At 46.8% G+C, this 72,089-nt stretch overlaps 1 protein-coding gene across 1 annotated transcript; it reads right to left on the reverse strand.

Annotated features, from left to right (window-relative positions):
* Window positions 1-12,798: 12,798 nt before the first annotated feature.
* On the reverse strand, window positions 12,799-37,961 carry LOC143821212 (uncharacterized). The gene is made up of 3 exons (XM_077305264.1): window positions 37,842-37,961; window positions 35,705-36,087; window positions 12,799-13,117 (listed from the first exon to the last, which is right to left on the reverse strand). The coding sequence occupies exons 2-3, from the start codon at window positions 36,063-36,065 to the stop codon at window positions 12,855-12,857; spliced, it is 624 nt and encodes a 207-aa protein (XP_077161379.1). The 5' UTR covers window positions 36,066-36,087; window positions 37,842-37,961; the 3' UTR covers window positions 12,799-12,854.
* Between the last annotated feature and the right edge of the window lie 34,128 nt (window positions 37,962-72,089).

A 72,089-nucleotide genomic window follows, 5' to 3' on the forward strand; every position in this document is an offset into this window, starting at 1 on the left:
GCCATGTTTTCTTTGGCACCAATTTGTTGGATCTTCCATTCGGCTACTTGTCAGCTTTCCTGAAACAGGCAGCTCATTCCTACTCCTGATCCTCCTGATAAAGTAATCAAGGGTACCACAAAGTTCTGCACATTTCTTCTGCAGCATGGCCAATGGCTTTTGGGATAATTTGAATGGTTTTTGTTTGGTTTCATCTGATAGAAAACTGAGGCTAACAGATTGGATGGGGCCTTACAGGTCATCTCATCTGATTTCATGATGAGCGGAGGAGGTCCGAAGGCATTGCTACTCTAACCAGCTTCTCATTCATATCCTGCTAGCTGCCAGCTGGTGGCAGCAGAGAAGGAATCCCAATTGTGAAAGGGAATGAACTAGAGGGAACTGGAAGTGGCCAATACCTCTTGATGGACTAATACAGGCATTCTCAACCAGGGTTTCATGAAAGAAGAAGAAGAAGAAGAAGAAGAAGAAGAAGAAGAAGAAGAAGAAGAAGAAGAAGAAGAAGAAGAAGAAGAAGAAGAAGAAGAAGAAGAGTTGGTTCTTAGATGCCGCTTTTTTCTACCAAAGGAGTCTCAAAGCAGATTACATTTGCTTTCCCTTTCCTTTCCCCACAACAGACACCCTGTGAAGGAGGGGAGGCTGAGAGAGCCCTGATATTACTGAAGAAGAAGAAGAGTTGGCTCTTATATGCCACTCTTTTTTAACCGAAGGAGTCTCAAAGCAGCTCAGTCACCTTCCCTTTCTTCTCACCACAACAGATACCCTGTGAGGGAGCTCCTTGCTGAGGTCAACATAAGTCTAAGCTAAACAGGATTGGTACTTGGAAGGGAGACCACCAAGGAAGGCTCTGCAGAGGAAGGCCATGGCCAACCACCTCTGTATCTCCTTTGCTTAGAGAGCCCCTCTTTAGGATCACAATTTGGCTAACCTAAGCATGGTTGGTACTTGGAAAGGAGACCACCAAGGAATACTTTGCAGAGGAAGGCCACGGTCAACCCCTCTCTGCTTCTCCCTTACTTTGAAAGCCACTTTCTTGGATCACCATCAGTCTAAGCTATGAAGGATAGGTACTTGGATGGGAGGGCAGCAAAGAAGAGTCCACAGAGGAGGGCATTTGTGACATGAGACCTTCAAGGCTTTGCTACTAAGGCATAGAATTTGAAGCTCTGGGAATCCATCCATGTTGTAAGAACGCAGGAGGGACCCCTTATGAGGAAACAGGTGGGTGATTCATCATTCCCGCATGTTTCCATAGCTGAAGCATCAAAGGAGATGTTCCATCACCTTGATGAGCTGTTTAGTAACTTAAACATCAAACAGATGTTAATAAGGAGACCGTATCTCAGAGCCCTCTTTATAGGGACGCTATTATTTCATGGGGAAACAGAATTCCAGATGACAACAATGGTAGTCATACAGGCATGTCCAATGTTAATTGCTGCTAATACAGAGGAAAAGCCGTAGGTGCCTTCTCTCCCTATTTGAGACCATCGTTGTCTTTGGTTTGAGGTGAATCTAATAATAGAATCATAGAATCATAGAGTTGGAAGTGGCCATACGGACCATTCTAGTCCAACCCTCTGCTCAACGCAGGATCAGTCCTAAGCATCCAAGAAAAGTATGTATCCAACCTTTGCTTGAAGACTGCCAGTGAGGGGGAGCTCACCACCTCCTTAGGCAGCCTATTCCACTGCTGAACTACTCTGACTATGAAAAATTTTTTCCTGATATCTAGCCTATATCTGCGACGTACCTCGCAGAGTGTCTGTTGTGGGGTGAGGATGTGCAGGTGATTATAGGCAGGAACTCAAAAGTTGAACTATAAAACAATATAATATTTTAACAATGATTTATTCAAGTGCACCAATATTAGGTTAAAAACCAAGTCAAAACTATATAAAAACTGTACAGCTCTAACTGCACATGAACAGACCAAATGTGGTTCAACCCTACCGGGTCTTCCTCAGCGGTCAATAATATTAAACAATGCACTGTTATCTAAAACCAATTATGAAGTACAGCTGGGTGGTCAACGGAAATCTGTGAGGTGTAGCCCCAACAAAGACTGCTGTCGTGTTTCTTTTTGGTGCCCCACCTTGTTTTCTGACACACAGGAGATGCACCCTCTATGCCAGAGGTTCTCAACATCCCTAATGCTGCGACCCTTTAATACAGTTCCTCTTGTTGCGGTGACCCCCAACCATAAAATTATGCAAGGGTTCTTTCACAGAAATTAAACCGAAATGGACCAATGCCATGAAGATCCATTGTTCATGATTGTAGATAAATTGTCCCCCCCCCCCCAGGGTTTCTCAGTTCAGTTCTGCCTCTTGTCCCACCATGCCGACCTCTCTCTTTCCCACTGCTCCAGACTGACAAATGCTTTATCTCGATCTACCCATCAAGACTGTTGTGTGTATGATGCCCCCCTCCTCCCCGGCCAAGCTGCTCGTCCTGCCGCGACCCCTGTGAAAGGGTCGTTTGACCCCCAAAGGGGTCCCAATCCTCAGGTTGAGAACCACTGTTCTATGCAGAGCAAAACAATAGCTGAAAGTGGTATTCCTCGATATTACATATCTTAGAAGGTGGGACTTTACTTTCTCTGCGTAATCAAACTCTTCCAACAAGGTTTGCTGGAGATGTAAACTTTCTGAAAAGTGAAATATCCAGGAGGAGAAGAGAAGAACATTTCATGTTCATGACGAAATCTGAAGCATCCCAAGCTAGTGCGCCCTAGATAATGTCTCACCCCTTCTTCAGATCCTTTGTGTGCCTATAAAACAGGGCTGGCAGCATGGAAGTGGATAATTGTGCCTAGCTGGTTCAGAAGCAGAGATTTCAAAAGCACTTAAGAAACATCCCCTTGCATTTCTACCTGTGTGTGCTGCATTGCTTAATCCAGTCACCTGTTTGGATTGCATTATGGGATGTGACACCTGAAAGCTTAGAGTGGGGAACTCTTGCATAAATTATTTTTTATTCATCTTTTAAGGTGACAGGACGGAAGCATCCCTCAATCTGATTATGCAGCCCAGCATCGGATTTTACAGACATTAAAGAACTAACTTAATATCACTCACATAAAATCAATTTCTGAAAGATAAAGGTAAAGTTATCCCCTGTGCAAGAACCGGGTCATGTCTGACCCTTTGGGTGACGCCCTCTAGCGTTTTCATGGCAGACTCAATACGGGGTGGTTTGCCAGTGCCTTCCCCAGTCATTACCGTTTACCCCCCAGCAAGCTGGGTACTCATTTTACCGACCTCAGAAAGAGGGAAGGCTGAGTCAACCTTGAGCCGGCTGCTGGGATCGAACTCCCAGACTCATGGGCAGAGCTTCAGACAGCATGTTGGCTGCCTTATCACTCTGTGCCACAAGAGGCTTTGATACATAAGATCCTCCAATTTAAGAAAAAGAAGAAGTTGCGTTTTATACCCCAAGGAGTCTCAAAGCAGCTTACAATCGCAAATGTGGTGCAGTTGTTAAGAACGGCGTCTTCTTATCTGGTGAGCCGGGTTTGATTTGTCCACACGCAGCCAGCTGGGTGATGTTTGGCTCGTCACAGTCCTGAGTGTGCTGTTCTCACAGAGCAGTCCTGTCAGAGCTTTCTCAGCCCCACCTCCCTCACAGGGTGTCTGTTGTGTGCGAGGAAGGGAAGGCAGTGAAAAGCAGGGTATAAAAAACACTTCTTTTTCTTCTTCTGCAGAGGAGTGAGGAATCCAACCCGGTTTGCCAGATTAGAAACCACCTCTCCTACTACTAAACCAAGCTGAAAAAGGGAATTAGACAGGTCCATGGAGATAAGTTTATCAGTGGCTAGGAGCCATGGTGACAAAAGGGCACTTTTTCATCCAGAGGCAGGAAATTTCTGAACAGCAATTTCAGGAGGTTGGCTTTTTAGAGGAGCCCCTACATGAGACAATATGCTGGATTAGATGATCAAATATTGATCTCATCTAGAAGGGCTCTTCTTATGTTCGTATGAATGCCTTGGCCTCTATTCCCGGTTGCTGGCCATCCAGAGGAATTGGCTGGACACCTGGAGTGATGGTTGCTGGACTAGATCGTCCACTGCTCTGATCCAGCAGAGCTCTTCTGGTGTTCTTAAGAAGGCCTCGGACACTATGCCCTGTGTATGGCCCTTTAGAAGAACTGGTTGGTCAATGTATGAGCCAGAATGCTTGGCTAGATGGACCACTGGTTTGATCCTACAGGGCTTTTCTTATTAAGGCCTCAGTCTCTGTGCCCTGTTGTTGGCCTTCCAGAGGAAATGGTTGGCCACTGTGTGAGACAGGAAGCTGAACTAGATGGACCACTGGTCTGATTCAACAGGGCTCTTCTTACGTTGCATTGAACCCAAATGTCACATAAATTGCACTGGGCATTGTAGTCCATGGACATCTGGAGAGTCACAGTTTCACCACCTCTGCAATAAATGGAAATCTCCATAAATAACAATAGCTGGAATATCCCACCATAGCACAGCTTCATCAAAGCTTTAGAGTTAAGCAGGACTGATCATGGCTAGCAGTTGGGTGGGATTTGATTGCAATGCAGAGGAAAGCAATGACAAATCACACCTCTTCTCTTGCTTTGAACACTCCATGGCTTGGTCTCCACAAGTTGGTTGCAACTCATAGAACCATAGAACCATAGAATCATAGAGTTGGAAGGGGCCATACAGGCCATCTAGTCCAACCCTCTGCTCAACGCAGGATCAGCCCTGAGCATCCTAAAGCATCCAAGAAAAATGTGTATCCAACCTTTGCTTGAAGACTGCCAGTGAGGGGGAGCTCACCACCTCCTTAGGCAGCCTATTCCACTGCAGAACTACTCTGACTGTGAACAATTTTTACCTGATATCTAGCCTATATCGTTGTACTTAAAGTTTAAACCCATTACTGCATGTCCTCTCCTCTGCAGCCAACGGGAACAGCATCCTGCCCTCCTCCAAGTGACAACCTTTCAAATACTTAAAGAGGGCTATCATGTCCCCTCTCAACCTCCTTTTCTCCAGTCTGAACATTCCCAAGTCCCTCAATCTATCTTCATATGGCTTGGCCCCTTGGTCCCTACTCAACATAACATGATCCATTCAACATTGAGGGGGAAAGAGGGAAGGAGACCAAAGCAGTTGATAAAATAGCGCATTTGTGCATTTCTGCATGGTGACTGATTGGCCGTTGTGAGAAAGTAAGCTGTGAGCTGGTCGACAGACAGATCTAGTCTATAAAAGGAATTGTGCAAATTGAAGGCTTCAATGAAGAAAAGCCACCCATTGTGGTTTTGAGGGTGGTGATCGAATAATGAGTATAAAATGTCTGAGGTAACAATTAGAAGCATGTAAATAGGACTAAAAAGTGTTGGTAATCAAGACCACAAACATCCATCCTCAAAGGTAGCCAGACACCTTCAAGCCTTCTAAGACGGTCTATAAAGCCCTTTTTGGTGAGAGCCAGTTTGGTGTCGTGGTTAGGAGTGCGGACTACTAATCTGGCATGCCGGGTTCGATTCTGCGCTCCCCCACGTGCAACCAGCTGGGTGACCTTGGGCTCGCCACGGCACTGATAAAACTGTTCTGACCGGGCAGTGATATCAGGGCTCTCTCAGCTTCACCCACCTCACGGGGTGTCTGTTGTGGGGAGAAGAAAGGGAAGGTGAATGGAAGCCGCTTTGAGACTCCTTCAGGTAGAGAAAAGCGGCATATAAGAACCAACTCTTCTTCTTCTTCTTCTTCTTCTTCTTCTTCTTCTTCTTCTTCTTCTTCTTCTTCTTCTTGACTCCGGATTCCTCCAACAACTTCACGGGACGTCCAACTGAAGTTCCTCTCCCAATTTGCTCTTCTCCAGAGACACAGGTAAATGGGGTCTTTAGACTGCTTATGATGGTAGGGCTGATCTAAAAAGAAAAACATTTAGGGGGCTTCTTATCCAAAGAATGGTCACGTTTTCTAAGAATGTGTTAATCAGTTGTTTGACTAACTTCAATCTTTAGAGGCTTGTGGTGGATGGATGTTTTCACAAATTGTAACCATTTGTTGTGAATTTCTTGCATTATGCAGGAGGTTGGACTAGATGACCATGAAGGTCCCTTCCAACTCTATGATTCTATGAAATTAATCAAATACTAAAGCTACAGGTCTACAACTACCATTTTTAATTTTTTAATTTTTTGAAGCCATTCTGTTTTGGGCAAGTTATTCAATAGGGAATAAAATATTTGATTTGATCTTTCCCTCTATCAATAATAGCACATCTGTCTGTCTATGTATACGTTTCTTCAGTGTTTTTATTTATTTATTTATTTTATAAGATTTTTATACCACCCTTCCAAAGTAGGGATGGGCACAAACCCGCACATGAAATATAGTTTGTGCTGACTTTTAGCTGATTCATAGTTTGCAAACTGAAATTCTATTGTAACAAATTTTCATGAATTTTGAGCAGTTTGTGTCTAACAGCCAAATATAAAGGAGCACCAGACCTCAGCAATAAGCAAGGAAACAGGAAATCTGAGTCGAGGAAGCTACCAAGTGAATTAACAAAAAACTCTCCATACTTTTTCTTTTCTTTGGAGTCCAGCCAGAATGACCTCCAGATTTATTTTGTCTTCAAGCTGCATTTCCAATTTATACAAGACTAGGGATAAAGCCCGTCGCATTCAGGAATACATGGGGCACTAGATTTGGGGAAGGGATGGAAGAACTCTGTGGATGCCCTCCCCCTACCTGCAGGACCTGGAAAGGCTGCAGGCAGATGTTACAGAACTCACTGGCAGGGGCAGCTCTCACACAACAGGCATCTGCAGCCTCCAAGCCTTGGAGGGAAGTGGAAAGAGGAGGGGTGGTCAGGGGTGGGGGAACAGAAGGTGACTGGCTAGCCACTGGACAAACAAGCAAGCCAGTTGGAGGAGGAGGCACTCAAGGGTGGGACAGTTGCCCTTAGTGGGTGTTAAGCACTGAGTGGCACTTAAGCCATGAGACCAGTTCCTCTTCCAGTCCCTTACCAGTCCCTCATACAGACAAGCCAAAGCCTCAGTTTCTTGAGCTGCATCAAGTGCCTTCATAGTCTTTAGACACATCTATTAGGTAAGGAGAAACCTTCTCCCTCCCCTTCTCTCTGAGGACCCAGCCTAATGTCTACAAGGAAACTTTGGGATGAGAGAGGATGCTGAGATGACCCACAAGTCTGATTCAACAGGGTTCTTCTTATGTGGCTTTGAAACAAATTCGTGCAATACACATATATGCTAAATAATCTACCCAAGTCACAACAGCCTAAATAACCTGCCTTAACTCAAACTCGTCAGATTGGTTAGTATTGGATGGAAGACCACTTGTCTGATCCAGCAAGGCTCTGTTTAAGTTTTCCTGGGTTTTTTCCCCATTGTCTTCATATGTATTTTAGCTTTATTTTTAATTGTTCTAAGGATAGAATCATAGAATCATAGAATCATAGAGTTGAAAGAGGCCATACAGGCCGTCTAGTCCAACCCCCTGCTCAACGAAGGATCAGCCCAAAGCATCCTAAAGCATCCCAAAGCACCCTAAAGCAGGGGTAGTCAACCTGTGGTCCTCCAGATGTTCTTGGACTACAATTCCCATGAGCCCCTGCCAGAATTTGCTGGCAGGGGCTCATGGGAGTTGTAGTCCATGAACATCTGGAGGACCACAGGTTGACTACCCCTGCCCTAAAGCATCCTAAAGGATGTGTGTGCTGGGTTTTTGTAATGGCTTTATTTATTTGAATGTGATGCTTTTATGCGTATTTTAATTTGCTAGCCATCTCTCTGATCTTTGCAACAGCTTGAGGGTAAGAAACCAATTTCATTAAACAAATTAAGTTTATAAGACTTCTAAGGTTCAAGGGGGTGGCCAGTTACAGTGGATGAGTGATAGGGTTGTGAGTGTCCTGCATGGTGCAGGGGGTTGGACTAGATGACCCAAGAGGTCCCTTTCTACTTTATGATTCTATGATTCTAAGAGTTGAATAAAAGATCTGCTCTCCTCAGTGTGCTCTCTTTTTCCAGTGACTTAAGAACACTGGTGGTCTTGTTGATTGCATTCACCCTGGAACTTTTGTTCCTGCAGGTCAACCTTCACTGCCAAAAGATGGTTTATGGAACTTTTTGTGGCTTCACCCGTGTCTCTCAGTGTCCACCTTCATCCAGCCTCCCCCTTTCTGCATCATGATCCCAGGGCCAATTATGAACTGTGCCGATGAGCCATGTGCCATGGAGTGCACCTCACCGTGTGCCCCTAACTGTGGTTACCAAGGACTGGGTAGAGACCTGTACCCATACTCTCGTTTTGGGCATTGGTACTGAAAAAATGGGGAAAAGATGGGAAAAGATGGGAAAAGATGGGGAAGAAATGGAGATAGTGACAGATTTTATTTTCCTGGGCTCCAAGATCACTGCAGAGGGGGACTGCAGCAAAGAAATTAAAAGACGCTTGCTCCTGGGGAGGAAAGCTATGGCAAATCTAGACAGCATCCTAAAAAGCAGAGACATCACCCTGCCAACAAAAGTGCGTTTAGTCAAGGCTATGGTTTTCCCGGTTGCAATGTATGGCTGCGAAAGTTGGACCATAAGGAAGGCCGAGCGTCAAAGAATTGAGGCTTTTGAACTCTGGTGCTGGAGAAGACTCTTGCGAGTCCCTTGGACTGCAAGGCGAACAAACCGGTCAGTCCTAGAGGAGATCAGCCCTGACTGCTCTTTAGAAGGCCAGATCCTGCAGATGAAACTCAAATACTTTGGCCACCTCATGAGAAGGAAGGACTCCCTGGAGAAGAGCCTGATGCTGGGAGCGATCGAGGGCAAAAGAAGAAGGGGACGACAGAGAATGAGGTGGCTGGATGGAGTCACTGAAGCAGTCGGTGCAAACTTAAATGGACTCCAGGGAATGGTAGAGGACAGGAAGGCCTGGAGGATCATTGTTCATGGGGTCGCGATGGGTCGGACACGACTTCGCACATAACAACAACAACACTGAAAAAACAGGATGAGTTCCAAACAACTGTGATATGGAACGAGAGTTAGAGATGGATGGCTGAGGTTTTGAGGAACTGAGTCAGGGATGCTTATTACTAGCCAACCCTGACGGAAAAGTTTGGAGCAAAAGATACACTAGACTCAATGGAATGTAGTGCCAGGATATTTTGAGAGGGTAGCTGCATTGGTCTGCAGTGGAACAGTTAGAAGGGAGTCTAGTAGCACCCTGAAACACATGTTGGTCTCTAAATCGCTACTGAATTCAAATCTAACTAGCCTGTATGTCTCTCCTGGGATGCCATGGGACCTGGGTATTTACTGTGTCCATCAGAGGTCCATGAACTCAAGAAAATTATCATTTCTGCCAGTTCTGTTCAGTTGATGTCAAGATTTTTCTTCCCTCCATCAAGAAATGAAATCCTTACTTCTGAAAGCAGGTGTTAGCTGTCTGCTTTTTGTCCCAAACGTGTATAGCTAACATATAATATCTATGAATCATAGAATCATAGAGTTGGAAGGGGCCATACAGGCCATCTAGTCCAACACCCTGCTCAACACAGGATCAGCCCAAAGCATCCTAAAGCAATCCTAAAGATGGATGGATGGATGGGTGGGTGGGTGGGTGGGTGGGTGGATGGATGGATGGATGGATGGATGGGTAGATGGGTAGATGGGTAGATGGGTAGATGGGTAGATGGGTAGATGGGTAGATGGATAGATGGATAGATGGATAGATGGATAGATGGATAGATGGATAGATGGATAGATAGATAGATGATAGATAGATAGATAGATAGATAGATAGATAGATAGATAGATAGATAGATAGATAGATAGATAGATAGATAGATAGATAGATAGATAGATAGATAGATAGTTCATGTAGCAAGTGACCTGGAAAAGAAATGGAAATGGGGATTGGAAAGTTAGATGGATGCAAAACTGAATGGGGCATTCACAAGTCGAGATTCCATGCCAATTTCACTTTCTGTAGCAAAAAGAGAGAAAAAAGAGAGACACTTGAATCTACCTTGAGCTTGGTGCCACCCCATATTCTTCAACAGGAGTGAAATACACGTTTAAATGCACATTTGGCATCCATGAAGTCAAGTAGTCAACTCTGATGAGGCTTCTGGAAATCTCAACCATCCTTTTGTAGCATTATCCTCTGGCAACGAGATGTATCGAATTGGACACCTTCTTGAGAACTTTGAGCTGCTGGGCTGTCCTAACAAAGACAAGGTGGAAGATGGGACATGGGAACTTTATTTTAACCCCATAATTGCTTCAAAACGAATGTGTGGAATGCTGAATGAAGACAGGTAAACATCAGCTGCCTTTACTGTCTCTTTGCATGTGCACATCCGTCTTTCTTTAACATTAAAACTTCATGCTGCAGTAAATAATGTCTGCTGTTATTTTTATTAATGCACTCACATGATCGTTCTCAAAATGTGTTACTGGATTTATTTTATTTCCTTATTTTACTACATTTGCATAATGCCCTCCCCTGAGGCCCAGGGCGGTTCACATGGGACGTGAAGTAACTGAACATCAAACTCATGTTTTACATATTGAATAGAACAGAACAAGAACAGTGGGAGTGATAAGAATAACAACGATAGAACAATTTAACTGAATGATCATCAAACAGGTCCATGGTTGTCCAGGTGAGGTGCATGGATTACTGGGAGAGAGGTTCAGGGGCCCAAGGGGTGTTGCTGGTTCCAGTCAACCTCAACCAAATGCCTGGTGGAAGAGCTCCATTTTGATATAGCCCCAAATCCCCTTTTCCTTTTTAGCCACTGAGTCATACTGCCGACTCCTGTTCAATGTATGGTCTAGATACACTAGACTCAATGCTAGTGTATTGTAGTAGTATGTGCAATCCTATTTGCACATAATACTTATCAATATAGAAATAATGTAGGCTATAGTAGAAGAGGTAGTGACAGATTTTATTTTCCTGGGCTCCAAGATCACTGCAGATGGGGACTGCAGCAAAGAAATTAAAAGACGCTTGCTCCTGGGGAGGAAGCTATGGCAAATCTAGACAGCATCCTAAAAAGCAGAGACATCACCCTGCCAATGAAAGTGTGTCTAGCCAAGGCTATGGTCTTCCCAGTTGCAATGTATGGCTGTGAAAGTTGGACCATAAGGAAGGCCGAGCATCAAAGAATTGAAGCTTTTGAACTGCTGGAAAAGACTCTTGCAAGTCCCTTGGACTGCAAGGCGAACAAACCGGTCAGTCCTAGAGGAGATCAGCCCAGACTGCTCCTTAGAAGGCCAGATCCTGAAGATGAAACTCAAATACTTTGGCCACCTCATGAGAAGGAAGGACTCCCTGGAGAAGAGCCTAATGCTGGGAGCGACTGACAGCAAAAGAAGAAGGGGACGACAGAGAATGAGGTGGCTGGATGGAGTCACTGAAGCAGTCGGTGCAAATTTAAATGGACTCCGGGGAATGGTAGAGGACAGGAAGGCCTGGAGGGTCATTGTCCATCGGGCCGTGATGGGTCAGACACGACTTCGCACTTAACAACAACAACATAGTAGAAGAGACCTGTATTTTCTTTTTTTTGGGGGGGGGTGCGGGAAGTTGTGCTTCACTCTGTTAGTAGAAGTCTCAAAGTAGCTTTCAATCGACTATCCACAACAGACACACTGTAGTTAGGTGAGGCTGAGATATCTCTAACAGAACTGGGAATGGTCCAAAGTCACCCAGCAGGCTGCATGTGGAGGAATGGGGGATCACGATTAGAAGCCACCACTCTTAATCACCACACCCAGTCACCACACTCACTGGATACCCATCAGGTCTGTGTACAGGAAGGATTTTGGAATGATATGTTTATTGCATAATGGCTAATGAGATCATTAATACTGCCCACCATTGCATTGTGACCGACCTGAATAGCCCAGGCAAGCCTGACCCCATCAGCCTGGAGAAGAGGAAGTTGAGAGGGAATGTGATTGCCCTCTTTAAGTATCTGAAATGCTGTCAGAGGAGGGCAGGGAGACATTCCTATTGGTAGCAGAGGAGGGAACCCACAGTAATGGGTTGAAACTACTGGTAGAACTTCAATGACTAGATATCAGGGGGAGAAATTCATAGTTCAGCAGTGGAATGGGCTGCCTAAGGAGGTGTGGAGCTCCACCTCACTGGCAGTCTTCAAGCAGCGGCTGGATAGATCCTTCTCCTGGATGCTTGAGGCTGATCCTGCACTGAGCAGGGGGTGGGACTAGATGGCCTTGATGCCCCCTTCCCACTCTAGGATTCTATGAGTCCAGTTCAGCAGTGGAATGGGCTGCCTAAGGAGGTGTGGAGCTCCACCTCACTGGCAGTCTTCAAGCAGCGGCTGGATAGATCCTTCTCCTGGATGCTTGAGGCTGATCCTGCACTGAGCAGGGGAGGATTCTTTTATTGATCTCGGAAGCTAAGCAAAGTTGGCCCTGGCTAGCATTTGGAAGGGCAACCTCCAAGGAAAACCCGGGTCATGATGCAGGGACAGGCAAGGGTAGACCACCTCTGAAAGTCTCTTTCCTGGCAGTCAGACCATCTTAAGATCTCCTCACTACATTACACACATGCTATATGAGACATAAATAACATTGCATTGACACCACGCTGAATTTCAAGGATGGGATAATAAGAAAAACCAGCAGTCAACAGCTAAGATGCAAGGACTTTATTATGACCATGATTGGGAAAACATTTGCAGGGAAAGGGCAGGTTTCAAAAACAGAGCAAAGAGTAAAGCGACAGAACAGTTACAGAAATGTAATTGCTACATATGCTCAGTTGAAGGTCCAGAGATTTTCTTGTTTTGCTTCTGTAGATGTTCCTTGTGCTCAGTTCTTTCTCAATAGCCGCATCCCCACTGTCCATATGGGTAGCAGTATCTTGGACCACACCATCCCCCGTAGCCACCACAGCTTCCGTAGCCCCCGTAGCCCCCGTAACCATAACCGCATGGCTCATAACATCGGGGGCTGCAATATCTTGATCCATACCCGCTGCCATAAGCATAGCCATAACCACAGGGGTCACTGCATTTCTGGTGTTTCCATGGTCCGCAGGCACTTTTGTAGCTGTGACACATTTTTGGTGCAAAGAGAGGAGAATCTGGAATGAAAGACAGAGTCTATCAATTTTGCTGGCTATTTTGAATCAAACTGAGGGATCCTAGAAGAAGAAGAAGAAGAAGACAAAGAAGACAAAGAAGACGAAGACAAAGACGAAGAAGACGAAGACGAAGACAAAGACAAAGACGAAGACGAAGACGAAGAAGACGAAGAAGACGAAGAAGACGAAGAGAGAAGAAGAAGAAGAAGAAGAAGAAGAAGAAGAAGAAGAAGAAGAAGAAGAAGAGCTGGGGATTTTTGGACCTTACTTTTTACTACCCAATGGAGTCTCAAAGCAACTTACAAAGTAACAGAGACCCTGTGGGGTAGGTGGGGCTATGAGAGCTCTGAGAGACCTGTGACTGACCCAAGGGCACCCAGTTGGCTGCATGTGGAGGAGAAGTGGGGAATCGAACTGGATTCTCCAGATTAGAGACTGCCACTCTTAACCACTACAACACACTGGCTCCTAAGTGGCCCTCTCCTCTTTGTCTGACATCTTGGGCTCTCCTATCCAGCCTTTTTTCTCTCTTCTTCTCTGTTGTTGTTGTTAGGTGCAAAGTCATGTCTGACCCATCGTGACCCCATGGACAATGATCCTCCAGGCCTTCCTGTCCTCTACCATTCCCCGGAGTCCATTTAAGTTTGCACCGACTGCTTCAGTGACTCCATCCAGCCACCTCATTCTCTGTCGCCCCCTTCTTCTTTTGCCCTCGATCACTCCCAGCATTAGGCTCTTCTCCAGGGAGTCCTTCCTTCTCATGAGGTGGCCAAAGTATTTGAGTTTCATCTTCAGGATCTGGCCTTCTAAAGAGCAGTCAGGGCTGATCTCCTCTAGGACTGACCGGTTTGTTCGCCTTGCAGTCCAAGGGACTCACAAGAGTCTTCTCCAGCACCAGAGTTCAAAAGCCTCAATTCTTTGACACTCGGCCTTCTTCCTCCATGTCTCATCTATTTCAAAGCCTCCCATTTCTCATAAGCTCTATGACTTCAATACCCTAATCACCTGGTTTGTGAAGCTCATAATTGCTTTACTTATCCTCTCTAAAGTCATTTAGTGGACAGACCTCTGCCAACTACATTATTTCTGCCTGCCCATTCCTTCCCTGATGGTTGGTAGGAACCGTTAATATTGTGCCAAGCTTGTGAGATCTCTTGAAGAAATCTTGGCCACTGGAGAAAATAAACTTCTAGAAAATAAACAACGATATAGGCTAGATATCAGGAAAAAAAATTTCACAGTCAGAGTAGTTCAGCAGTGGAATGGGCTGCCTAAGGAGGTGGTGAGCTCCCCCTCACTGGCAATCTTCAAGCAAAGCTTGGATACACACTTTTCTTGGGTGCTTTAGGATGCTTAAGGCTTCCTAAGGGGTTGGACTAGATGGCCTGTATGGCCCTTCCAACTCTATGGTTCTATGTTTCTATGATTCTATGATTAGATTAGCCTCTGGTCTCATCTAAAAAGGCAAGTCCATGAATTCTATGATTCCAAGTTCTGGATCTCCTTTTGATGCCACCAGCTCCTTATACCTTCCCCTAGAAAGAACTCCCATACTCAGCACTTCTGAAAAGAAGAGAACCTGCTAAGATCCCATGAAGAATTAATTAAATGATCTTGGCATTTCATTAAGAGGGTGAATGATCTTGGACTTACCTGCTTCTCAGAAGATCAGGAGAAGTTAGGGTAAGTTGTTAGAAGAAGCTTGTGAAGGGAGTCCTTTTATACTCTGATCACAGGAAGCCTGGTGGGTGGGGGCCATCCTTGGAATTCACAGTCCTAATTGGTAGATGCCTAATTAGTGCTTGATGTTTTATGTAACCCCCTGCAATTCATCCTTAAACTCTGGAGCTTTGCACTGATTGGTATATGGAACGCCCATGTTGACATGGCTTGGTTGTTGATTGTTTGAGAATCATTTTCAGCTGAATTGTTATATGGGACATGTTGCATGGGTATTTTTCTCTTGGTTCCTGATTCTTGGTGAGTTATTTCTTGAGTTCATTTTGGAACATCTCACCAATGGCGGGTGAAGGTGGACTGAATATTATATGGTCGCTTCTGCCTTTCATATTGGCCATATCAATGGAAATCAGGTTTTGTTGTTGCTCCTTGTAGGGGAGATTGTAAAGATGGGTTGGACCCAAAGATTCATTAGAGTGAATTCATTAGGTGGGCTTCCCTGTGAAAAATGTTTTCTCTATGTAAAACACACACACACAGAGCATTCTGCAGGGCCTGCAAAATGGAGCTCTTCCACCAGGTCTATGGTTGAGGCTGGCATGGTGAGGAAGAACTGATGGGCCCCTAGTGTTAAGAGCGTAAACACCCCCCATGTGATCCACGCTCCCTCCTCTAATTCCTCTATTAGATTTTTGGGGGGTTAGTGGATTGTTGACCACTATGGTTTTAAAAAATGTTTTAGGAGTCTGTTCTGTCTTGGATGAATGTCCGTAATTGTTTTAATGGGGTTTTAATGGGTCCTTTAACACAGTGGTCCCTAACCTTTTTATCACCGGGGACCACTCAACGCTGGGGACCACTCACCGGGGACCACTCGACACCTTTTAATGAGGCCCGGTGGGGGGATAGTTTACTCCTCTACTCTCAACCACTGCCTAGCGCTCTCTGATCGCTATGGTAATGTTTGAACATCCCTTCAAAATAAGATACAGACACACCACAACAATGAAGTGTGCTGTAAAGGGCTGGGGGGGATGAAGTAAAGGGCCGGGGGGGGGGGGAGAGAGAGGCGTCCTTCGGGGCCCACCTCCAATTAGTCGAAGGACCACATGTGGTCCGCTGCCCACAGGTTGGGGATCGCTACTTTAACATGACTGCTGTAACCCACCACAAGCCAGTTATGGGAATGGTGGTCAATAAGTCGAACCAAACATGAGGATTTGGGGGCTAAGGTGCTTCCATGAAGCACTGACCTACATCAGGGGTAGTTAACTTGTGGTCCTCCAGATGTCCATGAACTACACTTCCCATGAGCCCCTGCCTGTATCTGCTGGCAGGGGCTCATGGGAATTGTAGTTCATGAACATCTGGAGGACCACAGGTTGACTACCCCTGACCTACATGGTTCAGGAAAGACCAATCCCATCAGATCTCCAAAGATTTGGGTGGTAGTTCCTCCAAGGAACACTGGGGGTCATGACGTGGAGGCGGCCAATGGCAACCCAACGTCCTTTGCTTGGCAGCCAGACAATCAGATCTTCTGGCTGCACCATATATGCCATACATTAAATAAAATAAATGACCAATGCTTCCTTGAATCCTTCAGGAAAGGAGAAATCATGTGGTCTCGTGTGACTTGCCAATTGTAGTTGTCATCTCTTATGCCTGACCTCAGGCAGACTGTGACTGGGTGGGCAGGGAGGGTTGTGTCAGTTCTTGACTCTTGTGGCCCTTTCTTACACGCCAGGGAAATGCTGATCACCACTTTGGGAACGGGAAGTGAATTTCCTCCAGGCCAAACTGACTAGGGATTCTGTGGGGTTTTTTTGAGGGAGGAGGCATCATCTGGGCATTGAATTGGGGTCATTGTGGGCGGGCAGGTAGTTGTGAGTCTCCTGCATTGTGCAAGGGGTTGATGACCCTGGAGGTACCGTTCAAATCCATGGCTCTAGGATTGGAGAAATCAGGTTTTTTGAGATCAACCCCTATGACATACCATAGTTTCTAAGGGAAAACCCTCTCCAAATTTTACCTTCCACAGGCATCCCCCCATAAAAAATCCCCAGGAATTTTCCAGAAGGAAGTTAGCAAGCACAATTATAATTCTGTCAATATAAGAACCTTCAAACTTTTGAACCTTTGGAACTTTAGAGTTATCACATTGGTTGTTGAGTGCAACCACAAAATGGCTGCCACAGAGATGGAACCTACCCCAAAATGGCTCTTGCAGTAGGCAAATTTCACGGAGAGGAGAGGGGAGGGGAGGGGAGGGGAGGGGGAGGAGAGGGGAGGGGAGGGGAGGAGAGGAGAGGAGAGGGGAGGGGAGGGGAGGGGAGGGGGGGAGGGGGAGGGGAGGGGAGGGGAGGGGGAGGAGAGTGGAGTGGAGTGGAGTGGAGTGGAGTGGAGGGGAGGGGAGGAGAGGAGAGGGGAGGGGAGGGGAGGGGAGGGGGGGAGGGGGAGGGGGAGGGGGAGGAGAGGAGAGGAGAGGAGAGGAGAGGAGAGGAGAGGAGAGGAGAGGAGAGGAGAGGAGAGGAGAGGAGAGGAGAGGAGAGGAGAGGAGAATACGGGAGAATATTTCACCACTCCAGTGGCAGCTTCCATTGAAACAATGCTATTTCAACCAGCACAGTCAAATGTCCAATAGCCAATGTCCAAGCTGTTGGGCAGGATGCCCACTTGATCCTAAACCCTGTCTAAAACCACTTAGTTAACACCAGGAAAGTGTCAATGAGTACATTTGCTCCCACAGGCCCCACATTGTGTGTTAATAAATACAAGGTCCACAGTTTGAAATGGGCGATTCGTGGAATGGTTTGGAGGCAAATGCGAAAGCTTGTGTGTTGTTCAAATCTTTCTTTCCACCACAAAAACGTGCCCATTTGGATTGTTGCAAATGGAAATTTCTACATCCTGGAGGGGAAAAAGAGTTGGATGGGCAGCAACGCATGTCCTTCATTCCTGTTTCTTAATTGCCGTGCCTTGGATGCTCGGAGTGAGGATTTTATGACTTGTGCGTGTCCTAGAATCCTGATGAGCATGCACTTTGCTGGCTTGTTTGGATCATGTCCTGCCCCGGCGTCAGTGTGATTAAGTTCAAGTGACCGATTATTTAATCCGTCCACATGCTTGGTGCAACGGCTTTGCCCATTGGCATGTCTCTTGTTTGTGGATCCTTTGGAATCTCGCACTCAACCTGCCCTTCCCATTTGGCAGTGTGAGATTGTAATCCACTTTAACTCACGGTTGCAATCAGGACACTTCCCTGTGGAGGGAATCCAGCGGCAAGGGGACCCGCATTCCTGGCGGGGGAACGGGGTGGGCCTCAGGGTGCTGCTGGCTCTTCCCATGGGTGGAATCCCAGCAGCAAGGAAACCTGAGTTCCCAGCAGGGATCCGGGTGGGCACCAGGGCACTGCTGGGGTCCAGGTCGTTGTGGTCTTCTGACTGCAAGTCAGGCTCCTTCTCCCATGCCGTGCCAACACTCCTGGGGAGTAGGAATATATCTGTGGCCTTGTTTAAGCCAGTTTGGTGTAGTGGTTAGGAGTGTGGACTTCTAATCTGGCATGCCAGGTTCGATTCTGCGCTCCCCCACATGCAGCCAGCTGGGTGACCTTGGGCTCGCCACGGCACTGATAAAACTGTTCTGACCGAGCAGGAATCTCAGGGCTCTCTCAGCCTCACCCACCCCACAGGGTGTCTGTTGTGGGGGGAGGAATGGGAAGGTGACTGTAAGCTGCTCTGAGTCTCCTTCGGGTAGGGAAAAGCGGCATATAAGAACCAACTCTTCTTCTTCTTCTTCTAAGCCAACAGAAATGTGTGTGTCTCTTCCTTGATCCCAAACGCCCTCCTGCAAGTCAAATGATATAGAATCATAGAATCATAGAGTTGGAAGGGTCCATGCAGGCCATCTAGTCCAACCCCCTGCTCAACGCAGGATCAGCCCTAAGCATCCTAAAGCATCCAAGAAAAGTGTGTATCCAACCTTTGCTTGAAGACTGCCAGTGAGGGGGAGCTCACCACCTCCTTAGGCAGCCTATTCCACTGCTGAACTACTCTGACTGTGAAATGTTTTTTCCTGATATCTAGCCTATATCGTTGTACTTGAAGTTTAAACCCATTACTGCGTGTCCTCTCCTCTGCAGCCAACAGAAACAGCATCCTGCCCTCCTCCAAGTGACAACCTTTCAAATACTTAAAGAGGGCTATCATGTCCCCTCTCAACCTCCTTTTCTCCAGGCTGAACATTCCCAAGTCCCTCAACCTGAGCTGACTGAGCCATAACACCTACAGGTGCCCCCCAGACTGAGGGAATGAACCGACTGAGGGATTGCCAAGTTATTGTTGAAGTGCCGTTCTAATTGTTCCAGTTAATATTTTGTTGTTATTGTTATATTGTTTTATTGATTTTTGATATTGATTTTGATAGTGTTCTATGTGAATGTTCAAAAATGTTTTATGTAAACCGCCCAGAGCCGTAGGGAAGGGGGGTATAAATAAATAAATAAATAAATAAATAAATAAATAAATGAATGAATGAATGAATAAATAAATAAATAAATGAATGAATGAATGAATGAATGAATGAATGAATGAATGAATGAATGAATGAATGAACAAACCTATCTGCATAGGGCTTGGTCCCTTGGACAAGAGCGGTTGTAGAAACACATGTTAAAGTGACACCAGCAACAAAAAGACAGGGAATATTTGAAAGGTTGGGGATTCCCAACCAGGATTCCAGGAAACCTTGGGGTTAGGGGAGAGCTCCACAGGGGTTATATGGCCTTTCCCAGAAGTTCAGGTGGGGGCTGACATCCCCAGATGTCACTGGTGCTCTACAGGCCTAGCCCCTTTCTCCACAATGGATTGATTGATTGGATTCCATATCTAACTTCCATGCCTAATTCTCTGAAGGGATGTGTCACACTTCTGGGGTTCCTCAAAGCCTGGAAACAAATTTCAGGGGTCCTTCCATGGTCAAAAAGCTGCTACGTAGCAATAGAGAATGTATTCATGGATCCCTGTTCTACTTGTGTTGTTGTCACGTTCTGACTTTAGAAGGAAAATTCGGGTGCAGATGTTAATTCCTTTCCTTCTTCCACAACTTATGCAGTGATCCATGTGCATTTCAATGAACTGCAGTCATTTGAAAGCATTTTAATGATGTGGAAACGTTGAGCTGGGAGAAACTAATTGTTGTCTAAGCCGACTTTCTTGAGACATCTGTTGCTTATTACAGCTCTTTTATTTTATTTAATGGAAGGAGCAAGGGGTATCCCAGATCCTCAGAAGTCAACAGTTGGGTCAATCAAGGACATACAGAGGAGGAGCTCCAATTAGAACCCACCCATCAACAGTTAAGTTGAAGAACTGCAGTCATCTGAAGGCATTTTAATGATATGGAAATGCTGAACAAAGAGAAACCAGTTTGTCCCTATGCTGACTTTCTTGAGACATCCATTGCTTATTACAGCTCTTATTTTTGTCACAGAAGGAGCAAGCGGTACCTCAAATCCTTGCAATGCAAGAGTTGGGTCAACCAAGGACATGTAGAAGAGGAGCTCTAAATAGAACCCTCCAATGTTTTGCCTTTTGATCCTTGATGGACATCTAAAAAAAAGTAGGTTCAACTTTATTTTCCAGAGCTTGAAGTATCATATGCTCTTTTATATCCCATACATTTGGAAGATGCAAGTAGCTGGGCTCCATCTGTTTCAGCAAATCAATCAACGGAGAAGGAATCTCAAAGCGGCTTACAATCGCCTTCCCTTTCCTCTCCCCACATCAGACACCCTGTGAGGGAGGGGAGGCTGGGAGAGCCCTGAGATTACTGAAGAAGAAGAAGAGTTGGTTCTTATATGCCGCTTTTCTCTACCCAGAGGAGTCTCAAAGCGGCTTCCATTCGCCTTCCCTTTCCTCTCCCCACAACAGACCCCCTGTGAGGGAGGGGAGGCTGAGAGAGCCCTGAGATTACTGAAGAAGAAGAAGAGTTGGTTCTTATATGCCGCTTTTCTCTACCCAGAGGAGTCTCAAAGCGGCTTCCAGTCGCCTTCCCTTTCCTCTCCCCACAACAGACCCCCTGTGAGGGAGAGGAGGCTGAGAGAGCCCTGAGATTACTGCTAGGTCAGAAGAGCTTTATCGGTGCTGTGACTAGCCCAAGGCCATCCAGCTGGTTCCATATGGGGGAGCATGGAATCAAACCCGGCTCACCTCATTAGATGACCACACTCCTAACCACAAAGCTGGCTTTTGAGTTCTTATGTGGTGGGACAACCTACTGTAGTTGGTGCCCAGGGACATAAGGAATAGAATCATAGAATCATAGAGTTGGAAGGGGCCATACAAGCCATCTAGTCCAACCCCCTAAAGCTTTGGCCTGATCCTGCATTGAGCAGGGGATTGGACTAGTTGGCCTTTATGGCCCCTTCCAACTCTATGATTCTATGAGTCTATGAAAAGAGGAAGCTGAAAGGGGATAGGATTGCTGTCTTGAAATATTGGAAAGGTTGCCACTTTGGTGAGGGCAGGGAAAGATTTCTGTTGGCAGCAGAGGAGAGGACTCACTGTAATTGGTTTAAACTACATGTAGAATAAGAGCCTCTTGTGGCGCAGAGTGGTAAGGCAGCAGTCATGCAGTCTGAAAGCTTTGCCCATGAGCCTGGGAGTTCGATCCCAGCAGCCGGCTCAAGGTCGACTCAGCCTTCCATCCTTCCGAGGTCGGTAAAATGAGTACCCAGCTTGCTGGGGGGTAAACGGTAATGACTGGGGAAGGCACTGGCAAACCACCCCGTATTGAGTCTGCCATGAAAACGCTGGAGGGCGTCACCCCAAGGGTCAGACATGACTCGGTGCTTGCACAGGGGATACCTTTAGCTTTACCTTTACATGTAGAATGATGTGAGCTAGATATCAGGAAAACATTTTCACAGTTCAAGTTGTTCAGCAGAGGAATGGGCTAACTAAGGAAGCGGGGAGCTTCCCCTCACTTGCCGTCTTCAAGCAGCAGGGAGTGGGACTAGATGTCCTTTAGGGTACCTTTCCTATCTAGGATTCTATATGTCTAAGTTCTACAGTGGGATTTCTGTCCTCACGTTCTTCGATTGTCACTCCATTTGGCCTACAATGAAATGTCACACCTTTTGGTATTTCCTCCATAAGACAAGCTTCTGCACAATTCCAAGAAAAGCCCTGAGAATATTCATTTATCATATGGCATGTATGTAATATAGCCAGGAATACCCAAGATTGACGGGCTGCCAACATGAGACAACCGGAGGTAATTTTGCTATTGCTTGTCCCTGTATCATAACCCTGGTATTCCTCAGAGGTCGCCTTTCCAAGTGCTAGCCTGGGTCGGACTGCTTAACTTCCGAGATCTGATGAAACTGGACTTGCTGGGGCTATCCAGAATCCTATCACAGAATCCTAGAGTTGACAGAAAGTATTTTTGTCAATACCTTTAAGAATATCCAGAGATGGAGAACCCACCACCTCCCAAGACATCCGAGGAACCTCTCTAACTGTGAGAAACTTCTTCCGGAGGTTGAGGTGGAATTTAGTATCACAGAATCCTAGAGTTGGAAGGGACCTCCTGGGTCATCTAGTCCAACCCCCTGCACTATGCAGGACACTCACAACCCTCTCGCTCCTCCACTGATACCTGCCACCCCCTTGAACCTTCACAGAATCAGCCTCTCCATCAGATGAATTCTCAGAGCATTACAACTGTTTGTCTTGTGGTTTGTTTGCTTTTAAATATATTCAGGTGGATCGCCATGTTGGTCTGAAGTAGCACAATGAAATTTAAGACCAACAATTATTAATTCAAGGCATGAGCTTTCAAGTGCATGCAAGAGCCCTAACAAGGGCCTTGCTGGCTCCAACCCATCATCCATTTAGTCCAGCACAGATGCTAACCAGTTCCTTTGGAGGGCCAGCAACAGGGCAGAGAGACCAAGGACTTCTGCTAAGAAGAACATCAGGAGAGCCCTGCTGGGTCAGACCAGTGTTGGTCCATCCAGTCCAGCATTCTATCTCACACAGATAACAAGTTCCTCTACCAGTTGAAAGCAGGCCATAGAATAAGAACAATGGGATAATCCTGCTAGATCAGACCAATGGTCCACCTCGTCCAGTATTTCAGACAATGGCCAATCAGTTTCTCTGGAGGTGACTATAAAAAGGAGGAGGAGGAGATATGCTTTCCCAACCAAGACCAGCCAGGTTATATGGGAAGGCTTTCAAAAGCCTTTCCGCTTGCTCACCCCAGTGGCCAAAATGGGAACTTCCATTCCATCCTTACCCATAGCTGGAATCCTTTTCCCCTCAAAAATGACAACATCAAAGTCACAGCTCTCTTCCAGAGGAAACTGTCATTCTTCTTTCCAAACATTTCTGCTCTGACTTTTCCTCTGAGCTCAGGGTGGAATTTCCCCTTTCCAAAACCAGAACCCAGAGGCCGTTTAGGCTGGGTGACAAGCAGTAAACCAGCAGTGTATGTAGACAACTCTGTGTGTTCATTTGTTGACAGTACTGTCAACATGAGACTAAAGTATCACTCTACACTCAGCACAGTTTAGCAACTCAGAGGCATTAGATTTCTGCATACAGATAGCGGCAAAGATCTCCGTCAAGGTATGTGAAGATTGCTTCCAACTCTGGTTGGTACATTTGTTTCTGGATAACTAAGATTTGGCCATGATCCACAGCGAATTCCAGCAACACAAGCTGGAGCGAGAATATCCCCAGGGAGATTTCTCTCTTTCCTTTTGCCTGCAGATGAAGACTTGTTTTGTTTTCCTTGGCATACACCCAGTAAATGGTTATACCTGGGCCCTCTTCCCTATTTCTGGTGTTGATGTGCTTTTTCATTGAATCATTTAATGGTTTGACATGTCTTTAATTGCGCAAATGTTTTAAACTTTTCACAATCACTGACAGGCATTGACTGATATGATGAGAAGACTTTTTTTTTCCAGCCTCAAGAGGACTGGGATGGTTGCCTGTGGGACATTCCACTTCCTAGCCACTGCCTAGGACCTCAAGATGGTGGAATGCATAAGGGGTTACTGACATGACGTCACTCTGTAGTTGTCAGAATGTGTAAGATCTGTAGTATGCATGATTCAGCATCTTATGAAGAATGTCCTGCAGGGTCATCAGAATAATTTCATCCCATTGGATTTGGTCCATCCCTCTCTTGCCCTGGAGGAACGGACCAGAACCAATAGGATGAAATTAATTCAAAAGAAATTCCGTCTCAACATCTGGAAGAAGTTCCTGACAGTTAGAGAGGTTCCTCAGTGGCTTCCTCGGGAGGTAGTGGGTTCTCCATCTTTGGAGATTTTTAAATAGAGGCTGGAGAGCCATCTGACGGAGAGGCTGATTCTGTGAAGGCTCAAGGGGGCGGCAGGTGACAGTAGATGAGCGATAGGGTTGTGAGTGCCCTGCATAGTGCAGGGGGTTGGACTAGATGACCCAAGAGGTACCTACCAATGCTATGATTCTATGATTCTAAGAGATATGTAGTTAGCAAATTTGAATTAGGAACTCCCTGGTCACTTACAAATAACCCTGTGTCCTGATTAGCTCCACTGGAGAATCATGGAGTCAGAAGGGGCCTCCAGGGTCATCTAGTCCAACCCCTGGAGAATACAATAAATGCAAAAATGCCTGTCCACCCATGGTGACCCCAATTCCATTTCCAGATGATCCTCCCCCCCCCAAAAAAAAACAGAATCTCTGTCCAGTCTGGCATAGAGGAAATTCACCTCCTGACCCCAAAATGGTATTTAGCGCTTCCCTGGACATGCAAGAAAGGGAAACACAATCCCTTCTGTCTAACCACTTACAATCTTCTTGCTCCTTTGAGTGCACTTCCTCCCTGCTTGCCTCCAGAACAACAGTTAACCAGTTCGACCGTTAGGACTATCTCTCTCCTCTCTCCTTTACAAAGCTGTTTCTTTTCCCAATAAATCTATTTATCCTTCAAGGAGCTGGTGCTGTGCACAATCTTTGCATATTTAAACTCTGCCAACAGCCCATAAGTCTGGCCCATACCTTAAGTGGGCACAATCAAGTATTTTTAGAAAACGGGCTGGGCCAGACAAGGCTACAGACCATTAGAAGTTTCTTTGGTTGCACAGACTTTTAGAAACGCTACTTTAGCAGTAGCTTCAACCATAACTCAAGAATCTTCATGGCATGATTGAAAGTAAAGCTACAGCAGTTATTTTTCACAGTCAGAGTGTTTCAGGCTGCCTAAGGAGGTGGGGACCTTCCCCTCACTGGCCGTCTTCAGAAAGTGGCTGGACAGATCCTTCTCCTGGATGCTTCAGGTTGATCTTGCACAGAGCAGGGTGCTGGACTAGATGACCTGCATGGGCCCTTCCCCCTCTAGGATTCTATGAGATTCTAAGCTGAGAGATGTCTTGGGAGCACAAAATGATTGGCTCATGAATCCAGGTGCCTCTTCTTTCAACTTCTCATCACCTGGCAATTGTAGGCACTGAGAAATGTGTGACATTTTTACGAGACTGTAAATGCTGCACAAGCACCACCTCCTTATGCTCTTGGCAAACTCTCTGCAGGCAGAAGGTGCTTATTATGCCTCTTTTATGGAAGGAGCTAAATGGGATCGTGTTGCCAGCGCAGCAAATGACTGAACCAAAGACCTGCAGAAGGATTGGCACTCACCGCCTGCCAGGTTTCTAAACGGCTGGCAATATTAATCTTCCTTGCTTGACAGAAAGTATTTTTGCCAATCCCTTAAATGGCTGGCAGTCATAAAATAAAAACAGGCTTTGGCAGTTGTTTGTAGAACTTTTGCCTAAATGGGGCAAGATGTCAGGCCCTGAATGCAACTGTGCTGCAGCCTGCCAAATTGTTTTCCATCGGTCCCAGGAATGTGAATGTTTTGCTTTCCATGGGAGATGTGATGGAGCAATTTGGACTCTCCCCAGCGGAGATTGAGTGAATTTGAAACTTAAATATAGGTATTTAGGGGGACTGCCCATTCAGTTTGCAAAACTGTTGTACCTCCCTGGCTTCATATTTTATTATTATATGCTTCCTATGTTTAACTCTGCCATCTGTTCCACTTAAGAGTTTTGGTAAGGCCTTGGAGGAAGAGCGTGACTCATGGCTTAAGTGCCACTCAGCGCTTAATACACACAGGGCAGTTGTCTCGCCCCTGAGTGCCTCCTCCTCCAACCGGCTTGCCTGTCTGTCCAGAGGCCAGCCAATCACCTTCTGTCTCCCACCCCTGACCACCCCCTCCTCCTTCCACTTCCCTCCGAGGCTCGGAGGCTGCAGATCCCTGCCAGATGAAAGCTGCCCTTACCAGTGAGTTCCCTAACAGCTGCCTGCAGCCTTTCCAGGTCCTAGAGGGATGGGGAGGCCATCCACAGAGTTCTTCCACCCCATCCCCCTAATCTAGCACTCGCTGTCTTCCTGAATGCTATGGGCTTGGTCCCTAGTATGATAAATAAATACTGTTAGAAAAAAAAATGAGAGTTTGTTTGTTTCTCTTAATCATTATGTTCAGCCAAGACTATTATTTTCATCCTACCTTTGTCTTCGATATACTTTTCTCACACCCACCCTGTTTCTCTCTCTGTTTTATGGCATTTTAGTGCCATTATCATCATCATTAGCATTATTATTAATAGACAGTCTCTCTTTGCTAGCACTATTAGCATAGAACAAAATTAACAACGTCTATTTTAATTCTAACATTTCTACTGATTATGGCTGAGGGGGAAGATGGCTGCCATTTTGCGACACATATGAAGAATTCACAAAAGTCACATTGAGGTCACACTACGGTCTCTTGGCTGGTTGAGTTGCAAGCCCACCACAACCAGTTCAGGATACAGAATGTCCAGAAGAACCTGGTGCCACTGGCATTGCAAGCTTAAAAGTCTCAAAGTATAGAATCACAATGAATCCAAGAAAGGATGTTTGTATGTGTAAACTCTGTGCAATAAAATGGAAAGGGAACACAAAGGAACAAAAGTCAGAGTAGTTCAGCAGTGGAATAGGCTGCCAAAGGAGGTGGTGAGCTCCCCCTCACTGGCAGTCTTCAAGCAAAGGTTGGATACACACTTTTCTTGGATGCTTTAGGATGCTTAGGGCTGATCCTGCGCTGAGCAGGCGGTTGGACTAGATGGCCTGTATGGCCCCTTCCAACTCTATGATTCTATGATTCTAAAAGACCCTCTTGAAACTGACAAGTCTAGTTTGAAACCGACAAGTGTGAGATTTTGAGTTGAACTGGATTTCTCACAGAATTCAATTACAAATCTGGGTTTGGCCAGAGACCTTCCAATATAACTCACCTTGCATTCCATGATGGAGAAAATAGTTGAGGTATAAAAACACAAACGCTTCAATACTTTTTTCTACAGTTAAATCCTTACTTTTCATACCCTCCTTCCGAAGAGTCATTCACGCATGATATTCACTGGGCCTTCTGATGAGCTCTGGGTTTTGGACTCTGTGTGGCACAGAGTGTTGGCCTGGATGGGCCATTGGCCTGATCCAATATGGCTTCTCCTGTCCTTATGTCTGGGGCAGTGATACTCTGTCTTCTTGGTGCTTGGAAGACAACAGTGGGAGGGCTTCTGGAATTCTGGTCCTGCTGGTGGACCTCCTAGTGACACCTGGATTTTTGGTCACTGTGTGATATTGACTGTGGAACTGGGAGGGTCACTGACCTGATCCAACATGGCTTCTCTTATGTTATTAAGTCTTGAGTGGAAAGCAAAGTACCAACAGGATCATTATTGCACACCCTATTCCTCTACCAAATAGTGCTGGGCAACTTGGTACATGGGTGGCTGAGCCCTTCTAGCAAACCAATGTCAGGGGAGGCGTGTGGGTGGGGTCCATCAGCAGTAGTCCCCCACCAGAAGGCCTGGGCCATGGCAGCTGCCCAACCTCAAAGAATGCTTCCCCTAGTCTTGTTGATGATGATGTTATTCGATCAGTTGTATCCGACCCTCAGCAATTCTATAGGACAGTGTTCGCCATTAATTTCTGTCGATGACTGCCTCTTTTAGTTGGTTCATGGTCATCCCTGTATCGGCTTTGACCATGTCGAGCCAGTCATGTTACCTAGTGACCAAGACTACACCTGCCTTAAAGTTGCCAAGGAAGTGATATGCCCCAGGTAAGCCCTTCAATGTGCAAGGAGGAGAAGTGGCTGCTGTCCTCTGCTATTTCTGCTTTATTATAAGCAACACAAGTCAGGCCAGGCACATGGCTAAACACAATGGTTTGCGTGACAGAAATAGGTCAACTAGCAGACTCGAAATGAAGTCAGGATCCTCAGCCAGAGGTCTCCTGGCTGTCCCAGGAGTAATGCAATCATTTGCACAGAATCATAGAATCATCGAGTTGGAAGGGGCCATACAGGCCATCTAGTCCAACCCCCTGCTCAATGCAGGATCAGCCCAAAGCATCCTAAAGCATCCAAGAAAAGTGTGTATCCAATCTTTGCTTGAAGACTGCCAGTGAGGGGGAGCTCACCACCTCCTTAGGCAGCCTATTCCACTGCTGAATGACTCTGACTGTGAAACGGAAGGGCAGGATGTCCATCTCCACCCGAGCAGGACTGTAACAAAAGATGGGACCGTACCTTGACCGGTGATAGGTCTAATTAACTATTCTGTATTGTTTCCCTTTTATTTCTCTTGCTGGCACTTCGAGCAGCTTCCTTCTGTGTTTAGTAACTGGCATATCCAACTACCCATTAACTGGGAGTCCTCTACACCTAGATAACCCCTCCCACCCAAGTTCCTTGACACAAATGTGCAAATCCCATCATCAAAGTTGGAGGTCAATTCAGGAAGCAATTTGATCCCAAAATCACCAAAATTCCAGGTCTTTTCATTCAAGATCTTTAATTTCATTAACTATTGTTTTTTGCAGTCTTTTTTTGAGGGAGGGGGGTATAAAAATATGGCACCAACCCATTCTCTGCGTGCATCATTCCCAATACTAAACAGCTCGCCCAGACTGTAAGCTGATCTTGTTGTCTCCCCCTCTACTCCAAAGAATAAGGAAATCAGCCTTGAATGACTGTTGTTAAGCTGTTTAAGCAGTAAAGACTATAAAAGTCAATCAGGGGACTGCCTTTCTGCCCTTCCTTGGACTGTCACTCAGTTTTGCGTAGGATGGCACATCACAGCTAATTTGGTATTGTGTAGCACAGACCCAATTCCCAAAAGAAGACGTCAAAGGATTGTCAACAAGGTCAACAAATTATCTTGGCATACTTCTGTATTTCGTACTTCTTTCCAGTAAATTTAGGGTGTGTTGGCTTTCCAAGTATTAGTATAACTGCATAGTGGTAATAAAAATGGCGGGGCCATAATTGTGGCCTATAAAGGACCAAAATTACAGGAACAGATGAGGCAAGGAATATAATACCTACTTTGTTGGAGACCGCAATGAAATTAAGAAGACCTCATGTTACAACAATGGCTGTGAAGTGCATTCTCAGGACTCTGCATTTTTCTTTGTTAAATATTGTGAAAGAAAGACTTCTGATACTCTCAAAGTAGACTTTCCGACTGGTATAAAAGACTAAGTGAACCTGAACGTCTTCCATCTACATTTACTGAATCAGAACGGCACAGTCTTGCATCTCCGTGGATCAGGTACGTCAGATTTGATTCCCCTTCTTGAGTGATGATTGTAGGTTTATTTTTGAACAGACTCACGAGAGGAGAGAAGAATAACTGGTTTTGATGCCCCCACTTTACACTATCCGAAGGAGTCTCAAAGCAGCTTACCAGCACCTTCCCTTTCTGTCCCCACAACAGATGCCCCGTGAGGTAGATGAGGCTGACAGAGCCTTGACAGAACTGTGAGAACAGCTCTAACAGGACTCTGACTAGGCCTTGGTCACCCAGCTGGTTGCATGTGATGGAGGAGTGGAGAAATAAACCTGAGCTGGTTCTACACTTCCTTTTTTTTTTCTGCTGTCATTCCTGCTGAATTCAGATAAATTTGAACCAAGTCTTCTTCCTTTTTCCCAAATTGAAACAGACTGTGTTCTACACTTGTGCGGCTCCTCTCTCCTTCCTTCTTGACTGGGGAAGCTCAGAGGGGAGAGGGGAATGGTGGTTGCAAAGTTCCAGCCAGCATTGAAAGAGCACAAGGCAGAAGAGAGGTTTATTTCCTGCCTTTCTAAGGCCAGAGCAAGTTGAGGGTGGGGAGTGGGGTGGGATGGAGCATGAGCCTGCTTGTTTATTTTGGTTTTCTTGAACAAGTGAGGGGGCGGGAATAAGCAAGGAGGCAAGAACAGAGGGGGAAATGACAATCCAAAGGCAAATCTCAGCACATAGAAGTGCGGGATTGGAGCAGAGTCGCTTTAGAAATGAGGACAGAAGGCAATAGGAAACCAGGTGGTCTTTGAACTGACACCTTGACCAATCAGCGGCAGACTCCTTCGCTACATCAGCATTGGAGGCGTGAGGGAGGGGGAGGAAGTTAATCCTGCAAAACAGAACATCTACACTTAATAATGGCGCTATCGGAGCGGTTTTCTCAAATGTAGCAAGTTATACCTTCTGGGGTTCAGGTTATTGTGGGGGCCCTGCAGTGAGGGTGTGATGCCAGTGAATCTGGGAGCTCTCAGAGAACTCCTAGAGTCCACCCTCGTCCATCGCCAGCATCGCCAACCTAAATATTGCATGCCCAAGACCTTAGTCTCTTTCTGTGGGACACAGTTTGCGGAATCAGCGAGTAGGGAAAATCCCCTACCTACAGCTGTGGGAGGGATAGGGTCTAGGTTCAGATTTAAGGAATCCAGGTTGCCTGGATTGTCATCTTTCTCTTCTTAGGTCTTGCTCCGGTGCTCCAAGATGGCCCTCTGCGACTACGGCTGCAACTCACCGTGCGGCATCAACACAGCTTGCGTCTCGCAGGTCCCGTCTTCTGAAGTTGTCATCCAGCCTCCTCCTTTCCGCATTTGCATCCCGGGACCCATCTTGACCGCCAGCTCTGAACCGGTGGCTGTAGAAGCCTACAACCCCTGTGCCACCCCGGGCTGTGAGCCTTGGGGTTATGGCTATGGCTACGGCGCATGCCGCGGCTCTGGGTACGGATCCAGAAGATGGGGCTGCGACTCTGGGTGCTCCTATCCTTCTGGCCGTTATGGCTGCAAAGATGGCCGTTAAGCGGCCGACACAGAAACATGGACAGTTTTCAGAAATGCTTGGGCCATGCCTGTTCCTGTCGATGTCAGAAAGAATCTCTGGTGATCTGGAGTTCCTGGAAGAATGCTTTATCCTAATGGCTTTTTAAAATCTTTCTGTTTCCTGTTTCTTTGCCCATTTTTTCCTGGCCTCCTTGCCTCACTGCAAGGATCCAATTCGTTTTGGTTGCTTTCCCATTTTGAATTGCCTGATCACATAAAGAAGAAAAAGTGTCGGGTCTTATATGCTGCTTTTCTCTACCTGAAGGAGTCTCCAACCAGCTTACATTCACCTTCCTTTATCTCTCCCCGCAACAGACATCCTGTGAGGTAGGCTGAGAGAGCCCTGACATTACTGCTTGGTCATCATAGAATCATTACTGCTCAGTTAGAACAGCTCTATCAGTGCTGTGACTAGCCCAAGGTCACCCAGCTGGCTGCCTGTGGGGGAGTGCAGAATCAAACCCAGCTCGCCAGATTAGAAGTCCACACTCCTAACCACTACACCAAGCTGGCTCTCATGGTATAGTTGTCTTGTATGTTGTAGAAAGGCATAGTCTTTCAATTCTGGAACCACTAGCTGAAATATTTTTAAGTATGGTAGACCTGATTCTAGGTCTGCCTCGACATTGAATCAGCCAATGAAATGCTATGGAATATCAAAAAACATTCCAACTGCTCTGTCCTAACTGGAATGTTTAAATCTCATAGCCAAGGGACAGCCCCCATGTGGGCAAGAGCCATCTGCACAATAAGCAAACCCATCGGTTGCCGTGTAGTCACAGAGGCACCTCAAGAGTTAGAATTCTTCTAACTCAGCCTTTCTCAACTTTTGTATGCTTGAGAAACCACCAAAACATTTGTCAGGCGATGAGAATGCCCAGAAGTGGCATAATCATGCAGAATATGGTTGGGAAGAATACCTGTGTACATGCTCACCTGGGAGCCCTCCCCTTCCCCACCCCATCATTGACCCTTTTGGGAGGGGTGGGTGGGTTGAGATGACCATACATGGTCATACCACTTCAAAAAACATCTTTAAAATATATATATTGAACATTAACTTTCACGTATTTGAGAAACTCTTCCTGGACTGTCAAGAAACCCCAGGGTTTCACAGAACTTCGGTTGAGAAAGCTAACCCAAAATTGACACTTTCAGTTTTGCAGATCTTTTAAAAACCCAACAACAACCTGGGAGTAATAGAAGGTAACTGCTCAAACAATATGGATGATTTCTAAACATGTTCAGAGATGGGGAAAACAGAGTTTTTGCTATTGCTCAACATGCCACCCAGAGAAGAAAGGAAGGGGAAGGACATTGGGGGCAATATTTGGGTGGAAAAGGAACCAGTGTGAGAGACTGGGGGACATGTGTTAATAGAACTTGGTCAGTGAAGGGTGGAGGAGACAGGAATACCACAAGTTTTTTGGGGGGTGAGGAAATGTGTGTTTATAGGGAATGGTATGTCCTTATTGACCCCATTCATGAGTTTACTAATATTTCCAGGAAATAGGAAACTTCTGCAAAGCAATGCGTAGATCCAGACCTTCAGTTCAGCAAATGTGAAGGTTTCATCCAGCCTACGCAGCCTTTCTCCAAATTAACAGGCCCCCACTTAAGTTGGAGGAAACCTTCTTAGGATGAAGAAGGCTTCAAACTTTGCTGAACCAAGAGGCACTTCCTAGGAAGGAAGGGATCGTGTTTTCTTATTGACCCTTCCACTCTCTTTGAAGCAACTCTGGTAACTTGTCATGCTCTACAACTTCTCTGGTAGGCATCGAGAAGAGCAAAAGTCCAACATCATTTTAAAGGCTAAGCTTTGGAGCAGGGCATGAACTTTGATGGGTTCAATCCCTGTAGAATTTTCCATATGCCACTCGAATTCAAGAGGTTTAGCAGAACAGAGGATCATAGGTCAAAGAGAGCAGAGGTTTTCTGTTTCTTCCATTGTGGCACAGGGAGGAAATGTTAAATATCTTATTAAATTAATATTGTTGATACTTACGCGTTTATGTATTTTGAAGGGGCTTTTGGACTGTCCAGCACTTGCTTTTGCCAATAAACTTGACTTCTTAGAGCATCGTAATGTTTATGTTCCATTTATTATGTCCACGTTTCTGTAATTCCCCAGGTAGAGCCCTCTTTATGCCTCTGTTGGAGTGTTCCAAGCTCTGCAAAAGCTCTTCCTTAAGCTAATTATGTTGGGATGTTTGGTTTATATAGCCTAGTTTTGCCCAGTCCTAGAAGTCTGTTATGGAGTGCAGGAAATAAATCCCCCAAGAAGTATATTATAAAAAGGGAAACTTCCATTTATTCAACTAGATCCAGGTCACATTCAGACTGGTGTCGAACAGAGTGAGAGAAGCCTAATCTAATGAGTCATTTCTCTACGGCAAATGGCCAGCTTGTCCAGCATCCATGTCTATGAGAGTATGAGGGGATTGTCTCAATGGGATAGAGCTGGAGAACTATGTGTTTCCATGCGTTGGGATTATGATTAACAAGTGATTCCATTAAGCAGCCGACCTGTCCCTGTGGGCTCTCTAGTGACATCAAGTGGTCAGTGGAGAGGTTGCAATGAAAGAAACCTGAGCGCATGTCCTGAGGATTCCTTTGTTTATGCTGGGCTCCCCCTGCCCCAATTTCGGATTCTTCATAGAATCATAGAGTTGGAAGGTCCTCCAGGGTCATCGAGTCCAACCCCCTGCAGAATGCAGGAAATTCACAACTACCTGCCCACCCTCAGGATCCCCAATTCCATGCCTAGCTGATGCCTCCTCCCAAGATCATAATCACTGGAAGAAGTGTTTACAGAAGAAATCAAGTAGGGGAAAGGAAGATGATCCCTTAAAATATGATCCTAGGACATGATCCCATTCCTCACTATCCACCCAGCCCTTCAGTGTGAATTTGACAGCAGAGTGAGCAAAAAGGGAAGGCTTGACCCTGGGAAGATGGTGGCAATGATGAAGAGGAAGACCCACCAGCCAGTCCTAGGGGAAAGGTCGGTCAACCAGCAATAAGTCCCCATGACAACATTGCAAGCAAAACCTGATGGCCATGGAACACTCCTCACACATACACACACACACAAACACCAACAGAACTGTATCTTCTGTCCTGCTCAAAAACAAGGCCCTTATTTCATGCCTGGCCCAGCAAGCTGCACCCTTGTAGCAGAGAGAGAGATGGCTGGAGAACAATGGACATTGACCATGTTGGTGGTGACCTGGAACAGAGGATGTGCTCCATTTGGGCAAGGGTCAGTCAGCCATTGGAGCTGCTGTTGAGCTCCTCTTCCCTGTGCAGGATGGTCATGGAGGAGAGGACATCTCTTCTGCTCTTCTGCTCTACCAGATGCACCATCATGGCATAGGTGGAGTTCCACTGGGTGACCACATCCTGGATGAGACAGTGATCATGTTTACGCCCCTCCCTCTATCGCTCTCATAGCAGAAGCACAGCCTTGCTGTTGAATAAGAAGTGACTGGCCAGGTACCAGCAGTTCTCTAGCAGGGCTCTAATCTAGCAGGGTGGCATGTTCCAGCCCAACCTACCAGTGCTCTCCAGCCCCAGGGCATGCCTCACTACCAGGAGCAGCCTGTGCTCCAGGGAAATGATGTTCCTGAGGCATCCACACCTCTCTGCAAGGATAGCAGCAGCATCCGTGACCAGGTAGCCATGGGTGAGGGTGAATTGTCTGCCACCCAAAGACTCCTTCAGGCTGTTCTATATCATTGTGGGAATGTTTGCCACCATGTGGTCCACACCCACCCTCTGTGCTTTGGAGGAGAAGCATCATTTAGCCAAGAAGCAGCAGGCTTCTCTGCTCCCGGAGCGTGGCCATGGTCCGGTTCTACAACCAGCCTGGCCTGAATAGCCAAACAAGCCCAACCTTGTCAGATCTTGGAAAGTAAGCGGGGTCTTTTAGGCCATAGAATCATAGAATCATAGAGTTGGAAGGGACTTCCAGGATCATCTGGTCCAACCCCTTAAAGAATGCAGGAAATTCACAACTACCTGCTCACCCACAGTGAACCCAATTTCATGCACAGATGATGGATGGATGGATGGATGGATGGATGGATGGATGGATGGATGGATGGATGCATGGATGAATGGATGCATGCATGGATGGATGAGAGAGAGAATGAATAATCGAATGAATGAGCAAATGAATGAACAAACAAATGTATGAATATTGAGCATCTCATCTGATATGTAATCCCCTGTATGTAATCCACCTCCAGTCCGGGTGAGAAATGAGGCCTATAAATAGTGTCAAGACCCCCTTAAACAATTTCAGACAAGCACCCGTGGAGGTATAAAGCACAAGAACCGGGAGTTATGATGCAGCGTAAGCTTTATTCAGAAAACAACACAAAACAGGAATACATAACCAAAGCTCCCTAGTTGGAACCCAATCTAGCAGACCGACCTCATGCACGACAATTCAGCCCCAAGGTGATTGAAATGTCTCCACACAGCCACTGGCAAAGCAAACCTACATCTCAGAAATAAGTAAGTAGTAGAAAAAAATAAACCGCACGCCCAAACTCTGTATTCTCAGAGGTACTAAGAAGGTGCTGCAGTTACAGATGCGCAGTGTTCCTTGAAAACTGAGCCCAAATGCTCAGCTATGGAATCTGTGTCGGAGGGGAGTTATCAATTTCCTTACTGCTCCTGTCTACTGGGTTTAGCAGGGATAGCCGCAAGTGCTGTACCGACGTCTCGGCCGACAGATCCCTCGGAGACCCCCGGACCCCGATCCTGAAGCGCACGGTGTGTAGCCTCCCACAGCCACAGGTTCACAGCTGGCCGAGAGGATGGGGCCTGGGATGGTCACCACATAGGAAGGAGGCTGAATCACCACTTCTGATGAGGGGATCTGGTTGACACAGGCGACGCTGGCCCCAGGGGCGATGCCAAGACTGCTGGAGGACACTGGCATGCCGCCGCCATAGCCGAGCATGCCTGATCCGGCTCCGCATGGCCCGAGTCCAAGCATCGGAGTGGAGGCGCAGGATGGAATGGCACACGATGGGGGGTAGCAACAAGCCATGTCTGTGAAAGAGATGTGGGATCTGAAAAGGCAAAGAAGAACACCCGTTAATCTCTGGTAGGCTTTTGCTAACTCTTTCCCTCTATCTGAAGTTAGATCTACAGAAGTGCTACCATGTATTCTTTCAGCTAGGCTGCCTCAGAGGCCATCGCCTAGATTGTCCATGCTAGCCTCATCTGATCAGCCCTTGGAAGGTCAGTTTGGTCAACCCTGGTCAGTGCTTGGGTGGGAGACCACCAACAAAGCCCATGGTTGATATGAAGATGCAAACAGCAGCCAACCACCTGTATTTATAACTCTTGTCTTGAGAACTCTATGGTGTTACCATTAATCAGCTGTGACGTGATGGCACTTTCTACCACCACCTGCCCCATAGTGGTCCAGGGCAATAAAGAGCCGTCTGGTTCAGGATATATATAAAGAAGAATTGGTTTTTATACCCCGTTTTTCACTACTCAAAGGAGTCTCAAAACAGCTTTGAAATACCTTCTTTTCCTCTGCCCACAACAGACACCCTGTGAGGTAGGTGGGGCTGAGAGAGCCCCGAGAGAACTGGGATTGGCCCAAGGTCACCCAGCAATTTCAGGGATCTCAGAGTGGCAGACAATTGCCTGACCTTCCTACAACAGGCACCCTGTGAGGCAGGTGGGGCTGAGAGAGCTCTGAGAGAATTGAGACAGGCCTCAGGTCACCCAGCTGGCTCCATGTGGAGGAGTGGGAAATCAAACCCGGTTCTCCAGATTTGAGGCCGCCTCTTTTTACCCCTACACCACACTGATGTCCATGCTCAAACCGAACAAGGCTATAGTTCCACCTACTTTTTTTTCTACTGATGATCTTGAAACTAGTTTTCACACAATATCATTGGAGGCAATGAATTAACAAATACAAAACAGAAACAGACAATGAACTTTGAGCTTTAACTCCAGCATTGAAAACGTTATAGTGCATTATGTGAATAATTCTTTTAAAAAGGACAAGAGAAGTGAATGGCGTTATACAAAATTCTTTTTTTGTGTGGCAAATTTATGCATGAAGCTGCCTTCTACTGAATCTGACCATCAAGCTAAGTATTCTGCTCGGCCTGCCAGTGAATCTACAGGGTCTGAGGAAGTGGTTCTTTCCATCTTCTATGACCTTTTAATTGGAGATGTCAGGACTTGAACCCAGGACCTTCTGCATGCCAGGCAGATGCCCTTCCCATAAGCCATGGCTCCTCCTGGTCCAGAGGATTTTAAAAAAATCCCCAACATACAGATTATGCTTTTCCAAAAAGCTATCAGAATTGCTAATACAATTCCTGGACAGCCATTCCATTGGCTTGGTATCTTTAACCGGTGATGCCTTAGCAGCTTGTTCATTGGGTAGAGAGCATCTTCAACAAAGACTCCCACTATGGCTTGACTTAGAACTGGCAGTGCTTCTGCTGTAGGCCTCAGACTGCAAAGGACAGGGAGGACGGTATCGAAATGTAATGAATAAAATAACAATTAAAATAAATGTCGGCATGTCTTTTTCTTCAAATGCCTCCTGTCAAAGGCTTCAGAACGGAAGGATTTCCAAATTCAAAGAAACACAGCTGAATGACTATACAAGAATTTGGAAGGGAAGAAAGAGAGAATCTTTTGTTTAACCAGCCCAAGAGGATATACATCCCTGTAATAAAACACTTGTCCATCTTTTTAAAGTCCTTGGACTCCAGACCTGGCTGTTCCGCGAGGCAAAGGAAAATCAATCGCAAAGTTGCTTGGAATTTTCAGTGCAAAATGGTCTTACCTGGAATTCTCAGGAGAGGGAATCGGAGAAGAGTCAAGGTTGGAAGACCAGGAACACGATACCAATGGAGGAGAGGCGAGCTCTTTTTATACGCGTTCTTCGGGCCGTGAGGTGGAAAAGGAGAAACACCCCCCGCCCGAGGTTTTAATTAACATGCGGCTGATAATGGGCAAATGTGAATGGCAAGGCAAACCAAATTGCTTTGTTTTTCCGTCTGCCTCGTAGCCCTTTGTCAGCCGTTTAGGAACTTCACAGTGCACCTCAATTTTTGCTGTAATCTTTTCTATCTTTTGCCAAACTGCCTCGGATTTAATTGAGGTTCCCCCAGGGAGACGGCGGTGCCCTGTCATTTCGTTCTCCCATTCTCTCCTGTGAACCCAAGAGTCAGCAAGGGTTTCTGAGAGAAATTGCAGGTTCCACAGGCCGAGTCAGATGACTGACCATCGCTCAAGGCAGGTTGGCTGACGGGACTGAGGTCAAGAGGCCTTTCCCAGCCTCTCTTGCATGCTCGTTCAAAAGAAGACGACACCTCAGTTTTGTATGGATACAACGTGAGGGACATATTGGGGGAATGCTTTTTAGAATCATAGAATCATAGAATCATAGAGTTGGAAGGGGCCACACAGGCCATCTAGTCCAACCCCCTGCTCAACGCAGGATCAGCCCTAAGCATCCTAAAGCATCCAAGAAAAGTGTGTATCCAACCTTTGCTTGAAGACTTCCAGTGAGGGGGAGCTCACCACCTCCTTAGGCAGCCTATTCCACTGCTGAACTACTCTGACTGTGAAAAACGTTTTCCTGATATCTAGCCTATATCGTTGTACTTGAAGTTTAAACCCATGACTGCGTGTCCTCTCCTCTGCAGCCAACAGAAACAGCATCCTGCCCTCCTCCAAGTGACAACCTTCCAAATACTTAAAGAGGGCTATCATGTCCCCTCTCAACCTCCTTTTCTCCAGGCTGAATTTTCAGTTGTGGTAATTTATGGTGACCCAAGAAGATGAAGAAGAGCTGGGGTCTTTTTTGTACCTGGATTTTTACTACCCGAAGGAGTCTCAAAGTGGCTTACGATCACCTACCCTTACTCTCCTGACAACAGACAACACTTGAGATAGGTGAAGGTAAGAGAGAGAACTGGGACTGGCCCAAGGTCGCTCACCTGTCTGGATGCGGAGGAGTGGGGAATCAAACCCAGCTCTGTTTTTCATACCCCGCTTTTCACTACTCGAAGGAGTCTCAAAACAGCTTCGAAATACCTCCTTTTCCTCTGTGAAGTACGTGAATCTGAGAGAGCTCTGTGAGAACGATGACTGAGAACGTTACCCAAGTGGCTGCATGTGGAGGAAGAGTAGGAAATCAAACCCAGTTCTGCAGTCTGTTTGTGCTATCCTTCTATGCTGTGTGTGCCCATCCCCATAGGAATCTCCTTGACCATGCCCGCCACTTTCAGAGGACTGGCTTCAGGTGATTCTGCCATCTGAGCCTAAACAGGTGTCCACATGAGAAGGGATGTTCTCAATTGTGACCCCAATGTTCAGGAAGTTTTAGACTGTTTCTCCTGTTTATCATTGTCTTCCTCCAGTAAGTGGAGACAATGGTCAACAGTCTAATGCTGGCCACCAATGTGAGTTGATGCAGGTAGGGATATTAAAATCACCATCCCTCCAATAGTTCAACCTGACTTGGATAGGTCAGGAAAGCCCAATTTTGTCAGATCATGGAAGCTAAGCAGTGCTGACCTTGGCTTGAATTTGGATGGGAGACCACCAAGGATTTGGGGGGTAGGTCCTCCAAGGAACCCAACGCTCCTGATGTGGAGGCATCCAAGGACAAATCACCTCTGAACATCCCTTGCCAGGCTATGAGCCATTCTTCAGATCTCCTGGCTGCGCTACACACAACATATGATAATAATAATTAATAAATAAGTAACTCCAATAGCACAAGACCTGCAAACCCAGAAGTAACATCATGAATTTCAGTAGAGCACGAGAGAATCATCCTGATGTGATGGCATCAATTCTGGCTTTTATTTTTGCTGGAAGTGACATCACACTGTTGGAGCAATGGAATTATCCCCTCCATTTTTTTACTTGACCCTACCAAATAAAGACAAAGGGCAAAGACAACTAGGCAAGGGCCTCTTGAAGACATGGACAAGAAAGCATCAGAAGAGCCCTGCATGTTCAGACTAGTATTCCATCTAGAACAGCATCCTGTCCCACACAGTGGCCAACCAAATCTTCTGGAGGTCCAGCAACAGGTCAGAGAGCACAAACTCTTCCCTTGATAAGAAGAGCCCTGCTGGATTAGACCAGTGGTCAATCTCATCCAGTGGTCCATCTAGTCCAGCATCCTTTCTCACACAGTGACCAACCAATTCTTTTGGTGGTCCAATAACAGGGCAGAGAGGCTGAGGCCTTTCACTGATAAGTACAGCCTTGGATCAGGCCAGTGGTCAATTTCATCCAGTGTTCCATCCAGTCCAGCATGTTTCCTCACATAGCAACCAAACAATTCTTCTGGAGGTCCAGTGACTGGGCAGAGAGGCTGAGGCCTTCTGCTGATAAGCCCTGCCAGATCAGAACAGTGGTCCATCTTATCCAGCATCTCATCTCACACAGTGGCCAGCCAGTTCCTCTAGAGGACCAGCAACAGGGCAGAAAGGCTAAGGCCTCCCCCTGAAAGGAACATCAAAATAACCCTGCTGGGTCAGACCAGTGGTCCATCTTGTCCAGCATCTCATCTTACACAGTGGCCACCCCATTCCTCTGGAGCAGGGGTCCCCAACCCCCGGTCTGCGGCCTGGTACCGGGCTGCAAAGGCCATCATGCCGGGCCGCCAGTGGCCGCGCCTGTCTCCCTCCCTGCAGCGAGAGGGGGGGGGGAAGAGGCCGGCGCACCAGCGATGCTAACGCACACGCGCGGAACTGCCGCACATGCGCGTTTGCGCCCCCTGGTGGCCAAAACGCGCATGCACGGCAACTCTGCGCATGCGTGTTAGCACCACCTGGTGGCCAAAACGCACATGCGCAGCAATTGGGCATGTGCGTTTATGAGCAACTGCGGCAGCCGGGCCACTGGCTCTCCCCCACCCCCAGAGGCGGTCCCCGACCAGATGAAGGTTGGGGACCGCTGCTCTGGAGGTCCAACAACAAGGCACAGAGGCTGAGGCCTTACCCAATGTTGTTTCTTGGCACTAGTATTCCAAGGTTGACTGTTTTTTGTGACTATCTGCCTCTGGGTGTCTAATGAAATGAGCATTGACTCTTGAAAACTTATACCTCCCCTCCCAAACGATGCTGGTTTCTAATGAGCTACTGAACTCGAATTCAGCTGCCTCTGAATCTGGAGAGTTGACTCAAGTCACCATGGCTAGGAGCCACTGATAGAGTTTGCCTCCATGCCCTGCCAACCTTAATGAATTATTTTGGTCTTGTTTCACATTCCCTCACTAACTGTCATTGGCCTTCCTCTGCCTTTGTGTTTCTCTGTGCTGTTTTGTTTATAGGTTTTATGAAAATGTATGCATAGAGGTTTTGTTAAACAAATAAACATGAAGACGCAGAAAGTAGAAGGGAGGCCAATGAAAAAGATGGAGAAGGGCCCCACTTCTCCCAACCTGAAGGTGTCCCAAAGCACCTTATGAATACCTTTCCCTTCCTCTCCCCACAACAGAGAGGGAGGTGGGGCTGTGAGAACCCTGAGAGAACCATGACTGGCCCAAGGTCACCCAGTTGGGTGTAGGTGGAAGAGTGGGGGATCAAACCCGGTTCTCCATAGTAGTGTCTGCCATGATTTAACTGTTAACCACCAGCAAGGGACTGTTGACTTAAGCCAAACAAGTCTTCACTGAGGTGACCAGGTCATGAGGGAATAGCCTATCTGAGGCTACTAGTGAAAGAAACTGTGTCTATGTATTTTAGAGAGCCAGTTTGGTGTAGTGGTTAGGAGTGCGGACTTCTAATCTGGCATGCCAGGTTCGATTCTGCGCTCCCCCACATGCAACCAGCTGTGTGACCTTGGGCTCGCCACGGCACTGATAAAACTGCTCTGACCGAGCAGGGATATCAGCGCCCTCTCAGCCTCACCCACCCCACAGGGTGTCTGTTGTGGGGAGAGGAATGGGAAGGCGACTGTAAGCCGCTTTGAGCCTCCTTCGGGTAGGGAAAAGCGGCATATAAGAACCAACTCTTCTTCTTCTTCTTCTTCTTCTTCTTCTTCTTCTTCTTCTTCTTCTTCTTCTTCTTCTTCTTCTTCTTCTTCTTCTTCTTCTTGGCAGTGATTACTGCCATACATCTTTGCCTTGTTTGACTGCCTCTAAGTGATAACCCAGACAATCCTCAGTCGTCATTATAGTTGCCACCGCTGGGATGGGAAATACCCAGAGATTTTGGGGGCGCAGCCAGGAGTGGGCAAGATTTGGGGCTGAGAAGGACCTTGATGTAGTTTAATGCTATGGGTTCTTCTTCCAAAGCAGCCCTTTTCTCCAGGGGAACTGATCTCGGTCATCTAAGATGAACTGTGGAACCAGAAGATCTCCAGATCCCACCTGGGAGCTGATGCCCCTAGCCCAATTCCTAAGAAGGGTGACCCAACCCTTCTTAGCTTCCAAGGTCTATACAGCTGCCATGCAAAAGCAAGCCTTGGTTTTCCTGACGATGACTTTCCCCTTTTTGTTAATATGTTTGTGAAATGGAGGCAAGAATAGCTAGGCAAACAGCGCTGAACGGGAGGCCAACTTCCGCACAAATCCAAAACAACGCAGAAATTGTGTCCCTTTGCTCCCAAAGATTGCGAGGGCAAGGAAGCTGGCAATGGTACGGCCTCAAAGAAAACTCACAAATCATCCCAGCTAAGCAACCTCAGCAATGAATAGGCTCCTTTTGTGTTATCTGCCATCAAATGTCCAGGGAAACGAGCCAGTTTAGCTGAATGCCGAAAGAACAGTATCGCTGTCAAAAGAATGCGCCTGGAGAGCCACAATCAGCGTGTCTCTGGAAACCACCCATCTGACTCGCCCCAAAGGCGGGGCTACCCAGATCAAAGGCACAGATGATAATCTCAGAAAATGGCAGGTTCCACTGGGAGTAGAGAATCCTCAATCATTTTTGTGACTCTCTGCTGCAAATACAGTGCTGAGAAATGTCCCCGCCAAAAAGTCTCTTCCCTCGGACCAGAGTGAATGCTGCCACTTTGTTTTGGCCTGAGGAATGGCCTTTCTGGACCACTTCCAAAGTGGACTTCCCCTCGTCTCTTAGAACATCTTCCCAGTAAGTTGACACCGGAATTAGTGGAGGCGGGTGGGGATGTCGATTGGCCTCCTTAACCTCTTGACATCCATCCAGGAATATGAATAAAAGCCTTTGGATGGAAAAAAATCATTAAAGTATGCCACACAAATTGAAATAGATCTTTGTATCCACAATACGTTATGGAGATGCAACATAGCCAACTGGGGTGTGATGGCCAATGACAGCAAATGTACACAGATCGACTAGTGGTTGTGTCATTGCAGGGAAGGAAGGAAGGAAGGAAGGAAGGAAGGAAGGAAGGAAGGAAGGAAGGAAGGAAGGAAGGAAGGAAGGAAGGAAGGAAGGAAGGAAGGAAGGAAGGAAGGAAGGAAGGAAGGAAGAAGAAATATGTAGTGTCCAGAATACTGGAATGGCCAATAACAGCAAGTGTACACAGATCGACTAGTGGTTGTGTCATTGCAGGGAAGGAAGGAAGGAAGGAAGGAAGGAAGGAAGGAAGGAAGGAAGGAAGGAAGGAAGGAAGGAAGGAAGGAAGGAAGGAAGGAGAAATATGTAGTGTCCAGAATACTGGAAGGAAGGCAGGGAGGGAGGGAGGGAGGAAGGAAGGAAGGAAGGAAGGAAGGGAGGGAGGGAGGGAGGGAGGAAGGAAGGAAGGAAGGAAGGAAGGAAGGAAGGAAGGAAGGAAGGAAGGAAGGAAGGAAGGAAGGAAGATGTAGTGTCCAGAATACTGGAAGGAAGGAAGGAAGGAAGGAAGGAAGGAAGGAAGGAAGGAAGGAAGGAAGGAAGGAAGGAAGGAAGGAAGGAAGGAAGGAAGGAAGGAAGGAAGGAAGGAAGGAAGGAAGGAAGGAAGGAAGGAAGGAAGGAAGAAGAAATATGTAGTGTCCAGAATACTGGAATGGCCAATAACAGCAAGTGTACACAGATCGACTAGTGGTTGTGTCATTGCAGGGAAGGAAGGAAGGAAGGAAGGAAGGAAGGAAGGAAGGAAGGAAGGAAGGAAGGAAGGAAGGAAGGAAGGAAGGAAGGAAGGAAGGAAGGAAGGAAGGAAGGAAGGAAGGAAGGAAGGAGAAATATGTAGTGTCCAGAATACTGGAAGGAAGGCAGGGAGGGAGGAAGGAAGGAAGGAAGGGAGGGAGGGAGGGAGGGAGGGAGGGAGGAAGGAAGGAAGGAAGGAAGGAAGGAAGGAAGGAAGGAAGGAAGAAGAAATATGTAGTGTCCAGAATACTGGAAGGAAGGCAGGGAGGGAGGGAGGGAGGGAGGGAGGGAGGAAGGAAGGAAGGAAGGAAGGAAGGAAGGAAGGAAGGAAGGAAGGAAGGAAGGAAGGAAGGAAGGAAGGAAGGAAGGAAGGAAGGAGGTCTGAAATTCTTCAGTTGCCCAGAAAAGCAAACTGTTGACTTGAAGCAAAATATTTCATTTATTAAGCAGGAAAGTATCAAAACATTGTTGAGACTGGGGCCAAAGATATAGGTCTTCACATATATTTCCCTTCCCCATCCTGTGGGAATCCAGAAAGGCAGACAACCATCACATAGCCATAACATATAAGGGATTAGGTACATGAATGAAAGGATGGAGGGCAGATAGGTAGCTTAGAGTTGAAGAGGAGGGGAGTGGTGAAATGCAGGGTGGGGCATAAACAAGGCAGAAGAGACAAACTGCCCCCAACTCCTACAAGGATATACTCTACATACCTAATTACATAAACATCACTAAATAATGGCAGAAACAGCAGGAATCTGACATACTACCACCCTAATATTAGCCCCCAGCAGCAAGAGATAATGGGGAAGATTTCAGGGTGTAGGCTGAGTGGAAGTCCCGAACCACCCTGGGAGCTCAGACGTGACCAGCCTCCACCCACTCCTTGTCCCCCATAGGAAATTCCTTCCAATCCACGAGATACTGGTGTTTGCCTCAGAACACCCTGGAGTCCAAGGTTTAACCTCATAATGGGTGTGTTGATCCACATACATTAGAATTGGAGCATCAGGACCAGAATGCCATTCGTCTGGTTCAGGAGCATGGTGCACCATGCTACAATGAAAAAAAGGGCGGACATTTTTTTTAAGTTTTAGGAAGGAAAAGTTCCACCGCCACCGAATGGATGATACTGGGAGACAGTAAATGGCCCCACAAACCAGGGGCCCAGTTTATTTATTTTATTTATTGACCCTATATACTCACATTTAAGCCTAGTTTTTCAGCATCTTTTTTCACACTGGAAAAGCCCTCCTCGGCTTATACACGGGTATATACGGTAATTGAAATAAAAGCCTGCTCCAGCCAGCCAATCATTGCATTGCCTTTTGCAAATGTGTACTGCAAGCTGAGCTTGCGCTGGCAGCTTGTAGGACATCAACGGTTTGACTGAGGGACTCTGATCTTTTTTGTCCTTGTGCCTTCACTTCTTCCTCTTCTTAATCACTTCTTCCAAGCAATTATTTTGGTTTCTGTGGGTGAAAAGTGGGGTACAAAAACCAGCAGCTATTCATCCTCTTGACTTGTCTGTATTTGTTGGGTGGGGGAGAGGCTGGATGGGAGAGCCTGTGAGGATGGAGCATTTCCCACCCTCGGCTTATATGCGAGTTGATAAGTTTGCCATGGTTTTGTGCCTTGGCTTATATGTGGGTCGGCTTATATGCGTATATATATACGGTATGTTTACGGTATATATACGGTATGTTTAAACTTGTATACTGCTGCTCCCAGGAACTGGCTCACGGCAGTTCACAAAAAAATAAAAACAGTATATAACAAAGTCACATCATTAATAATAATCCTAAAAACAATCCCTGAAAATCCTAAAAACAATCCCGAACATCAGACAAGATGGCGGTTTACACAGTTTAACATTAAAAACCTTCTCCTCATGCATCGAACCATTGGGACTGGTAAAAATGGCGACTATGATTGGCAGTTCAGTAGAATAACATAAGATTCTTGTTGCAGTCTAATACCATGCTCATGATCCAAGGGGTCGGGGGGACACGGCACGATCTCAAACCCTGGGGTTGCCGCCTGGCCCTAAACAAATGCCTGATGGAAGAACTCCATTTTGCAGGCCTAAAGGTTAAGCTAAATGTATCCCCTGTGCAAGCACCGAGTCATGTCTGACCCCTGGGGTGACGCCCTCTAGCGTTTTTATGGCAGACTCAATACGGGGTGGTTTGCCAGTGCCTTCCCCTGTCATTACCGTTTACCCCCCAGCAAGCAAGCTGGGTACTCATTTTACCGACCTCGAAAGGAAGGAAGGCTGAGTAAACCTTGAGCCGGTTGCTGGGATCGAACTCCCAGCCTCATGGGCAGACAGCTTCAGACAGCATATCGCTGCTTTACCACTCTGTGCCGCAAGAGGCTCTTTTTTGCAGGCCTACTTTGATCTAAATAGTTCCAAGTGTTGAGGCTTCACAGAGCCTTGCAAGGTCAGGAAGTGATAAGGGGTCCGGGTGGAGAAACACTTTGGAATGCAAGAGGGAGGGAGAGGACCAACAGCCAATTCATGGGTTTAGTGTTTTACGGCCAACAGCCCAGGAGTGTCTGGGAGAACACAGGTGAAACATGGGTCAGGAACAAACTGAAAGCTGTTATCCACCAAAAATCAATGGAATATCCCATGCAATCTGTATATGTGCTGAATAAACAGCCATAAGAAGGGAGGCACGGGGCATAAAATGGGCTTGTTTCAAAAAGAGATGCACCACCACCCATATAACAGTCTTGCACTGGCTTGGAGGGAGATCAGTAATAAAGTTCATAGAGACATCTCTCCAGGGGGCTGATGGGATTTCCAAGGGATGCAAAAGACCCTGAGGCTTGCCTCCTGCCCTCTTAGAGGTGAGGCACACTGGGCAACCTTGTACATAAGTCCTTGCAGAATGAGGGCCATCAATAATGTTGTCACGCTGGAAGGAGGGTTTTATAAAACCGAAATGACCAGCTGCCTGTGAGCCTTGGCACAGTTTCAGAACGGCAGAATGCATGGCCATGGGAATGTAAAGCTGATCCCCTTGGCAAAAGAGCATCTCCTGTGCTTCCAGACCCCATTGCAGCATGGGAAATGCAGCATCATTCTGTAAATCCTTTTGGAGTCACCCAGTGGAAAAGCGAATTGTAGAGCAGTTTGGATTTGCATTATGGCTGCCAACCCTAGGTGGGTAGTGTTACCCAAATTGCGTGAACACGTGTCCTAAAACACGTGTCTTTGAGCTTGTGGGGAATATTAGCCCAAAATGCTGCGAGAGGGGGGTAACTTAGCATTTATCGGATCGTTACCTATGTCTACGAGGGTATATTACACCCGAGGGAACTCAAGGCAAACACAGATTTAAATGGTAAGCTTTTATTGAAAGGAAAATAACAAAAGGACACACAAATAGCTAACACACATACAAGCAGTCATATAGAGAAGGGGGAGGAAGAGTGGAAGGCTTGATAGTTACCTGTCCGAGGAGTGGTGGGTCAGAGGAAGAAGCACGAACCAGCGTGGGAGGTCCTGGGTTGGAAGACACTCAGAGTGGCTGTGTGAAGCCACAGTTTTTATAGGATTTTGGGAAGGGGGCTATGTGACAAGGCTCAGGTAAGCATGTGCTGGAAGTTTCCAGGGTCCCCAGAGATTAGGACAATACCTGGCCAAGTGGTGGGTGATGGCCGTAAATGGATTTGGATAAAGGTATTAATGGCTCTGAGGAAGAGAGCCATCAGGTCTAGCTGGCAGGGTGTGGGGAGGAAATATCCCCTGGCAGAGGGGCCAAGTGTGAAAAATGTTGCAAGACAAAGGATTTTCCTAGGAGCCCTTAGGCAAACAGGAGGAAGCCAGTCCACTCACTTAGAAATACAATGGGGGGGGGGTCGAGAGTAGGGCATGGAGGCACCTGGATTTCCAAACCTGTAGCTGAGAACAAGCCTGGGCTTGTCCTGATTCCCAAGATGGAGTCTGCTCTGACATTCCCTGCCAGAGTGACTTGGTCTGTCCTGTGTCTAGCTTGCTCCCAAGTCTAGACTGTCGCGCTGCGCTATTGGTTAAGGAGTACAGTGTGCCAAGGCATATGGCAGGGATCCTGCCATGTGTAACATTAGAGCTGAACACAGAATGCACTACCTGGTCTACTTTGCTTTCCTGTGGGGGAAGGTGGGACAGAGTGTCAGCTAGGAAGCATCTTCAAGTATATGAAAGGCTGCCGTGTGCAGGGCAGAGCAGAGCAGAGCAGGATGGAGCAGAGTTGTTCTCTCTTTCCCTGGAGGGATGGACCAGAACGAATGGGATGAAATTAATTTTAAAAAAATTCCATCTAAACATCCGGAAGAAGTTCCTGACAGTTAGAGCTGTTTCTCAGTGGAACAGGCTTCTTCGGGAGGTGGTGGGTTCTCCATCTTTGGGGATTTCTAAACAGAGGCTGGAGAGCCATCTGGCAGAGAGGCTGATTCTGTGAAGGCTCAAGGGGTGGCAGGGGATGAACGATAGGGGTGTGGGTGTCCTGCACAGTGCAGGTGGTTGGACGAGATGATCCTGGGCTTTGGTATCTGAGTCTCCTTCCATAGATACGTTGGTTGAACGGGGGGGGGGGGGGTTCAGAACAATTTACATGAGTTCCAACAAACTATGAGGATCGTCAATTGCCCAGCAAAGCAAACTCTTGACTTGAAGCAAAAGATTTCATTTATTGGACAGGAAACATTGTTGAAACTTGGGCTAAAGATACAGGTCTTCACGTATATTCCCCCCACACCACCTCCCATGGGAATCCAGAAAGGTGGAAAACCATCACATAGCTATAACACTCAGATAAGGGATATGGCTTCGTTAATGAATGGGGTATGGAAAGTACAGAGGTTACAGGTGAAGAGGAGGGGAGGTGTGGAATGCAGGGAAGGGACATGAGGGCATTAAACAAGGCAAAGAAGACAAGCTGCCCACAGCTTCTACAAGGTAAAAGGTAAAGGTAAAGGTATCCCCTGTGCAAGCACCGAGTCATGTCTGACCCTTGGGGTGATGCCCTCTAGCGTTTTCATGGCAGACTCAATACGGGGTGGTTTGCCAGTGCCTTCCCCAGTCATTACCGTTTACCCCCCAGCAAGCTGGGTACTCATTTTACCGACCTCGGAAGGATGGAAGGCTGAGTCAACCTTGAGCCGGCTGCTGGGATTGAACTCCCAGCCTCATGGGCAAAGCTGTCAGACGGCTGCCTTACCACTCTGCGCCACAAGAGGCTCTTTTGAGGGCCTACAAGGCTGTACTCTAAATACCTACCTATATCATTAAAGACACCAGGATTCTGCCAGGATGGATGGATAGATGGATGGACGGAGGGAGGGAGGGAGGGAGGGAGGAAGGAGAAGGGAAAGAAGGAGGGGAGTTGGTTTTGGCATGATCCAGGGGTCTGAGCTGTCTTCTCAGTTCCTGCCTTTCTTTAAGGCCTACACGAGGCAGTGCTGATATAGTGGTAGTACAGAGAGCCAGCTTGATGTAGTGGTTAGGAGTGCGGACTTCTAACCTGGCGAGCTGGGTTTGATTCCACACTTCATATGAAGCCTGATGGATGACCTCGGGCTAGTCACAGCACTGATAGATCTTTTCTGATTGAGCAGGAATATAAGGGCTTTCTCAACCTCACCCACCTCACATGGTGTCTGTTGTGGGGAGAGGAAAGGGAAGGCAAATGTCAGCCGCTTTGAGCCTCCTTTGGGTAGGGAAAAGCTGCATATAAGAACCAACTCTTCTTCTTCTTCTTCTTCTTCTTCTTCTCTTCTTCTTCTTCTTCTTCTTCTTCTTCTTCTTCTTCTTCTTCTTCTTCTTCTTCTACGTGACATGTCACTTCTGAGTGTCATGGCAGGGAGTCATGGGTAGCTGACATCACTTTTGTGGGTCCTCAAAGCCTGAAAATGTATTTCAGGAGCTCCTCCACAGTCAAAAGTTTGGAAAAGGCTGCTTGAGACTGATCCTGCATTGAACAGGGGGTTGAACTAATGGCTTGTAAGGCCACTTCTAACTCTATGATTCTATATGCCACGCAGGGGTGGCCAAACTGCAGCTCTTTAGAAATGCGTGGACTACAATTCCCATGAGCTCCTGCCTGCATAGCCAAATGACAGGGGCTCATAGGAATTGTAGTCCACAACCATCGGGAGAGCCACAGTTTGGCCAACCCTGCAGGGCTGACAATTTAAACCAAGGCAATTCAGGTCATAAAAGCGAACTGCACCGAAATGACTTATAATAAGCAAGCCATGAAGACAGCATAAAACACCACTCGGAAAAGGATAAAATGACACGTTTCAAAAATGTCCTCAGGTCGGAAGCAGAGCGAAAAGACTACCTTGAAAGATTGAATGGTATAATTAAAAGCCTGGGGAAAAGAAATGTTTTTTGACGTGGCACTTTCAAGAGAGGAAGGAGGTCAAAGGCGAGGTTATTCCAACCTGTCTCTTGTCAACATCTGGAATTACAGCTCATCTCCAGAGTACGGAGATCAGCTCTCCTGGAGAAAACAGGTTCTTGGCAGGGGGGACTCCGTGGGGTTGGAAGCCAATGAGTTCCCTGCTTGTGCAGCACTTACAACCTCGTAAAAATAGCACACGTCTAAGCAGTTCCTAGAATTACGTCCTGATTACGTGAGAAGAGGAACCTGGATTCATGAGCCAATCACTTTGTGCTCCCCAAGACATCTCTCGGGGCTCTCAGCCCCATAGGCAGCTGGGGAGATGGGGGGTGAAAGAAAGAACTGAGGCTGGCATGCTGAGCTTTGCTAAGAAGATGGGGCTCTCAGTTCTTTCTGGTAAGCTTTCCATATTCCTGCCCACGGTGGGGGACCCCTTGCCTCCTGTGGGCAACTCCCTGCCAATACTCAGCTGACTGATGGGAGGAATAGGGCAGCAAACAGAGGGAAATGCCAGCTACATCTTAGAATCATAGAGTTGGAAGGGGCCACACAGGCCATCTAATCCAACCCCCTGCTCAACGCAGGATCAGCCCAAAGCATCCTAAAGCATCCAAGAAAAGTGTGTATCCAACCTTTGCTTGAAGACTGCCAGTGAGGGGGAGCTCACCACCTCCTTAGGCAGCCCATTCCACTGCTGAACTACTCTGACTGTCGAAATTTTTTTCCTGATATCTAGCCTATATCGTTGTACTTGTAGTTTAAACCCATTACTGCGTGTCCTCTCCTCTGCAGCCAACAGAAACAGCATCCTGCCCTCCTCCAAGTGACAACCTTTCAAATACTTAAAGAGGGCTATCATGTCCCCTCTCAACCTCCTTTTCTCCAGGCTGAACATTCCCAAGTCCCTCAACCTATCTTCACAGGGCTTGGTCCCTTGTGGTCCTGATGCCACTCTTTGAGGGATGCCAGCCTCCAGGTGGGAGTTGGGAATCTCCTAGAATCACAGCTCATCTGCAGATGAGAGAGATGAGTTCTCCCGGAGAGAATGGATACTTTGGAAGGTGGGATCTATGGCTTTGTTCCCCACTGAGGTTCCCATCCTCCCCAGACTCCATACCCAGCCCTACCACCCATCCTCCTAAGGATGCCAGCCTCCAGGTAGGACCTGGGGATCCCCCAGAATTACAGCTCAAGACTACACTGATGGGTTTCCCTGGAGAAAATGGCCTTGAGACCCTGTTCGAGAACCAATGAACAAACACAGTCATACCAAGTGGGCAGGGAAATGCATGCTTTGGAGAGTCACATAGTTTTAGAGTAATAGAAGAGGTTCTTATACCCTGTTTTTATATACCCAAAGCAGTGGGTATATGTAAGTGGCTTACATTCGCCCTGAGATTGTTGTTGTTGTTGTTAGGTGCGAAGTCGTGTCCGACCCATCGCGACCCCATGGACAATGATCCTCCAGGCCTTCCTGTCCTCTACCATTCCCCGGAGTCCATTTAAGTTTGCACTGACTGCTTCAGTGACTCCATCCAGCCACCTCATTCTCTGTCGTCCCCTTCTTCTTTGGCCCTTGATCGTTCCCAGCATTAGGCTCTTCTCCAGGGAGTCCTTCCTTCTCATGAGGTGGCCAAAGTATTTGAGTTTCATCTTCAGGATCTGGCCTTCTAAAGAGCAGTAAGGGCTGATCTCTTCTAGGACTGACCGGTTTGTTCGCCTTGCAGTCCAAGGGACTCTCAAGAGTCTTCTCCAGCACCAGAGTTCAAAAGCCTCAATTCTTTGATGCTCAGCCTTCCTTATGGTCCAACTTTCGCAGCCATACATTGCAACTGGGAATACCATAGCCTTGACTAAACACACCTTTGTTGGCAGGGTGATGTCTCTGCTTTTGAGGATGCTGTCTAGATTTGCCATAGCTTTCCTCCCCAGGAGCAAGCGTCTTTTAATTTCTCTGCTGCAGTCCCCATCTGCAGTGATCTTGGAGCCCAGGAAAATAAAATCTGTCACTATCTCCATTTCTTCCCCATCTATTTGCCAGGAATTGAGAGGGCCGGATGCCATGATCTTTGTTTTCTTGATGTTGAGTTTCAAGCCAACTTTTGCACTCTCCTCCTTCACCCGTATCAACAGGCTCTTTAGTTCTTCTTCACTTTCTGCCATTAGAGTGGTATCATCTGCATATCTAAGGTTGTTGATATTTCTCCCTGCAATCTTGATCCCAATTTGTGAGTCCTCTAATCCCACCTTTCTCATGATGTGCTACGCATACAAGTTAAATACGCAAGGCGACAGTATACAGCTTTGCCGAACTCCTTTCTCAATTCGCCCTGAGATTACTGAAGAAGAATTCTTATATACCATTTTTCTCTACCCGAAGGAGTTTCAAAGCAGCTTCCAATCCCCTTCCCTTTCCTCTCCCCACAACAGACACCCTGTGAGGTGTGTGAGGCTGAGAGAGCCCTGAGATTACTAAAGAAGAAGAAGAGTTGGTTCTTAGATGCCGCTTTTCTCTACCCAACGGAGTCTCAGAGTGGCTTACATTTGCCTTCCCTTCCTCTCTTGGTTCCTCAAAGGAGGTGGCCAGGGAATAGGAGGCCAACTCAGGGATGTTATCAACTGCTCCCTGAGTTCCAGGGAGTTCCCTGAGAGGCTGAAGGAGACGGTGGTTCGCCCTCTCCTGAAACAACCAATGCTGGACCCGCGGGACCCTGCCAACTTCCGCCCAGTATCACATTTAGCGTTCCTGGGAAAGGTAGTGGAAAGGGCCGCAGCGGACCAGAGTTCCGCAGGGCCTGTAAAACGGAGCTATTTTTCCACGTCTATGGTTGGCGAGGAAGAACATTGCCCCCCCCGGGGGTCTGAAGTATACATCATTACCCTCCATCCTCTAATGCCCTTGTTCGGGTAGGGGAGAGTGGCATTTACCACCCTGTGGAGCGGGATAAATAAAAGTGTAAGCCCCAAGGGGGAGGAGAAAGGGCAGGCTCTGTCCGGGATAAAAACTCGGAGGGCCCAATCAGGATCCGTGAAGCGGCACCTGACTGGGCCCTCCGAGTGTCACTCCAGGGCCAAGAGGCCAATGGGGGGCCTCGCAAAGCCCGGTTCCCCATTGGCCGCTTGGCCCAGCCTGGCCTTGCCTTGCTGGGGACTCACCGCACACAAGGAGAAGCAGCCTTCCCCGATGGTGAGTATTCCCACTGGCTTCCCCTCGCCCAGACACACACACACACACACACACACACACACACACACACACTCACCAGCCAAACCCCCCTGGACGCCCCCCCATGATCGCCCCACCGCCGCTTCCCCGCCCCCACAGAGACACACACATACACACACACAAAACCCCCTGGCCTCCCCTCCCCACGATCGCCCCGCCGCTGTTTTCCCACCCCCACAGACACGCACACACACACTCACCAGCTAAACCCCCGTGGCCGCCCCCCCGCACGATCGACCTGCCACCGCTTCCCCGCCCCCACAGACATGCACGCACACACACACACATCCACCCACCGCGCTCTCCCACCCCTTCCCCCTCTGTCCTTGGACTCTAGCCTCTTTGCTCTCAGATGCACCTCAGGGCCTGGAGCCAGCAGCAGGTAAGGGGAGAGGGCCCTGGGCAAAGGGTCATGGTGGAGGGCCTCCTAACTAGGGCCTCCTGGCACGAGGAACAAGCAGTTTGATTTCTTTCCGCCATGCCTGGACTAGCCACCTGGTGGCGTTTGACAATGATAAAACAATAAAACAAAATAAAACATTACGTATGAAATTACAGTAGCCTAATATGGCTGCAACAGTAAATCCCTCAAGAACTATTCTCAGCACAACAAACCCCCTCTTGAAGGATCCCATGCCTTGGGGGAAATGTTAATGTAGATATGTGGATATCTCCCTTAGGGACGGACCCCAAGATCTTCCTTGTCCCTGGCCTCAACCAAATGCCTGGAGAAAAATCTCCGTTTTGCAGGTGCTGTGGAACCATGTCATCTCCAACAGGGCCCTCAGCTCTTCTGGGAGCTCATTACACCAGGTAGGGGCCAGCACTGAAAAGACCCGGGCCCTCATCGAGGCCAGGCATACTTCCCATGGGCCAGGGGTCACCAAATAATTAGAATCTTTAGGATGCTTAGGGCTGATCCTGCGTTGAGCAGGGGGTTGGACTAGATGGCCTGTATGGCCCCTTCCAACTCTATGATTCTATGATTCTAACCTACAGAGCAAAATGCTACTTCAGATATGCTGGGCCCAGACCACAAATGACTTTAAAGTTCAATACCAAGATCCAGAATACCATTGGCCATCAGTGTAGCTGTTTCAGCACTGTCTGAATATGGGTCCTCCAAGAAGTTCCCACGAGGACCCTTGCATCCACAATTTGGACCACTTGTAACTTCTGGGTCAAGGGTAGGCTCATGTACAGAGAGTGACAGAAATCTAGCCTGGATCACTATGGCCAGGTGTTCCAGGCTAGATAGGGCACAAGTAGCCCTCTTGGCACAGGTGTAAGAACACCAACAGGGCTACTCTTGTGACCTGCACCTCCATTGACCGGGAGACCTCAATGATCAACCCCAAAATCCTGGCTGAGGGTTAGATCTATAAGTGCACCCCATCTAGGCAGGGGGCATGAGTTTCCTGATCTGGCCCTTTCCTACCTAGACACAGGACCTCCATCTTAGAAGGGTTGAGTTTCAGATGACTCTGCTTGAGCCAGACTGCTATCACTTCCAAATAGCTGGCAAGTGTTTCTGGGGGGGAAGTCAGGCTGGTCATGTATCAGGAGGTAGAGCTGGGTGTCATCTACATATTGGAGACAACCCATCCCCAAAACTCAGCTCAGCTGGGCCAGAATGAGCATATAGATGTTACAGTGCTGAGGGGTGTATTGGACTCTGTGGTACTCTATAAGGGAGTTGGTAAGAACTCTCCCCGACAACCACCCTCTTTGTCTGGTTCTGGATAAAAGAGATCAGCAACTATGGACGGTCCCTCAGATTCCAGTTCTGGCAAGGTGGTGGGCTAACAACTCATGGTCAACCATCTCAAATGCAGCTAACAGATCTAATGACACGAGTATAGCTGTGCCACCCCCATGCAGCTGATGCTTTAGGTTGTCCATCGGGGCAACCAGCAACATCTCCACCCTGCGTCCTGGACAAAAGCCCGATTGGAATGGATGAAGCTTCAAAGTTTCTTCCACAAATGCCATGAGCTGATCTGCAGCAGCCAGGTCCATCACCTTCCTCAGAAATGCAAGATGTGAAATGGGGTGCTGATTGGCCTGAGGATCAAATGACGTTTTCCCATCTCCAGATGCCAAGTGGAAGAGGTCCATTTTGCAGGTCCTCTGGAACTGGGATGGCTCTGTGAGGGCCTGTGTCTCTTCAGGCAGTTAATTCCACCAGGTTGGAGCCAGAGCCCAAAAGGCCCTGGTTCTATCAAAAGCCAGGTGCGCCTCTTTAGGACTGGGGATCATCAGGAGATTGGAGCCACTCTTTGTCTGCTTATACCCCTGCAGAGCACTTCACACTGCAGGTACTAATCTATTGGTGGTCCCTGGCCTCAAAGAGATATGCCTGGCTTCAGCCGGGGCCAGGGCCAGGGCCAGGGCCAGGGTCAGGGCCAGGGTCAGGGCCAGGGCCAGGGCCAGGGCCAGGGCCAGGGCCAGGGCCAGGGCCAGGGCCAGGGCCAGGGCCAGGGCCAGGGCCATTTCAGTCCTGGCCACGACCTGGTGGAATGAGCTCCCGGGATTACTGAGGGCCCTAACAGAGCTGGCAAGGTTCCACAGGTCCTGTAAAATGGAGCTTTTCCGCCAGGTGTTTGGTTGAGGCTTGGTTAGCAAGATCAATGGGTCTCCCTCAAGTCCCACTATAATATCTAGTGCACCGTTGTTAGTTCACTGCAGGAGGTAGGAGGGATTTTGCCATCTCAGTATATTGTAGTTGTGTGTTGTTTTTAGGATGGGGTTTTATGGGGATTTGATACGTAACTTGCCTTGAGTCCAAGGAGGAAGGTGGGCTAGAATTTCAATGAATGAACAAACGAACAAACGAATGAACGAACGAACGAACGAACAAATAATGAGATAAATATTTGCCTCAAGTTCTATGTAAATGTGTTATTTCTCAACCAGGTTTTTGGGGTGTAAGCGTTTGAGAGTCAAAACTTCCTTTCATCAAGATGGGTCACTGTGTTAGTATGTCTGGAGCAGTAGAACAGAGCAAGAGTCCCTGCTGCCTGCGAAGGTTTGGGGGGAGGGAAGAGCCACCAAACAGCTGATCCTCAGAGATCAGGTTTATGGTGGTGGTTTCAGCCAATCGATATAGGTCTCAAATTGATTCAAAAAAATCCGAACCATCCAAATCTGATCCCTATATCTGATCCAACCAGTAATTCAGGTGTTTTGGATTGGGCTGAATAATTTGGGGCCATATTCCTAATCCTTATCAATCAAGAGAGGTTGGTTGATAAACAAGTTATATTTTGAATCCTGGGGAAAAAATTCACGAGTGGGAGAAACTTCTCTCCCCATATTATCTTGGACTGTGAAGAAGAGGTGTGAATCACCCCCAAAACAACACATCAGCTAAGCATTGGTCAGTGTAAGGACCCATCTGACAGGTCAGCCACACACCCTGCCTCCCTGATCCCTCTGGGGGCATCTGCAGCTGGGGATCAGGCTGGGTGGGTACATGGATGACCTATCAGACATGTGCCCTTCTCCTCAACCCCTTTGGAGGAGGCTGCTGGAGATCGGGGGGGGGGGGAAGCAGATCTGTCAAATGTTCCCCGCTTCCCCGACTTTCCTGGAGCCAGCTGCAGTTTGCCCTAGGAGCATCTGTGAGATGTGCAATTCTACGCATAGTCTCAAATGGGTCTTTGGGGGGTGAAGGCTCTTGTTCATTGAGGTCTTCCGATGTCTCTCCAGGAGACTTTTCTGAGGCTGTGGAGAGCCCACTCTCCTCAGCTTCAGACAGATCGGCTGGGGAGATATTGAAAGCCCCTAACGAACATGGCCAGGGTTTCGTCAACAGGCCGAATCGGTCAAATCAGCTCAATCATGTCTAAATCGCTTGGGTTTCAGTGATTCGGCTGGTTTAATTCAACAGGAGGGGGGATTCAGTTCGGAGACAGCCGAAAAGTACGGGAATCAAAGACTTTCCAACTTATCCAAACCAAATCGCCCATCCGTAGCTGGGACAGCGTCATGGACAGTTGCCCCGCCCCTTCCTCCACCTTCTGCAGTAGGAAGTCGTCGTCAAGGCCTGTCAGGAATTTATTGGGTGTTTCATGCTTAGCGGACGCACAGATCAATCCAATCCCTCTAAGCCATCAAACGTCAGCAGAGTCATATCCTCTGCCCTTTGAACATTACCCTGGCTAAGTCAAGGCACAGTAAATCTCCTGCTGTCCTCCTTTCGGCTTCTCCAAAATACCCACAATTAGTTTTAGGCAAAGCACGATCCACAGCTCCTCCTTGTCTTGTAGATTCCAACCACAATTTTCTTTTCTTTTTTTTATGACAGTATGTATTTATTCCTAAGTAGGAACTTTCCACCAGCCTGCTTTGCACACCCTCTGGGAGTTCTGCCCAAATAGGCGCATTTTTCGCGTGTCTCATGTTCTCCCGGCCTTTCTGCTGCCGCTGTTCTTTGTGAACAAGTTGTATCCCTCAATGACTTCATTCCAGTTTTGGGTGTCATCCCGCCACCTCTCCCGGCGAAACGACACAATTCAGGTTGTCTACAGGTTGTCTCCATGTTCCCTCCTTTGATCAGAGTCACAGACCGGCTCCAAGAATGTAACTTGATAAGCCTCAGGAGAACCAGGATAGTGTAGTGGTTATAAGTGGCAGCCTCTTATCTGGAGGATTGGGCTTAATCATTTGTTTATTTGTGAAATTTATAAGCTGCCTGTCTCTGTGAACAGGCTCGGGGCAGTTTACAACATTTTAAAATTCAGCTTAAAATGCAATGAAACAATAAATATACAGTCATGCTCTAATTTCCCGTTACTTCAGTGCTGGGATTTTGTTTGGAAAGGGAAGGTGGGAAGTTCTTCTTCTTCTTCTTCTTCTTCTTCTTCTTCTTCTTCTTCTTCTTCTTCTTCTTCTTCTTCTTCTTCTTCTTCTTCTTCTTCAAGCACAGAGTCATATCTTGACTAAACAATAATCTCAGGGCTCAATCAGCCTCCCCACAGCATTGATAAAGCTGTTCTGACTGAGCAGTGATATCAGGGCTCTCTCAGCCTCACCTCCCTCACAGGGTGTCTTTGTGGGGAGAGGAAAGGGAAGGCGACTGGAAGCCACTGAGCCTCCTTCGGGTAGAGAAAAGTGGCATATAAGAACCAACTCTTCTTCTTCTTCAGTAATCTCAGGGCTCTCTCAGCATCCCCTCCCTCACAGGGTGTCTTTGTGGGGAGAGGAAAGGGAAGGCGACTGGAAGCCACTGAGCCTCCTTCGGGTAGAGAAAAGTGGCATATAAGAACCAACTCTTCTTCTTCTTCAGTAATCTCAGGGCTCTCTCAGCCTCACCTCCCTCACAGGGTGTCTGTTGTGGGGAGAGGAAAGGGAAGACTCCTTCGGGTAGAGAAAAGTGGCATATAAGAACCATATACTTCTTCTTCTTCTTCTTCTTCTTCTTCTTCTTCTTCTTCTTCTTCTTCTTCTTCTTCTTCTTCTTCTTCTTCTTCTTCTTCTTCTTCTACCATAAGCCTGGTACAAGAGCTCTATTTTGCAGACCCTATGGAATGTAGGAAGCTCCAGCAGGGTCCACAGCTCCTCCGAGAGCTCATTCCAGCAGGTGGGAGCCAGGATAAAAAAGGCCCTGGCCTTGGTTGAGGGCCACATATATGTGGGGTCATCGAAAGACATCTGCCTATGTCTAAAAAGTCTTTTGTAACGTTGTATAAAAGGTTATTGTTAAATGTGTACCAATGGAATGCGGAGACTTTTGCCACCGAGTTCCCCTTTAACCCAATAAAACTCGGTCTACGTCTGGAATCTCCCTCTTGTTACCCATTTGGGGTAACTATATTTCAACCCCCAAAAATGTGGGTTTCAGAAAAAGAAATGCCGCTTCCCGTAACAAGACATTTGGTTAGTTTCTTCTCTAGGGAAGCTAATCAGGGTCATGGGGGCAAGTTTTGTCAAGAAGTGCTTCAAGTAAATTTTCCACAAGAATGCTTTTGGGGTGTTTTTTTTTCCGCTTAACTACCCAAACGCTCGCTGGAATCAAGCAGGTAACTATGTTGGCCTGAAGCAGCAGAACAAAGTTAGAGTCTACTGGGACCTTTAAGACTGACAAAGATTTATGCAGGTTACTAGAGGAAAAGCCAGATGTACTCCTCCTCAGAAGTTTACTGAGACTCAGATTCAAGGAATTGAACTCTTAGGTCAAGACGTTATTTGGAAACAATTATTAAGAAGGCTTAATAACTGATGGCTAAACCACACAGCATATTTGATTCCGAGTCATCTCCGGTTCCTTGAGTTTGATCGTAGTTATGGGTAACCTTTGAGAATAGATGCCTCAGAACCTTTAGATGCCTCAGAAATGGATTTAGTTGAAGACAAGATGGCATGAGGGGAGAACAGAGGGCTCCTGCTTCCCCCAAAACCTCTTTTTTTCCTCCTGTGACTAAAGAAGAAGAAGAAGAAGAAAAAGAAGAAGAAGAAGAAGAAGAGTTGGTTCTTATATGCCGCTTTTCTCTACCAGAAAGAGTCTCAGAGTGGCTTCCATTCACCTTCCCTTTCCTCTCCCCACAACAGACACCCTGTGAAGGACATGAGGCTGAGAGAGCCCTGAGAATATTGAAGAAGAAAAATAATTGATTCTTATACACCACTTTTCTCTACCCAAAGGAGGCTCAAAGTGGCTTACAATCACCTTCCCTTTCCTCTCCCCACAACAGACACCCTGTGAGGGAGGTGAGGCTGAGAGAGCCCTGATATCACTGCTTGGTCAGAACAGTTCTATCAGTGCCATAGCGAGCCCAAGGTCACCCAGCTAGTTTCATGTGGGGGGGCGCAGGATCGAACCCAACATGCCAGATTAGAAGTCCGTGCTTCTAACCACTACAACAAACTGGCTCTGGTGTAGTTGGCACAGTGAGGAAGATCTGGTTTGGCCCCTTCAGTGTTAAGCAGTGGCTTGGCTATGTCTCATCTGTGCCCCCTCTTCCCACTTCCTCTATTAGATATTGCTGGGGGGATTGGAGGTAGGGCAACTCCGCCATGTACTTTGGGATTATTTATTTACATTTATATCCTGATGTAGAGCCTCTTGTGGCGCAGAGTGGTAAGGCAGCTGATATGCAGTCTGAAAACTCTGCCCGTGAGGCTGGGAGTTCAATCCCAGCAGCCGGCTCAAGGTGGACTCAGCCTTCCATCCTTCCGAGGTCGGTAAAATGAGTACCCAGCTTGCTGCTGGGGGGTAAACGGTCATGACTGGGGAAGGCACTGGCAAACCACCCCGTATTGAGTCTGCCATGAAAACGCTGGAGGGCGTCACCCCAAGGGTCAGACATGACCTGGTGCTTGCACAGGGGATACCTTTACCTTTATATCCTGATGCTCCCAGCAAACTGGCTCATAGTGGCTAACAATTCCTGTCTCATAAAATACAGTTAAAATAGACCATAAAAAAACATTAACCCCCTACCAAAAAAAAATTACAATTTACCATTAACATTAACCATTAACCATGGCAGCGCCCGCATGTGTGTGTGTATGCCTCCACTCCCGACTGCTTCGGGTGCAAATGTCAGCTTCGAACGCTGATGCGCCCAGCCCTAATAAAGATGATGATTCGCTATATAAAATCTTTTTGAATTTTTGTTCTATGACTTTTACGTCCTAGTGTGAACTTGAGTCAGCAGTGTGACTCAGGGGCTGAAAAGGCAAATGGGATTTGGGGCTGTATCAAACGGAGTATCGTGTCCAGATCACGGGAGGTGATGGTGCCGCTTTGCTCTGCTCTGGTTCGGCCTCACTTGGAGTCCTGTGTTCAGTTTTGGGCACCCCAGTTGAAGAGGGATGCAGACAAACTGGAGCGTGTCCAGAGGAGGGCAACAAAGATGGGGAGGGGTTTGGAGACCAAGACGTAGGAGGAAAGGTTGGGGGAGCTTGTTCTGTTTAGCCTGGAGAGGAGACAATTGAGAGGGAATCTGATAGCCATCTTCAAGTATTTAAAAGGCTGCCATGTGGAGGATGGAGCAGAATTGTTCTCTATTGCCGCAGAGGGATGAAATTAATTCAACAGAAATTTCGTCTAAACCTCCAGAAGAAGTTTCTGATAGTCATAGTGGTTTCTCAGTGGAACAGGCTTCCTTGGGAGGTGGTGGGTTCTCCATCTTTGGAAATTTTTAAACAGAGGCTAGAGAGCCATCTGACGGAGAGGCTGATTTTGTGAAGGCTCAAGGGGGTGGCAGGTGACAGTGGGTGAGCGAGAGGGTTGTGAGTGTCCTGCATAGTGCAGGGGGTAGGACTAGATGACCCATGAGGTCCCTTCCTTCTATGATTCTATGATTCTATGATTCTATGATTCTATGATTCTATGATTCTATGATTCTATGATTCTATGATTCTATGAACAGGGTATTATTGAGGTTTTATCATGGACAATTGTACCCCACCAATAGCCAGTTCTGGGAATAAATCAAAATCAAAATCAAAACCAAAATCAAAACCAAAATCAAAATCAATCCTTTTCTTTATAAGCTCCAGTGTGTTCAGTGCCATGTATAAGTATCTCTCACCCTTATTCATGCTTTTCTGTTTAGCAAAGCAAGCTTCACAAAATATAGTTCTGTTCCCAGACATTCATTTTGTGACACTGAGGACACTCAGCCACATTCAATAGGGTGCAATAACTTTTTCTCCATTAACCAAAATCAGTCAGAGCTGAAGCTATCCGATAGCCAAGATTCATTGTATGAGACCCTAGGGCAGTGGTTCTCCACCTTCCTAATACCATGACCCTTTAATACAGCTCCTCATGTTGTGGTGACCCCCAACTATAAAACTATGCAAGTTTTCTTTCATAGAAATTAAAATGAAACAGACCCATGGTGTGAAGATCCATTGTTCAGAATTGTTTTTGAATTGGTTATAAATTGTATATTTATACAACAGCGGCAGCACCTCCTCCCAGACCAAGCTGCTAAATCAATTGAACGAACGAACAAACGAACAAACGAACAAACGAACAAACGAACAAATGAACAAACGAACAAACGAACAAACGAACAAACGAACAAACGAACAAACGAACAAACGAACAAACGAACAAATGAACTGTGTTGTGGTATTGTATTTTATTGTATGGGTTATTCCACCAGGTCGGGTCCCTGGCCTTCTTTGAGGCCAGACAGACTTCCTTGGGACCATAGATTACCAGTTTTGCTGTTGCTGAATGAAATCCCCTCTAGGGGACAGATTTAGATAGGTAGTCCCTTAGCTTTTGATTTAAAAGAAAAAGACCCGAGTAAGTTTCGCTTGCAAAATAATAATGCAAAAGCAAAACGTACTTGTGAACATTTTTTATGCAATCTCAGCAACAATCTCCTTTTGGCCATTGTCCCCGATGTCCCCTTGCTCCAGAAAGAAACATCTTAATCTGACAGGAGGATCCGATCTTGCCAGGAGGCTGAGAAGAGTCATTACAAGGTTTCACAACACGGTGGCGTTTTAACGTCTGCTTCTTGTCAACGACTCCCCAGAAGATGACTTCATCTTGCTGAGACATGGATGATTCCCAGAACAGAAACGGGAACAACAACAGCCAGAGGGGGCCGAAAGGTAGCAATTCTGGAGCTTCCTTCTACCTAAAGAATTTTCAAATGGCTTTCCAAACCCGTAATTACTTGCAAGGATTTTTGCAGACGAAAAAAAAAAAAGAAAGAAAGAAAGAAAAGAAAAAAAGGTTATTACTTTTGATAGAATAATTGCTGGAATCTACACCCCACTAATGAATGGAAACTCCGTTCGTGACAGAGAGTGGAGAAATGTCAGTGGAGCACGGGCCTATCGCGGTTGGGATCAGACTCAAGTTTATTGCAGTGAATTTCAGAGCTATTTGGTTTTAATTAAAAGGGAGTTAGATGCCGGCAGAGGGATATGTTTCCTTAATGTGTCTGAGATGCAAGCTGATCTCGTTCCAGCGGCTTTTGTGGGCTGCTAACCACCGCTTTCCACCCCGATGGTCAACAACAAAGGGCGGAACGGACTCTGGAAAACAAAGCAGAAGATACCAACATGAGGCTGCTGTTTTCAAAAACAGGTGTTGTATCTCTACTTCCCGTGTTGTAACTTCTAGAACAACTGGCTTTTTCATCCGGCCACACCAGAGGGAGGCGAAGTCATGGTGCCAAAAAGGAGGTGTCCAGCCCAAGGTCACCTTGTGAGTTTCATGGGTGAGTGACAGGGAACCCATCAACTCTGTGATAGGATATACGATTCCATCCCTGCCATCTTGTCAGGATCTCAAGTTGCCCCAGATAGGAAAAAGTTATCTGCATGGAATGATGGAGAAGACCATAATGGGTGCAATCCCGAGCAGGTCAATTCAGATTCCTGCTCAGGTCAGTTTAATGGGCCAAACTTCCAGGAATCCTGAAATCATAATGTCATGGAATCATAGAATGGGAACGTTCCATAGAGGCTGTCGAGTCTAACCCCTGCTAAATGCGGGATCAGCCTAAAGGAGTCTTGAGAAGTGTTTGTCAAGCTTCTGCTTGGAGGCTGCCAGTGAGGGGAAGCTCACAATTTTCTTGGGTACTTGACTCCACTGCTGAACTATTCTGAAACAAAATCCTAATTTCCACCCGGCACCTTCCCCTCCCCCTCTCCGATGCTTAAACCCATTATTACAACTCCTGTGTTCTGCCATCAACTGGAACAGCTCTCTGTCCTCCTCGACATGCCGGCCTTTCAAATAGGGATGGTCACGAAAACGCCATTTCAGTTTGAGGTCCAGGGTGTTCCTGAACTGAACCTCCGAACTCAACTGAAACAATTGCTCTAAAACAAACTGGCCAATTTGGCCTAGTCTGCTTCATTTCTCCAAACTTAGACACGAGAGGAGTGGGAAACATTGCTGAAATGGCTGCCAGCCATTTTGACCTAACACCGTAATGTATCTGCCCATTAGCTGTTGAGTTTAAATGGCTGGCAGCCATTTCAGCAGTCTGTTTTGTTTCCCTCTCACTTGGAAGGGGGGAGCAAAATGGACAGTTCAAATGGCTCACAGCCATTTAAACCTCACAGCTGACCGGCGGACCGCCTTGCTCAGCTGCTAGGTTTCAATAGCCCAAAGGAAATGACCGAGGGAGGTGCCTTCCAGGGGACATGAACTGAATAAATTAGTGACCAATTTAGGGTTGTGAACCAGTTTGTGCCCATCTCTACATTCAGACACAAACATGCCCCTCCTCAACTTTCTCATTTCTAGACTGAATATTCTCAAGTCCTTCAACCCAACTTATTTTTTTTCCCATAGGGCTTCTTCTCCAGCCCCCTGGTCATTTTTGTAGCTCTCTTCTGCACCTGTTCCATCCAGTCCACATTTTTTTCAAAGCGAGGCCTCTAGAACTGCACATAATACTCCATGGGTGGCATGACCCATGTGGTGAACCATCAGCACTATGACATCCACCCATACTATGGGATAAAGTAGGATTAGCTGCTCATATTGCTGGGGCAGAATGTTTTGGGGTTTCCTTTAGGCAAGTTGGATAGGAGATTTTTGTTTGCTGTTGTTTGGCTCTTATCCAATATTTAGGTCTGATTTGTAGACTGGTTGAGCCAATCCAAGCTTTCTCAATTGTGGTTTCATGAAACCCTGACGTTTCTTGATGGCCCCAAAAGGTTTTCCTGAATGGGTGGGAGTTATGTCCCCCGCAGGGCATTATGCTCTGCGGGGGGAAATCTATTGGTCATTCCTGGTCCTTAGAGAAGCGCGCCTATCCTCAACCAGGGCCAGGGCTTTTTTGGTCCTGGCCCCCACCTGGTGGAATGAGCTCCCGGGTGAGCTACAGGCCCTATGGGATTTGTCATCTTTCCGCAGGGCCTGTAAAACAGAGCTCTTCCACCAGGTGTATGGTTGAGGCTGAGGTCTGCAAGGTAGAGCATTGCCCCCCCAGGGGGTCTGAAGTATACATCATCTACCCCCATTCTCTATCGCCTTGATAGGTGGGAGTAGATTGCTGCCGCCATGTTATGTTATGATTTCTAATGTCTTTTAATGGGGTTTTAATTGAGGGTTTTTAAGACAACTGTTACCCACCACGAGCCTACCCAGGGAGTAGCGGGAAATAAATCAAATAATAATTATTATAATAATTATTATTACTATTCTTTATTTAAATTGTTAAACATTTATCAGTTGAGATGACCATACACGGTCATGTCGACCCACCCTCACCCCAAAATGGCCAATTATGAGCCAAGAAAGGGGCGGGAGGAGGAAAGGTTCTGCTTCCCTGCCATGTTCTGCACAATCGAGCCACTTCCGGGTTCTCGCAAAGCCTCAAGAATTTTTCAGGAGGTTCTCAAGGGTCAAAATAAAAAGAAAAGGTTGGAAAAGGGTAGGCCAAAGTAAGGTGTTCCCATTGTCAGGATCTGCCTGTTTGTCAGCCTCCAGATATGGTCCTTTGGGATTGTTATTTGTAATGTTTCGATCATAAAATCATAGAATAATAGAGTTGGAAGGGACCCCCTAGGTCATCTAGTCCAACCCCCTGCACTATGCAGGACACTCACAACCCTCTCGCTCATCCACTGTCACCTGCCACCCCTTGAGCCTTCACAGAATCAGCCTCTCCGTCAGATGACTCTCCAGCCTCTGTTTAAAAATCTCCAAAGATGGAGAACCCACCACCTCCCGAGGAAGCCTGTTCCACTGAGGAACTGCTCTAACTGTCAGGAACTTCTTCCGGATGTTTAGATGGAATTTCTTTTCAATTAATTTTATCCCATTGGTTCTGGTCCATCCCTTCGGGGCAAGAGAGAACAACTCTGCTCCATCCCCTATATATTGATGAGGTGTCAGCTGTAAGGTCTCGGTGCCAACTGTCCATGTATGGCTCTTGAAATGTATGGTTATTTGGAAGGGGGTGGGTGGAAAGCATGCCTGAGAAGACTTCATTGTTCATAACCATCATCATGGATTTTGCTATGCTTGTTATACTATGCAGCCTATTGCTGCTTTCCCCTTGGTAGGGGAGTTTAGAACATTATCGGATCTTCCAGAGCCAGTTTGGTGTAGTGGTTAGGAATACGGACTTCTAATCTGGTATGCCAGGTTTGATTCTGCGCTCCCCCACATGCAGCCAGCTGGGTGACCTTGGGCTCGCGACAGCACTGATAAAACTGTTCTGACCGGACAGTGATATCAGGGCTCTCTCAGCCTCACCCACCCCACCGGGTGTCTGTTGTGGGGAGAGGAATGGGAAGGCGACTGTAAGCCGCTTTGAGCCTCCTTTGGGTAGGGAAAAGCGGCATATAAGAACCAACTCTTCTTCTTCTTCTTCTGCTTCTTCTTCTTCTTCTTCTTCTTCTTCTTCTTCCTCCTGGCCCTGGTCATTTTGGCACAAATGGTGTAATATGCACCTGGGGGCACACTTTTAATGAGAATGGAAGAAGCCACTTTTTCTTTGAGAATGGGGTATGTTTATGCCCGTTGGAAGGGGTAATCATCAAAGTATTGCCAATCAGTTTAGTTTCAGCAAGATTAACTGTGAGCTTCATACTGCTACGTCAATAAACTGCTTTTGCTAATATGCCAAGTGTGTAAGATGGAAAGGTTGATGGGGATCTTACACTCTTGGGGGTGCTGAAGCCAAGGAAGTTTCAAGGAGTCCTGGTAGGGTAATTGGCGAGTTTGGTGTACAAATTTATTCCTACAACCTTGATCCCGGTCTGCCATTCAATAGGGGAAAATGCAGGGACGAAATCCCACAACACTGTAGCATCACTTTTGGGTGTGTGACCAGAAAGGATGTCAGTATGTTGCCTGACACTATAAGATCCCACCCATTTTCACAACTTTTATCAGAGATTTTCATAGAATCATAGAATCATGGAAGGGGACATAGAGGCCATCTAGTCCAACCCTCTGCTCAACGCAGGATCAGCCCTAAGCATCCTAAAGCATTTTCATAGAAGGGGTGATGCATTCCAGGCTCTATGTCCTTGATTTCCTTCCCTTTTGCCATTTGTTTTCTTTACATAGAACTGTTATATCTTTCATGGAGCAGAGCCTATTTCCGATTGAAAATTGGAATGGCAGGGGGTTACCTTTCTGGAAAGAGCCTCTTTTGGTGCAGAGTGGTAAGGCAGCAGACATGCAGTCTGAAAGCTCTGCCCATGAGGCTGGGAGTTCGATCCCAGCAGCCGGCTCAAGGTTGACTCAGCCTTCCAGCCCTCCGAGGTCAGTAAAATGAGTACCCAGCTTGATGGGGGGTAAACGGTCATGACTGGGGAAGGCACTGGCAAACCACCCCGTATTGAGTCTGCCAAGAAAACGCTAGAGGGCGTCACCCCAAGGGTCAGACATGACTCGGTGCTTGCACAGGGGATACCTTTACCTTTACCTTTATGGACCTTTGATACTAATAGACCCAAATTATATGGCTTCAAATATAAAGTATAAGGTATATAAAATATAAGAATTAGGTATTGGGTTGAAGACTTTGTTTGTATCCCTGAAAAAAAGAAAAACAATTCAGAAATAAGTTTACTGAGGAAGTAAAATATGAAAACAAGATTTTATACCTAGAAACTCATTCTGAATAAAGCTTTTTGCCATCGCCAGCTTGGAAATTTCTTTCTGTTTATTAGTTAGAAGGCCCAGGCAGGAGGTGATGGGAAAGACCTTTGTCTGAAATCTTGGAAAGCCTCATCAACTCTGAATAGAAATATTGTCTTTCATGGACAATTCTTCATATGTTGAATAAATGCAAAGCAGGAAAATCTACCCCTAAAGCGCATTGAAAATGTATCATGCAATAGGTGTGGAATGGGCCAAAGTCTCAATTGGCGTAAAGGAGTTTTGTGTTTGTGTTCATGTGCATTGTGTACATTGTTCGATTTTTGTGAGCCCAGAACTATTTTTTATCCATTTGATATCATATACCGTAAGATTATATTGTTTCCCCTTTCTCTGTAGTCTGTAATCCTCAGTTCGGTTTGATCCACCATGGCTTTGATGGAGAATAATGGAAGCCACTGTAGGTAGCATGCTCTGATCATTGTTGTTGTTGTTAGGTGCGAAGTCGTGTCCGACCCATCGCGACCCCCTGGACAATGATCCTCCAGGCCTCCCTGTCCTCCACCATTCCCTGGAGTCCATTTAAGTTTGCACCGACTGCTTCAGTGACTCCATCCAGCCACCTCATTCTCTGTCGTCCCCTTCTTCTTTTGACCTCGATCGCTCCCAGAATTAGGCTCTTCTCCAGGGAGTCCTTCCTTCTCATGAGGTGGCCAAAGTATTTGAGTTTCATCTTCAGGATCTGGCCTTCTAAGGAGCAGTCAGGGCTGATCTCCTCTAGGACTGACCGGTTTGTTCGCCTTGCAGTCCAAGGGACTCGCAAGAGTCTTCTCCAGCACCAGAGTTCAAAAGCCTCAATTCTTTGACGCTCGGCCTTCCTTATGGTCCAACTTTCACATTGCAACTGGGAAGACCATAGCCTTGACTAGACACACTTTTGTTGGCAGCGTGATGTCTCTGCTTTTTAGGATCATTGAAGGACACATTTATTCTACCTAAATAAAACTGATTTAACTGATTTAACCCATATGTCTGCCTCTTGTTCTCAGTATGAATACAATTGTCTGAGTGTAAAAGGGCATCAAACTGCAGCTGACTTAGGCAACCTTGAAGGGTTTTCAAGGCAAACATTTTTTTTTGGGGGGGGGGTAGTTTGTAGAGATAGGCTGAAACCGGCACACAAATTGGAATTTAAGCTTGCAGTTACAATCACACCAGGTTCTGCTGGCCATTCTGTACACTGAACGCACTGTTCAGGGCTTGTGACCTTTCCCTATTGCTTAGAGTGTCATTCTGTGCATCATATCAGCCTTGCTCAGCTGGCATTGCCTCAATGACACTGGGTTCTTCCGAGCACTAGTACATTGCATTGGTCATGCTGGGCTTGCAATCTCCCCCGTTGCCCGTAGTGAGGTTCTGTGCTAGACATTAGCCCTGCTGTGTTGGCACTGGCACATTGATCAAATTTGCAGGTGAAACAAAATGGGGTGTGGTGGCTAATACCCCAGAGCAAAGGATTACTTTGTTAATCCTGGTAGGCCTGTTTGGCTAGTTATTGCTGGAATCACCCCCTAGAAGTCTGTCGGCTTTGTAAACGGGGGTTGGAGTGGGTGGAGATTTCCTGCAGATTTGGTTTTTGCCGCTGTCTGGACCATTGTGTATATTGTTTTTTATGCATTTTTATGTGTCTTTTTAAAAAGGCTTGCATGTTTAACAAACAAAACGAAACAATAAAAAGGAAGGCTAATCAGAGTGAGGAAGATCAAAGGGAGCACAGACCTTAGCAAATACATTGCAAGTCAGTGATCAGATAGACAAAAAAGGATTCCTATAGGGAATATATTGCAACAAACAAACAAACAAACAAACATAAAGACCAACAATTTAAAAAATCTTCCAATATATTAGTAATAGATAACCAGACAAGGAGGTGGTGGGGCTCTTGGATAGAATCATAGAATCATAGAGTTGGAAGGGGCCATACAGGCCATCTAGTCCAACCCCCTGCTCTACGCAGGATCAGCCCTAAGCATCACAGGGTAAAATGATCAAAGGGTAAAAGGATCACCAATGGATGATAGAGAAATGATAGATAAACTGGATGAATTTTTTACCTCTGTCATTCTTTGTTTAGCTGGAGTAGTTGGTCTACTCCAGAACCAATAGTTCCAGGCAGTGTGTTGAAAACCTGCCCCAAATTGAGCTGACAAGAGAGAAGGTCCGATGACTGACAGACACAATGAAAAGTGTCAAATCACCCGTCCAAGATGGCACCCATCCCAGAGTTCTGATCAAATCTGATCTTGTGAAACTCCTGACTATCCAATCTGTCACTAAAATTTGCCTCCATTCTTGAGGATTTAATGTAATCCCCCATCTCTCTTTTTAAAAGAAAGGCTCCAAAGGAGAGTAGAGAAATCAGAGGTGGTCGAACAATACTGGGCATGTTGGTGGAATTCAATATCTAAAATAAAATTCGTAGGCACTTTGATGAACAAAACCTATTGAGGAAGAATCAGCATGGACTCTGTAAAGGAAGATCTTCCACTAAACTTTTATTTTTATTTATTTATTTAATTCATTTATTTGGGTTTTTATACCACCCTTCCCTACGGCTCTGGGCGGCTTACATGGAACGTTGCAAAAATATATCGGGTAACAATCACAACACAACGTGAATAACACTGATATACCACTGGAGAGATCAAATTGTTCAGTCATGGAAGGGCCGTCTGAGGGAGGGGGACCAGCAGGTGTGAAATAAACTTGTGGACAAGAGTGACCCAATAGATGTTGTTGACCTAGACTCCCAGAAAGCTTTTGATAAAGTTTCTCATTGAAAGCTACTCATTAAACTCAGCAGTCATGGGATAAGAGAACAAGTCCTCTTCTGGATTAAAAACCGGTTAATGAATAGGAAACAGAGATTGAGCCTAAATTGGAAGATGGTAAGCAGTGGGGTGCCGCAGGGGTCAGAACTAGTCCTGATGGCTTTTAACTTGTTCATTAATGATTTGGTGTTCAGAGTAAGCTGTAAAGTGGCTAAGGTTGAAGATGACACTGAGAATGAGGGAGGACTATGAGGATCTCCAGAGGGATCTGTGACGGCAGAGTCAGTAGGCATCGGTAGGGCCAGTTTATCCATGTAGCATGTGCTATGGGCCCAGTGCTTCCAGGGGCCCCATGCAGTGCCTTCCCCCCCAGTGCCTTAGCCTCTCCCCTTCTCCCTTTTCCCTCTTTAAGAACACTCAGAGGAACACCTCTTTCCATTGTGGAGCCCCTCCCCCAGTCTGGCTGCACCCACTGCAATTGTTCTCTGTTCGGACCCCACAACTCCTTAAACCACTCCTGGGCACCAACATGGAAAATGAGGTTAATTGTGAGTGAGTGCAAAGTAATGCATGTTGGAGCCCAAAATCCTAATGATAAACGTATACCCATGATAAACGTACATCCACCATTCTTTAATGTTATTGTTGTTATTAGGTTAGTGTTATTGTTGCTATCACCTTGTTATTACTATAAATGGAGTTAGCTACATCGGTTCTTGTTTCATGTAAACCGCCGTGAGCCTTTGGGGAGGGCGGTACATAGATAGATAGATAGATAGATAGATAGATAGATAGATAGATAGATGGATGGATGGATGGATGGATGGATGGATGGATGGATGGATGGATGGATGGATGGATGGATGGATGGATGGATGGATGGATGGATGGATGGATGGATGGATGGATGGATGGATGGATGGATGGATGGATGGATGGATGGATGGATGGATGGATGGATGGAAAAGGGCAAATGCTATGCTGGGAATTATTAGAAAGGGGACTGAAAA

Source organism: Paroedura picta, chromosome 1, assembly GCF_049243985.1.
Source record: "Paroedura picta isolate Pp20150507F chromosome 1, Ppicta_v3.0, whole genome shotgun sequence".
NCBI classification, from domain to species: Eukaryota; Metazoa; Chordata; class Lepidosauria; order Squamata; family Gekkonidae; genus Paroedura; species Paroedura picta.

Bases quoted from the DNA above. Each gene is read 5' to 3' on its own strand.
- LOC143821212 (XM_077305264.1), bottom strand. From the start codon at position 36,065: ATGGCTTGTTGCTACCCCCCATCGTGTGCCATTCCATCCTGCGCCTCC. The intron at 13,118-35,704 runs GCTAAACCCAGT...CTTTCATTCCAG, and splicing joins CAGCACTTGCGGCTATCCCT to ATTCTCCTCTCTTTGCACCA.